This window comes from Phodopus roborovskii, unplaced genomic scaffold, assembly GCF_943737965.1.
Source record: "Phodopus roborovskii unplaced genomic scaffold, PHOROB, whole genome shotgun sequence".
NCBI classification, from domain to species: Eukaryota; Metazoa; Chordata; class Mammalia; order Rodentia; family Cricetidae; genus Phodopus; species Phodopus roborovskii.
This window is the reverse complement of record NW_026126511.1, coordinates 38470788-38531735: the sequence shown is the minus strand read 5'-3', so window position 1 is coordinate 38531735 and position 60948 is coordinate 38470788. Positions and strand designations below refer to the sequence as shown.

Genomic DNA, 60948 nt, shown 5'->3' with positions numbered 1-60948 from the left:
TCGCTCTTAGAGACATCTTTTTCTCTGAAGAGTATAAGAGGATTAATCAATCAGTCTCAGAGGATTCTAACACAAATAGGTAGAGGGTGTTAAACACCTCTCTTCAGAAAGGAGATAAATCAGCGACCAAGCCGTCACTTTGAAGTGGGGCTCATTGTGGTCAGATACCCAGAGTGCACAAGGGTTTGATCCCCAATATCACAAAAAAGAAATAGGAAGAAATAATTTTTTTTTAAATTTCAAGGAAATTAGCTAGGAAATCTCAGACAAAGGGTTTTTAGAGAAACCACTTTAAGCTAAAGTGAAGGCTAGAAGTCTGAAGACATCCCTCTTCAGTTCATCTGCAACCGACGACAAACTTCACCTGCGGTGTTATTGAACAACAGCCTCCCCTCAGGAACACCTGTGGTACCCAGCTGTTTACTGTGAGTGTAAACACACTCACCTTTTACCCAGCAGCCCCAGCAGCCTCAGCAGCCTTCATCACTCAGCATGACTATCCCCATTTGATCAAATGGAAATAATAAACTTCAACTAAAACCCATACGGCAAATGGCTAATGGTCCCTCCCGAAGGTCAAGTCTTCGAAGTGAAAGATTCTGCCCAAACAGGAACTACAAAGCAGTGCAATGCTCTAAAAATCTACTTCCTGCACTGCCACACAGTCTGGGGTGGGGGCCGGCTCCAGAGCCTTCTCAGAGCTGCTGTTCACAGCTGGAAGCCCAGAGGCAGCAAAGCTATGAAGGAAACTGCACACGGTTCTGATTTCCCTGCAAGTTTTCTACAGCAAGAAACATGTATTGTGTACATCATCTTGGGTGTCAAAGGGCACGTCCATGGTAACGTTAGTGAGTACATGTTATGATTTAATCTATGAACTTGGGTGAAAAGCGCCCAGTGCCTGCGAATGACAATCTGAAGAACTGGGACTCAGTCTTCACCCATCGCTCCCATCCTAGCTGTGCAGTGAGAGAAGCAGCCAGAAGCACAGGAGGGTCTACCATCGCGGAGGTTGGCTTTTCAGAAGACTATCTCGTGTAGCGCGGACTGGTCACAAGTCCAGTTTCTTCAGCTGCTCATATGTCAAAAAGAACTGTGGTTATGGGTTAAGGTTGCCAAGAAAATGTCATGTTTCCAAGCCCAACACATAGAGCAGACACATAACTCAGTTTCTCTACTAGCCAGGGCCTGCAGGCAGCTTGCCAAGGACACCATTCCACTTGAGTTCCACACGGGTCTCAGGCTATCTCCCCAGATGCCCAAGGTCAGCTCAGAATAGGGAGAGCAGAGCTGAGATCCACCAACTCCTCAGCCTCAGGCTCTTCAGCAATGGCACACATTCCCATTAGCAAAGACCTCACTGGGCTGAGTACAACTGAGCCCCAGGGAGCTCCTCCCCAGCACTTCCCCATCAACAAAGAAAGGGGATGCCCACCCCAGCAGCGCGCAACCTCTAACTTACTTCCTTCTGTGTCTGCTGACCTGCCCCTCCTTACATGCCCCCTGGATGTCAAACACCTCCAGAGCTAAGTCCTGCCCATGTTCGGTAAACAACCTACATTAAGCATGCTTACAAACTGATGGCACCCACATCCTTCCTCAGGAGAGCAGGAGATACATCAATCGGATCACTCTGGAACCACAAATGCCCTGAACTCCTAGGGAAGATTCTAATGAAAATCAACACCTTCCACCAGCAACACCACTGAACTAAGAGCCTCATGTCGAATGAAGAGACCTTACATTTCCTAAGGTAGAAATGAAGCGGCTATTTCTTAAAATCAGAAGAACTCAAAAGGAAAAGAACTCACTCTATATTTTAATTTATAAACAAAAACAAACTGTATTCTTTAGTAACAGCCTTTTTTAAATCAACCACAGCAAAAAAGGATACAATGATATTCCAAGGACCAAGGCGCAACCAATTTGGCCAAAAACCCTTATATAGAGCAAAAAACCCTTCATTCTTCCATGTCTATTTAAAAAAAAAAAAAAAAGGATTAACTTCCCATTTTCCAATTATGTCAAATGCATTAATAATGTGTCAAATTGATACACTTTTTAGTCAAAATTAAATCCCAAGGTGGAGGATGCCCCAACCCCCAACTTAAATGGTAGAAGAGAACTGAATCCCACAGTTGTCTCTGAATGAGCCTGGGGAAACTTAAGCTTGCCAAAGTGGGCTTTCCAATTGCCCTCAGTTGTGGTATGGAATGTCCCACCTTGCTGCTCAAGCCACCAACCTACCCTGCCCACCACAGCCCACTGTGCCTAAGGTTGATAGTACCATTCTAGCCAGGCAGTATGTTGTGCCTGTAGAAGTAATATGCAACACACAGAAGCTGCAGTTCCTAATGGAACTACCTATTGGCTGCTGGAGGCAGGGAATTCAGAAGACGGGGAAACACAACCACTGGTCTTTGAAATTTCTGAGACCTACTCCAATCTAGATGCAAAGAACAGCGAAACCAAATGCATGAATGGCCTCGACAGGCTGTGGGTGATGCCATTTACAAACTACAATTTTAGTTGTTAGTTTGTTTTTCGAGATAAGAGTTTCTCTGTGTAGCCCTGGCTGTCCTGGAACTCACTCTGTAGACCAGGCTGCCATAGATCTCACAGAGATCCTCCTGCCTCTGCCTCCCGAGTGCTGGGACTAAAGGTGTGCACCACCACCAGCTACAATATTCTTCCAATGAAAACCATCAGGGGCTATGCACAAGGCTGAGTTCTTCTTGGTCATTAATTCTACACAAATGCATAATATTACAAAGAACTGCTGAATGTTTTCAGCTTTTGCAGGGGGCGTGGGGATGTACAGCAGTGACAACTAGTGTTTGAGGTCCACCCAGTTGGGGAGCCTACCTGGCAAAGCTGTACAGTTATTGTGTAAATTACTCGTTATTTTCTGTCCCCAATTTTCTCAGGTACCACTGCTATGCCTCCCTTATAAGAACAGTTGTGGGGTTCTTCCACGGCCCTTTGGTAGTGTATTTTAATACTTGTTGGGCACACGTATAGCTGTGGATGGTCAGGAAGATGATTTTAGCCTAACTGTATAATTCTGATGAGTACAAATAATACTAGGATATTTACATCACCCAGACTGACATAGGATTCTCAGTCACAAAGACAGCCTTTTATACAGACAGCTAACTTCAGACTCCAGAACAAATTCAAAGCAGGCCGGTTGCCCCTGGAGACAATATCTGGTTATCCCTAGAGACAAATACATGTTGTCACCTTCCCAGGTGTTGTTTTGCTGATTCGAAGTCAAAATAGAAGCAACTTTAGTAAACGTAACTACTTGCAGCAATGGGCCTTTCTGCACGGACTCCCTAACCTCCAGGTTCAGCCAACTGTTCACTGTCTGGGAGCTATGTGCATCGGTCAATGTGACATTCCTAGCCAAAGAGAAACTCTGTGACTTATCTTGTGTTATGAGAACGGGTCAGGCCCTGAAAATATAACTTATAATTGTCCAGAGTTTGGCTGTGAGAGCAGGAGTGCCGATGTGGAGAGAATACAGCTGTGGAGAGAGACAGAATACAGCTGTGGAGAGAGAGAGAATACAGCTGTGGAGAGAGAGAGAGAAGTGTGAGAGAGTGAATGAGAGTGAGTGAAGAGTGTGTGAATACTACAGAGTGTGTGTGTGTGTGAGAGAGAGAGAGAGAGGGAAGGAGGGAGGGAGGGAGGGAGGGAGAGAGGGAGGCAGGGAGGGAGGGAAGGAGAGAGGGAGGAAGCTAGGGAGGGAGGAGCTGCACCTAGGAACTGTGTAAAAGGCTGCAGTGAGAGAGCTGAGCTGTGTCTGTGTGGAGATCTCTAACTCTGTGGAGGTTAGGACGATGAAGCTGTATAGAAAGGGGATGAAGAGAAAAGTAAAAGAAATGAAACAGACGTGTAGTCACGTGAAAAGAGATGTAACTGAATATAGAAATACGCCACTGAGCAGGAGAGGGATATATGTATGTAAAGGGATTGTCAAGAAAGAAAGACTAAGTTCAAGGAAAGAGAAGGTCACCATCAGGAAAGTGTGTGCTTGTTCCTTTTTCCTTGGGTTAGCAGCAGAAAGTGCCTGTTTTCACATTTACCACTCAGAAAAGTCCAGCAACCCTCAGACAGGAATTGTCCCTAAGCCCCCACGACTCTGAAGTCTTCTCTCTATTACCCTGAAGCAGCTCTGGGAGCTGGTCTCCACAGTCTGCACCAAGCATTCCTCAAAGAATAGAAAAAATTTTTCATTTCATTCCTCAAAGAATAGAAAAAATTTTTCATTTTATATGCTTACTCAAAATAAATAAATAAATGTCGATTTGAAGGGACTGATTAGGGACTTTGTTCTGCCTCTTTGTCCCTTAAAGGCTTCTGTATGACGGACGAACTGGCAGGCAGGGAGGATGAACCCCACACAAGGCAAGCAAACAAGAATTCACTGAGTAAGAAAACAGACTTAATTCTAAGTAGGGGCCATTTGCTTCCATGCCATCTGGGCTCCTAACCAAGCCAGGAATAAATGAGCAACTCTGACAAGGATAGCTTTCCTTTCAGAGCACTTCGCTTGTCTTCCCAAGTTTCCTACCTCTGCTTCACTGAAGCAGCACCAGAGCAGGGACGGAGCTCAGGCCCTTGCCTGGACCCCTTGCCCACATAAATCCCACCACATAAATCCCAAAGGGTGGCACATGCCTGTAATCCCAGCCCTTGGGAGGTAGAGGCAGGAGGATCGGAAGTTCATGGTCACACCCAGCTACCTACCAAGTCTGGGGCCGGTTAGATTATCTAAGAAGGTGGTGGCATGGCTCAGCAGGTAAAGCCACCTGCTGCCAAACGTGGCAACCTGAATTTGATCATCAGAGTCCATAGGATGGAAGGAGAAAACCGATTCGTCCCAGGCGTCCTCTGGCCTCTAACCTCTATACTCATGCACTGGTACAGTATGTATGCATAGCCAGCGCCATCACCACCCAGACCTCTGTCAACACAAAGTAAATGTAATTTTAAAAACGTAAAGCAGGGGGCTGGAGAGATAGCTCAGAGCACTGGCTGTTCTTACCAAGATCCTGAGTTCAATTCCCAGCACTCACATAGCAGCTCACAGTCATCTGTAATGGAATCTGGTGCCCCCTTCTGGCCTGCACGTGTACATGCAGATAGAGCATCTCATATATAAAATAAGCAAATGTTAAAAAAAAAAAACAAAACTATTTTAAAAAACATAAAGCAATCCTAAAACTAAGAAGCATTAATACCATGCTAAGACCTAAAGCAAGTGTCCCTAAGCTTTGGCTGCTGGTGACCCCTGGGAAAGCCAAACACTTTCCTCTGCTAAAACCAGTTCTCTAAGCTGTGGTCACATTGATGCACTCCTATGAGACACATCTGGACATCCAATTTGACTCAAGAGGGTAAAGGTCTGCTTTGGAAAGGGACAGTTTTGTGACCACAGAAAATATTACTGTTTTAGCATCCTTCCTAGCAGGGGAAAGAAAAGTATGTGGAAAATGAACATTAATTTATACAATTTCATCTAGATCTTGGACTTTCAAACCCAGTGTGGTTGAAACCACACCATGATAACCAAAAATGTTATATGGTATGCCATTCAGGCACGGTGGCCCATGCCTTTTATCTCAGCAGAGGCAGGTGGATCTCAGTCTACACAGCGAATTCCATGCCATCCAGGGTTACATAACTAAGACCCTGTCTTAAAAAATTAAAAAAAAAAAGTATATGTCATATGTATCCTCAAGGCCTCCAAGGCCTCAACCATCTTAGTTTTAATACTTGTCATAGTATAGTTACTTCAATGTGTGTGTGTGTGTGTGTGTGTGTGTGTGTGTGTGTGTAACTCACAATCCTACACAGACACTTATTCTCACCTGCAGTAGACAATCCAAGGTACCTTTGTAGCCAGAGCACCCGCCATCTCGAAGGACTCTCTGATTCATCATACGAGTTCTCACAACATCGACAGGGTTTGAGGCCAAAGCCCCCACCAGACCACAGGCGAAGCTGGAGCTGTAGGGAAAATGGTATTGGAAAAGACAAGAACTCCCACTCAGCTACAGCTACAAAAGATGAGACGAGACAGCTTCCTCCCAAACTCACCTTAAAGTAAAGATAGAGCTACCTAAGCTGCACCGAGAATGAGGTCCTTAGGGCTGGAAATGGCTCATCAGTTAAGACACTTGCTCTTAAAGGACCCAGGTTCTGATCCCAGCACCCACCTGGTAGCACACAGCCACCCATAACTCCAATTCCAGGGGATCTGATGCCCTGATCTCTGCAGGCACCAGGCATATACACAGTGAACACACACACACACACACACACACACACAGGTAAAACACTCACACATGTAAAAAAAAAAAAAAAAACTAAGTCTAAAAATAAATGAAGCACAAGATCGCCTCACTGAGTGTCCCCAGGTCTCGGGTTCCAGTAGACTGTCAGTTTCACTAGACTGTCCTCAACTACACTGAGCATCATTGCTAAAAGCTGACTGTGTACGTAAGTAACTGTAACCTAATTTACTTAACTTGCTGAGTCACATAAAGCATAAGGTGCGATGGTTAGACGTTCACCTCCTTGCTGAGGAAATCATCTCTACACCATTTCTGTTTCTTGGGCCGCAAACGCTGCTGCACACACTGTAGATTAACTCTGAACCACTTTCCATCAAGAGTGCCACTCTGTTTTGGCTTTTTGAAACAGGGTTTCTCTGGCCGTCCTGGAACTCTCGCTCGGTAGACCAGGCTGCCATTGAACTCACAGAGATCTGCCTGCCTCCGCCTCCCTAGTACTGCGATTAAAGGTGTGCACCACTACGCTCAGCTCCTAAACACTTCTGTTCAAACTAAACTCCACTGACTTTAACTTAACTGCAGCTTTTATTTTATCAGAATCAGCCATCTGGCAGGTTTCCCCACCTCAGTGTTCCTCAAAGAATTAATCATTCTTTGTTGTGGAGGTTGTCTTGATCTCGATAAGGTTTATTCATATTTGCAGCATTCAAGCTCCGCCCACTAGTTGTAACTATTGTTCCCCCTAGTAGTGAAAGTCAGCACATTCATCACACCTGCCTAAATGTCCTTGTCCAGACCCGCACTCAGCCTACCAATGGATTAGATTATCTACCATGTGCTCATAATGTGGTAACTTGTAGTTATTAAAAGCAACTGAAGGGCAGAGAGACAGAATACTGTTCTTATAGAATCCAAGTTAGAACCCCAGCACTCACATCTGCCTGTAACTCCAGGGCTCTGACCTCCATCTGACCTCTGCATTTGAACCATGTGCATATACAACAAACACATAACAAGCAATCAGAAACAACTAAGCTGTAAGAACAGACATAGGAATATATTTGGGATAGTTGTCACTTTCTTTTTCTTTGTGTGTGAGACCTGCCTCTGCCTCCCGGGTCCCAGGATTAAAGGCATGCACCACCACCACGCTATGGAAAACCAGCCTGGCTATGTTATCACCTCTTTAGAAACATATAATACAAACATGACCTTACTCGTTTATAAGCTACATGTGATGTCCATTTGTAAACATACTGTTTGCATACACATGTGTTAACAACACTGCTATGTAAAGGCATAAAGACTTTTATCTCCTCTTGCTTGACTTCTGTATTATAATTTTTCAAATAAGAAAATATAATGCCATTATAATACTTTCTCTAAAACTTGCATAAGTTTACACAAAAATTTCATCCTAAGCTAATGCATACCTACAATAGTGACTTTTGTCTGTTTTTCGAGCCCTGGCTGTCCCAGAACTCAATCTGTAGACTAGGCTGGGCCTTGAACTCCCAGAGATCCACCTGCTTCTGCCTCCCTAGTGCTGAAATTAAGGGCATGTATGCCACCACTGTCCAGATAAAATATTAAACTTTAACATCCATAAACATACAGAAAATGCGTAGAGACGGTGTCTCCCATCAGGCCTGAGAGTATCAGGTGCTTCTTGGTGATGTCATAGACTGGAAGCTCCACACCGACAACTATGGCAGCCCTCTGAGCTGTGAGGGATACGCCCTGGATAAAAACCAGAGTAGGAAAATGAATTTCACGTCCACAGAGAAAGCCAGGGTACGGGGCTCTACCCCACCCATTCCAAGTTTGCCACTGGGTAGAAGTGTGGAGTGATAGAGTAAAAACTCAACAGTTCTGACCCACGCCATCCTCAACTCCTCCAGTTCCTGTCACACTGAGGGTCGCATGAGGTGACATCATGGGGCTCCCAGGAAATAGCACTGTACACTGGCACTTGCCTGACCACAGACTTCACCTAAGCATGAAACTGTATAGGTCAATCACCCAGTGGGATGGGGACCCAGGGACACCCTAAGAACGGAAACAACAAAAAAGCATGCAAAATAAACAAAAAAGTGCTCAGCTTCCGCAAAATCCCTTTATGTTCCTTATCTGAAAACCACAACAGGGGTTGGAGTTAAGAACATTGGCTGCTCTTCCAGAGGACCCAGGTTCAATTCCCAGCATCCACATGGCAGCTCACAACTGTCTGGAACTCCAGTCCCAGGAAATCCAACACCCTCACACAGGCACACATGCAGGCAAAACACCAATCAATGCTCATAAAAATAAATAATAAAAAAAAAAAAAAAAAAGAAAACCACAAAATATCCTTCACGTCCTCATTTTAAAGATAAATTAAGAAGGAAGGCAGAACATGGCATTCTCCCTATTCCATGATGATACATATTCAAACACAGTGAGGGGGAGGGGAGGGGAAGCCAGCGTGCGGACTCAGCTCTGCAGGCTCACCTTCCACAGTCCTCTAGTCCCTTCCTGCTGGTAGATGTTGATGAAGTTGCCAATCATTCCTCCTTGAACAGCGCTGTTCTGTGCTTGCATTCGGATCTACAGGTCACGGGAAAGAACAAGGTGAAGGAAACTGGTCCATCCTCCACCTCCTCACCACCAAGGACTTAACAAAACCACCCATCAAGGGCTTAGTGGTGCTTGGGAAGGAAAGCCAGCACAAACCCGACTGTGATGCACCCTTTAAATACCCGCAGTAGACCAAAGGCACAGGTCGGCCCTTAGCAACTCCAGAGTTTAAAAGGACCAACAGCATCAGAGGCTTCTCTGGCATTGTGTAAGTCTTGGGTTTTCTCTTTTCTTTCTTTCTTTCTTTTTTTTTTTTTTTTTAAACCTTTTGGGGCCATCTTTCTCTCTATGAGTTAATAAGAAAGAAAATGGGAGGACTCCCCCCCCCACCCTCCCAGATAGGGTTTCTTCTGTGTAGTCCTGGCTGTCCTGGAGCTCGCTCTGTAGACCAAGCTGGCTCCGAAACCAGTGAGAGTTACCCAGTGCACTCAGCTACAGTAAATTACAGCAAGCTTAGGTCGTAAATTGCTCCAAGCCACAATTATTTCCAACTTGTCAAAGATCTGCAAATAAGCTTTCCAACAGGATGCTGTTACACTTTCTTACACTTGAACTTCCACAGTTGACCCAGCTCAAGAAAGCCACATGACTGAGACACCACAGTTATGTGGAGTGTTCAATGGAACCCTTTGTCTTAAGAGCAAAGAGGTAAACTGAGCATTGGTGGTACAAAGCTTTAATCGCAGCACTTCAGAGGCAGAGGCAGGCGGATCTCCTGTGAGTTCAAGGTCAGCCTAGTCTACAGAATGAATTTCCAAACAACCAAGTCTACAGAAAAATCCTGTCTTGAAAAACCAAAAGGAAAAGGAAAGGAAAGGAAAGGAAGGAAGGAAGGAAGGAAGGAAGGAAGGGAGGAAGGAAGGAAGGAAGGAAGGAAGGAAGGAAGGAAGGAAGGGAGGAAGGAAGGAAGGAAGAAAGGAGTATGGATATATGTGCTACACCTTGTCTTTAGAGCACGTATTAACTATTGTGCACCCAACATACTTCCAACATGTTACAGCTTTGATGTTTGTCAGAATCTATTAGAATGATGGAGCAGAGGGTGGGGTCCTCCCATTTTCATTCAGTGTGCTAGGATACAGTCCAAGGAATAGTCTAGTTAAACAATGCGAATGGAAAGGGGAGTTTTGGATGGCATTCATATGGAATTTTTTTAATTATCATTCTTTTGCCTTAATCCAAAATGCATTAGTGTCTATCCATTGTGTCCTCAACAGTTCAGCAATGTGTTGCTTCTAATGTTATAGGAGATATATTTCTTTTCTTTCTTCCTTTCTTTTTTTCTTTTTTGAGACAAGATTTCTCTGTGTACCAGCCCTAGTTGTCTGGAACTAGCTCTGTAGACCAGGCTGGCAAGTGCAGGGGTTAAAGGTGTGTGCCACCACCACCCAGGACATATTTTTATTTGTATTTCCAGACAAAAAGGTAGTAGGAAAGAAAACATGTTCAGAAATACTAATGAGGGGGCTAGAGAGACAGATCAATGGTTAAGAGCACTTGAGCTGGGACCTTGGTTCAGTTTCCAAGACCTACATAATGGCTAATGTCTGCAACTCCAGTTCTAGAGGATCTGATGCCCTTTGCTGGCCTCTGTAGGCACAGAACACACATGGTGCAGACATACATACAGGCAAAACACCCATATAAATAATTATTGTTTTAAAAATATCTTTAAAAAAAGCCTAGATTTATGTAATTATGTGTAGCTCCTGGTTTTTAATGAACCAACAAAATGTTTTCTTTTTTTGTTTTGTTTTGTTTTGTTTTTTTGAGACAGGGTTTCTCTGTATTGTTTTGGAACCTGTCCTGGAATTAGCTCTGTAGACCAAGCTGGCCTCAAACTCACAGAGATTCCACCTGCCTCTGCCTCCCTAGTGCTGGGATTAAAGGCATGCACTACCAATGCCTGGCCCAACAAAGTATTTTCTATGGGAAAACAAAATCAATCACTAAAATCTTTATCTTCAAAATGAACTCTATGCAATATTAACTTCATCTGCACCTGTGAGAAATCCACTTAATGGCTATTTAAAAGTTTGAAACTCAGCATGCATAGTGTGTTGGTTTGAAGAAAGAAAATGGCCCCTATAAGCTCATAGGGAGTGGCACTATTAGGAGGTGTGGCTTTGCTAGAGTAGTTGAGGCTATATTGGAGTGGGTGTGGCTTTGTCGTGCACACTGTGTCACAAGGCATGGTCTTTGAGGTCTCAGAAGCTCAAGGCAGGCCTAGTGTGTCTCAGGCTCTTCCTGCTGCCTGCCATCAATATGCAGAAATCTCAGATACTGCTCCATCATGGCACCATGCTCCCTGCCATGAAGACAATGGACTAAACCTCTGAAACTATAAGCCAGCCCCTGTTAAATGTTTTCCTTTATAAGAACTGCCATGATCATAGTGTCTGTTCACAGCAATAAAACCCTGACTAAGATACACAGCTTGCTACATTTGCAGAGTCTCATTATCTGAATGTTCTCCCCATGTGGAACGTGCCTGTGATACAGCCAGCACTTACTTTCAAAACATCGGTTGGATTAGCAATAGCTGAGGATATGACTCCAGACAGAATCCCACACACAACATTGATTAGCAGGGTTTCATCTGTAAACAAAGAGTTTTTCCTGTAAATGACTCCAATATAAATAATGTAATCCGTTACACTCTACCTGTTCTTCTGAAGATAAATGTATGCTCTGTGAATCAAGCAATTAATTTTAAAGTAATTATCTACTACTCATCCTTGTTTTTCCAAATGAACATGTAAATATTCATGTTTATCCCATAGACTCGATGCTGCTATCAGACACGAACTCATTCAGTTCGTTCCTGAAAATGGGTGATAATTCATTCAATTTTAGAAAGTTTTCAGTTGACAAGTAGTTGACAGCAAGTAACTAAGCATTTTGAACATAAAGACAAATGACTGCTCCCACTCCTGGCTAAGGAGCTGCTGACAACTGACGGCTTCTGGGCTAGGGAGAGCTGTTTTCCTTTACGAGAACAAACATATGGCCTTTGGTAGGCCAACCACACTCCACCAGATGGCCTCACACCCAAGAGGACATGGCAGCACAAACTAGACCCTGATGTTGGGAGAGGGTGAGGAGGTGGGCGTGGTCTGGGAGGCGTATAGTTAAAAATACAAGAAAGCTCTTTCTCGAAGCTCAGTGTGAGCATGATTTGTTTACTCTTTGTACCCAGTCATGTCCTTAACAGCTGAAAATTAACCAAATAATTAAAAACCCATTCCAAAATGCCTGGAATAAAGCACTACTAGCCCACTTTCTGTCCCCAGGAAAACAGGTTGCCACTCACCTTCTGGGCGTTCCACAGCTAATCGCTTCAAGCTCTGGTAAGTGCCAATCTTGATGGTTCCATAGGAAGCCTGTCGAAGCATTGCAGGTGCAATCCTGTCACATGGGCACACAGGCAGACAAAGACAACCTACACGTCAGAAAGTCCCAAGTGCAAAGGCATCCAGCTAAAATGGATTTCTTCTTTTTTGTTGTTGTTATTGTTGTTGTTGGCTTTTCGAGACAGGGTTTCTCTGTATTGTTTTGGAGCCTGTCCTGTAACTAGCTCTGTAGACCAGGATGGATTCAAACTCACAGAGATCTACCTGCCTTTGCCTCCTGAGTGCTGGGACCAACGGCAGGCACCTCCACCACCTGGTGTTTTTGTTTGTTTTTTGTTTTATTTTTGCGACAAGGTGTCTGGAGCTCAATAGGTAGACGGCCTCAAACTCACCTGCCTCTACCTCCCTAGTGTTGGGCTTAAAGGCATCATACCCAGCTTAAAATAGATTTAACACTGAAAACATAACAAAAACACAAGTGGGTCTTGAAACCAGAGGTAATTTTAGGTTCCTGAATGGAAGCTTGAGACCCCATACATAAATGCAAATATGGACTTAATTAAAAGCACAGGCATTTGCTTCTGAGTAAAGAACCCAGGAAGGCAGGTACCTAACTCCTGGGGAACACGGTCAGGCTATTTCACCTCTTTAAGTTTTTCCAATACAATACCAAGTTCAAGCCAGATTCTGCAAACACAAGCCAAATGATCCCATCCTAGAAACCACCTCCTATCCTCTCCCTGGGCAACCGGCTGTGTTGTGTTCACACCCAGAACTCCATCCTCCAGCTCCTCCTGCATGTGCTCTCTCCTCCTGTAACTACAACCTGAGATTCTCCCTCTCTAAGGTGACCGGCCAGACAGGTTACATGGCAGTTTCCACAGCTCCTGTCTCCTCCCAGGCTGGCATTACTATCACTCCTTCACTACTGTTCTCTAACCCACAGCATCCCACACAGACTGTCTGGGAGGTCCTCCGGTCCGCCCCTCCCACACTCCCAGGAGGTCATTATTCCCAAGGAGCTTTTTTGTTGTTGTTGTTGTTGTTGTTTTTTGTTTTTTGAGACAGGGTTTCTCTTTGGCTTTAGAGCCTGTCCTGGAACTCACTCTGCAGACCAGGCTGGCCTCAAACTCACAGAGATCCGACTGCTTCTGCCTCTGCCTCTGCCTCTGCCTCTGCCTCTGCCTCCCAAACACTGGGATTAAAGGTGTGTGCCACCAACATCTGGCTTGTTCTTTATTTTTACACAATAATATTTTTATGGTGAAAACCTTGTTACTTCAGAATAACTAAGGCTATTCTTTCAAAGGATGAAAAAGTGTAAAGTGAAACATTTTAAACATATATACTTCATATTGTTGTCTGTTTTTGAATAAAAAGTTTTACCAAAACCTCTGCTACATAACACATATATTTAGATAAGAGTTAAGTTTAAAAGGGAAAATTTTTTACCTTGCTAACGTCTCTTTCCAAATACACTCTAACATTCACCTTTTTGCCCTATGAAGGTGCTGTTTTAAGTATTCACTTCAAAGGGCATAGTTTAACACAAAAACACAAAAGAAGACTCACCCTGAATACAGCGCCCTCAGCCCTTCTTCTCGACCTATCCTCATCAGTGCGTGCAACATCCCGCGGTACCTGATTTCTCGGAAGTTGGCATCATTTGTCTGGCCTTGAATCTGGAGCCTTGTTTTTGTTAAATCAATTGGAAAAGTACCTTAAAATGTTAAAGAAAAGAGGTTGGGGGTTTAGCAAGCTCAAGGCCCTGGGGGAAAACATTGTTCAATAAAAAGAAAAAACAAACACTAAGAAATGTCAGGGTGAGTCAGGTGTTAGTGGCCCACGCCTTTAGTCCCAGCACTTAGGAGACAGAAGCAGGTGGATCTCTGTCGAGTTCCAGGCCAGCCTGGTCTACAAGAGCTAGTTCTAGGACAGCTTCCAAAATCACAGAAAAACCCTGTCTCAAAAAACAAAATTTAAAAAAAAAAAATGACAGGGTGGGGCTAGAGCTGGAGAGATGGCTCAGTGGTTAAGAGCACTGGCTGCCCTTCCAGAGGACCCAGGTTCAACTCCCAGCATCACATGGCAGCTAACAACTGTCTGTAACTCCAGTTCCAGGGGAACTCACACCAATGCACATAAATTAAAATTAAATAAGAAATATCAGCTGGGTACTCAGGGTGCACACCTTTAATCCCAGCATTCCGGAGGCAGAGGCAGGCAAATCTCTGTGAGTTCGAGACCAGCCTAGTCTACAGAGCTAGTTCCAGGACAGGCTCTAAAACCACAGAAAAACTTTGTCTCAAAAGAGCAAAACACAAAAACAAAAAAAAAAAAGAAATGACAGGTCTGGGGAAACAAATCACTAGGTAAAGTGTCAGCCTTGTAAGCATAAAGACCTGAATTTGATTTCCAGACTCCACATAAAAAAGAGCATGGTGAACACACTGGGGAACTGAAGACAGGGGCTTCTTGCTGGCCAGGGCAGTAAGAGACCTGACTCAAAACAGAAAGAAAGTGGACCCAAGGGATGACTCCCAAGGTTGCGCGCGCACACACACACACACACACACACACACACACACACACACACACACACACGTGCGCGCGCGCCCTTGAACACACAATATCGACAGCTAGAACTCAGGAAGCAAAGAGATTCGTTTGAGGACACACAGCAGCATCTTGTCTCAAACAAACAAATGAAAAGACAAATTACGTAGTCTTTTATATTTAAAAAAAAAAGGGGGGGGGAGACCAAGAAATTAACAAACCCAGAAAACGAATAAACATCATTTGTTGTTTTCCTTCTGTGGGACCCGGGCCTCCAACCTGTTATGTAGCTGAAGTTCTTAATCCCTATCTGCCCGTCCCACCTCTCAAAACACTGGGGTTACAGGTGTGAGCTACCATACTAGGTAAAACGTTTTATTTATGCCCCATCTCTTATATGAAGCTGCATCACTCTAGAGCTCGGAAAACAGAATCATTTACACAAAGAAGAAACCCACTTAAAACCCCAAACACCTATATTCCTTATGTAAGAAATGGCTAAGACTGGGCTCAGTGATTGAACAAAGGTTTTTAAAAGTTGAAGGAATTTTCACTTAGCAAGAAGTGTCCCACAGTCTAAAATGAAATCCAATGAGTCAGGTTGTTTAACACTGGACCTGATAATTTACCCACATACATACAATCCATTCTCACAGAGAAACTTTGGCTCAGAAAAGTTTTTTCATTCAGAGAGAGGAATCAGTCTTCCAAATGCCTCCATTCATTCAGAGACAAAGTGGGCAATCCTTCAAAGTCAACTGAGCCAGGGAGTGTCCAAGCCAGCACAAGACACTCAGAAGCCAAGCAGTCAACGAATGCTTGATAAACAGCACACAAACATAGGAACAACGCAACCCAACCAATGAGAACCCAACCAATGACATCAGAACGGAATGCAGGCCATGCACAAAGTTAGAGAGTGATGGAGTATAGTCAATCTGCTCTGGTTCAGAGAACTCCTTGGAGCTTGTCAAACCTCTTTCTTTGCAGCCAAATGGGTTAATAGTGGCAACGTGGAGAAAAGGTCAAGGCAACAGAGTCAATCGCCCCAAATGAGAGTCTTGAAACTGGTCAACTTTCTCCCTCCTGTACTTTAAACCCCAGATTGCTAATAAGTAGCCAAATGACCAGTCTGCCTGAAAACACGGCCCAAGAATACAAGCCTGAAGACTGAGGTTATTATTTTACATGCTTGCATTCTGCACTTGGACGCCATGCACAGCAAACAGAACACTTGACCCATCAGGAAAGGCTTCAGCGCCCAGGGCTTCTTACCGCATTCAGCTGTGATAGAGGCCAGCCCTCCATACACAAAGGGTTTCCAGTTGAGGGCCGACATCCTCACTATCTAGTGTCCTTGAGTTACTCAAACATTGCCTCCCACAGGTTTGCCTTCAGTTTGTCCTGAATATAAAAGGGAAAAAGATTAAAAACCAAAACATCTTAGTCGCTGTTATGTTGCTGTAAAGGGACACTATGACCACAGCAGCTCTCATAAAGGAAAACGGGGTTTAGGCCATTATCATCACGGTGAAGAGCATGGTTGCATGCATGTCGATGGAGAAGTAGCTGAGAGCTATATCCTGATCTACAGGATAGGCAGACTGAAACCTCAAAGCCCACCCCCAGTGACACACTTCCTCCAACAAGACCACACCTCCTAATCCTTCTAATCCTATCAGGGAGTTCCCCTCCCTGGTGACTAGGCACGCAAATATAGGAGCCTATGAGAGCCATTCTTATTCACACTACCACATATAAATTCCCACACAGGCAGCTTCTGATTCAAACTCCATCCATGAGTTTAATTCAGAGAATGCCCCAAACAACCCTATCAACAACTGCGGCAGCCACACGGTGGTGGCGCATGCCTTTAATCCCAGCACTCGGGAGGCAGAGGCAGGAGGATCTCTGTGAGTTCTAGATCAGCCTGGATACGAGAGCTAGTTCTAGGACATCTTCCAAAGCCACAGAGAAACCCTGTCTCAAAAAACAATAAATAAATAAAACAACTGAGGCAAACCTTGCCTTATTAAAGCAGAGCCCATGTCCTAAGCCCTGTGGTGGCTTACATGAAAATGGCTCCCATAGGCTAATAGGGAATGGCACAGTTGGGAGGTGTGGCCTTGTCGGAGGAGGTGTGTCACTTGGTGTGGACACTAGGTTTCAAATGCTCAAGCAGGCTCTCTCTCTTCCTGCTGCCTGCTGATCCAGATCCAGAACTCTAGGCTCCTTCTTCCACACTGTCTGCCTGCGTGCCACCATGCTGATAATAGACTATGTGTGCCACCATGATAATGAACTAAACCTCTGAAAGGTAAGGCAGCCCCAGTGAAATGTTTCCCTTTATAAGGCTGGCTGCAGTCACGGTGTCTCATCACAACAGTAAAACCTAACTAGCACAGGCCCCAAATGAGCAATCTCTACTCTTTCTTCTTCGGGGGGCCTTGGTCTCCACTCTGCCAGGCTGACACCTGATACTCACGTGCCTTTTCAGCACTGTGCACAAGAGGCTGCTTTCCAAATGGTCTTATTTTATCTGAATTTTCTAGTTCCTCGTGCAATAAAGATTTGCTATTCATTTGTCACTGTCTTAACGAGTCCCCAAGGGGAAGCATCATGTATCCCTCAGGAATACTAAAACTGGGAACTGCTGTAAACCTAGATCAGGTGAAAGTTCCTTAACATGAACATAACCCACTCTGAGTGTGTCCTCGGGAAATGCCCACTCACTCCCTCCAGACCGTGTTACAAGTTTAGAGGAAGCTCGGCATGAGGAAGGGAGAGGCAGCTGTCAGTCAGAAATACACACTTGGTTCCTCTTGACTTCCTATGCTAAGTATTTTCTGCACCAACACCACCATCATCAGAAAAGCCTGCCCAACAAATAGCAGAGCACACACAGACTTATTACATTCCTTTTGGACCATTTCATACATACATACACAAGTACTGTATTGCGATTATATTCACCCCCATTATCCTATCTCCCCTTTCCCTCTGAACCCATTCTTCCCACCTAGTTGCCCAGTGGCTACACCATTAAGAGAAAATGACACCCCTCCTCCAAGAACATGAGCAGTCACTAGTTCCTCGGGAAAGGATGGAGGGTTCAATATTTCCTCCTCAATACATGATGAGAAGTTGGAAACCCAGTCTAATGCAGGTATCCATAAAGGCCAGACTTTCATGGTTGCAACAGCAATGACCTAGTTGGATGGCAGTGTTACATGACATTCTTCCCCACCCTCTCACAGATCTGGGACTTCCTGATTCAGCCAGGGTGGCTGGCCATCAAGGGCTGGCCAGGGACCCACCTGTCCTCACTTCCCCACACTGGGACTACATGCATGCATCACTACACCTGCCTTTTTACATGGGTCTGGGAATCAAACCTTGGCAAGCATTTGCCAACTAAGCTGTCTCCCCAGCCCTTCCCCACTATAAAACAAGTATCTTTGAAATAAACTGAAGACTTACTTATTCACCACTCTATCTAGTCCTCCAAAACTCTCATTATCCCAAGAGGCTACTCCCACCACTGCCCAGCTTCTATACGACTGGTTTCAGGGATGGGATGCTACACATGCACTAAGCACCTGTGTGGGAACATGGGCTTCCTTAGAAGTTCAGCCTTGGGTGCAGACCAAGCATCTGTGTCTTTCCTATAAATCAGTAAACTAAAGAAAATAGGGCCTCAGGGGACCCTGCAAGTTACATTTCTACTAATAGCTATTTTTCAATATGGCATTACAGTTGAGTCTTTTCATTCATCTACAAGCCTTTTTCAGAGGTTCCAGCTCATACAGAAAGGCTGCCATTAAGAGAACAAAAAAAGGGTGGCACGATGGCTCAGTAGGTAAAAGCACTTGTCACCAAGCCTGCCTGACAAACGTGTGTTTGATCCTGGAGACCCACAGAAGACATGAATTCTGAAAGTACCTGCAATGTAGATTCTCTCATGCATACACACATATACATACATACATACATACACACACACATACACGCATACATACATAAATTAATTTTAAAAAGACAACAAATGGTGGTGAGAATGTGACTAAAGGGCAAATCTCAGTCCTGGTAGAGATGTAAATCTGGGAAGTCACTATGGAACCCAGTATGGAAGGAGGTCTTTAAAATAATAATAATAATAATAATAATAATAATAATAATAATAGGCTGGAGAGATGGTCCAGCTGTTAAGAGCACTGGCTGCTCTTCCATAGGTCCTGAGTTCAATTCCCAGCAACCACATGGAGATCTGGTGCCCTCTTCTGGCCTGCAGGCATACATACAGGCAGAACATTATACATAATAAATAAATAAATCTTTTTAAAAAAATAGAACTACCATTTGATCCAGCATAGGTACATACCCAGATAACTCCAAATAAACATAATACAGAGATATGTTAATGGTCATTGCTACTCTATTCATTCACAATAACCAGGAAATAGAACCAACCTAGAAGTCCATTAGGTGATAGGATATAGCAAATGTGGTCCATGCCTGACATGGTGGTGCACACCTTTAGTCCCAGCCTTTAGGAGGCAGAGGCAGGTGGATCTCTGTGAATTCAAGGCCTGCCTGGACTATATCAAGTTCTAAGCCTGCCAAAGGTACATAGTGAGACCCTGTCTCAAAAATACCAAAAATAAATAAAGAAGAAAAGAGAGTCCACATATATGATGGAATTTCATGTGGCCATTAGAAAAAAAATGAAATCACGGCAGTTGTAGAGAATGTATACAAACAGAAATCACTATATTAAATAAAAAAAGCTGGACTCGGAAAGACAAATATTGCATGTATAATAATTGTATGTGCATCTGTGTGTGTATACAGATCGTGATACTAGGAAGAGTACTGAGAGAGGGGAAAGAGACCTTAAGGAAGACAGGAAACAGTGGTGGAGTATGGGAAATAAAACAAAAGGACTCTAGCTGGGAAAGAAAGGGAGCTTGCCAAGTTTCTCTTATATAATGAATCCTTTTCATTTTAGTGTGTTCTTTCCATCTATAGTCTTAAAGTGTAACCACATACGCTACCCTTCCCTGTTCTCATCAATCTCTCCTGTTACACTGTCTTTTCACAAACCTTCCTATCCCCTATTCTTTTTTAAAAGCACATAGTGAGGGGCTGAGAGAGATGGTTCAGCAGTTAAGAGCTGCTCTTCCAAAGGACCGGGATCAAGCGGCTCACACCTGCTTATAACTCCAGTTCCAGGGAATCTGATACCCTCTGGTTTCCTATACACATGTGACACACACATGTGGTGGACATAAACTCATGCCCAGACACAACTAAAAATGAATAAATCTTTTTAACAAAAAAAAGTGCACAGAGAAAAACAAATTCAGCACAGATTTATCAAATATGGAGTTTTAAGAACATTTTAGAAGTTGGTACCATTTCACTTGAGTTAACTGAGTCCATGTTACAAAAGTTGGCAGCGCCAACGCCAAGATCAAAACTCGTGGCTTTCAACTTTACACTACGCATCTCCGAATGTAGAATCTGCAAGGACATTCCAGCATTGTTTTGCTATTCTTAGACAAGAACAATCCTGATTATCGCGAGCGTTTTGACTGAAACTACACCTTAACTTCTTAAGCAATTCATTTGACAGGTTCTTCGAACGCGAGGAACTCGTGTGAGTGTGTGAGTGTGTGTGTGAGTGTGTTGTGTGTGTGTGTGTGTGTGTGTGTGTGTGTGTGTGTGTGTGTAAGGAGATGGTATTTTTATTATCCGTCTATCTAGCAACGCTGAAGATTAAACCCGGGACCCCATATATGCTAAAGAGCTCAACCACTGGGTTACATCCCCAACCCTCCAGCAGCAATTCAGTGGGTAGTGAGCCCTTTCCCGGTACTGAACTCATGAGTGCTAAGGCTGCACCGTCTCATGAATGAGAGGGCTGCACACCGGTGGGAAGAAGTGCCACAGCAAAGGGTGCAACCGCTGAGCCTCCCGGACGCCCGCCTCGGCCATCCCATGCGGCTCCGGCAGAACCACGCGAACCCCGGGGCGAGCCCGGGCCCGGGAGCCTCGTGCCCGCGGACGTCAACTTACTTCAGCCCGGAGCAAACCCGCCGCAGTGGTTCTCTGGCCGGGTCCTCCAGGCAGAGCCCGGCAGGGAACTTACCCAGCGGCGGAGCTCCACCTCCTACCCCTCCGAGCTGGTGCAGCCGCCTGGCAGCAGCGCAGGGCGGGAGCGGAAGAAAAGGCCGCCGAGCAGCGGGCGCGGCCCGAGCCCGGTGCGGCCCCGCCCACATCTCAAGACACGCCCATACCACCTTCTCATTGGTCACTGCTGACACCGCTCCAGGCCACGCCCCCGCTCACAGCCGACTGAGCCCAGGAAGAGCCAGGGATCGCAGGCTCTCACTTGTGAGGACCGCTCGCTGCTACTTCACTGCCTTCGGGAAGCCAAAGAGCCAAAGGATTCTTCTCCAGAAGGGTTCTCTGTGTCTCCCGGAGCCTCCGCCGTCGCAAAGAAATCATCTTGCACTTAGTATTTCTACCCTAGAGCTTTTGATTTGAGATGTGAACTCAGAACTGTGAACCCTTTACCCACAGTCACCAAACGCTAGCATTTCGCAACGCTTGCGTTCATTCTGGCTGGATATTCCTCCCACATCAAACTCTTGAAAAATTGCTACTTACCACGTACAAGAAACTGAACACATTTTCCGTCATATACCATATACTGTCGTATATATATTTCCTTTGCTGTCTCAAAGGTCGTAGACACGTGCACACATTAAATTCAGGAGCTACTGGAAATTAGCCCGATGCATTTGAATTCACCTCTCGTACTCTTAGAGCTGTACTCTCTTTTCTAAATACTTCTTAACTTTGTCATATTTTGCCGTCTTGTCATGTTCCAGATTCACGGGATTGTTTTCTCACGATTAGAGTCAAACATTCAGAACAATGGCGGGTATTCACTTCAATTTCTTCACGTCCCAACATGTACACTGCCAGCTTGACATTATCCACCAAACCAAGACTCAAAGAGCTATCTATCACTTGCTCAAGGCTCCTCTCTCCTCATCAAAGTCAGTGGAGATGCTTATCTCCCAGGATAAGCTGGAACCTGGTGAATATTTTGTCCACAACAATACCCTTATCCAATGGATACAGCACACCTTGATGAACATTTATTACAATAGTAATAATTATAATGTCTGCAATTCTATCATCTTTTTCTGCATTTTCTGGATGATATCTGCATGTAGAAAGCCAATGTCTGCCTCTGCCTTCTCAAATCCTTCCTTTCCCAATCATCCTTCTCTGTTTTGAGGACTGTGGACTGGGTGTGTTTTTAATTCAACTGCTGAAACCAGAAACCGGTCCAATTCTGGTACTCGGATTGCCCATCTCAGGCATTGGGAGACCCTCACATTACTACTGTGTCCTGGGGATGTTTTATCTCTCAGCACTTCCCGCTCTCCAGTACAATGCCTCTCTCATAACATCTTCCTTCCTGTTGCACTCAGAGAGTGTAATGATATATATATATATATATATATATATATATATATATATATATATGTCCTTTTACATTGCATCTTTCCCTTTTATACTGTCTCATGTAACAACACAGTGTATAGTTGGAATCTCTTTAGGAACAGAACCAACATAAAGAATATATATTAAAAAGGGCTCTACTCAACTGTCTTATGTGATATGGTCTGGGCAGTCCAAAGGTGGTTGTCTATGGAAAGTCCACCCCTGAATGCCTCCACAGTCCCAATCTATCACCAAAGGCCTGGAATATTACTAGAGAGCCACTGGTCTATATTGGAAAGCCAACGAAGCCAGGTTCTAGTACCAGCAACGAAAATTAGAAGCACCGGCTTAAGCACTGGACAGCAAGAGGCTAAGGCAAGCTTTTCCCTTTGGGCTCCTTGAATTGGGGCTGCTGCTGAATGAAGTTTCCCACAGTCAGGGTAATTCTTCCCACTTCAGTTTCCCTACCCAGAAACATCCCTCACAGGCATGCCTAGAGATTACACTAATCTAGAGAATGCCTCATGGGTGTCCCAGGGGGCTTGATTCCAGATCTGTCAAGTTGACAATCAGCACTAGCCTCACAAAAGATACACCTTCTAACCACAGATACTTTTTAATTGTTTTTAGATTTCAGTTCTGTGCCCCACATGGATGCCTGGTGTCCTTGGGGGTCAGAAGAGGACATCAGAGCCTCTAGAACTGGAGTACAGATGGTTGTGAGATGCTATGTGAATGCTGGGAACTGAACCCAGGTCCTCTAGAAGAGCAACAAGTGTTCTTAACCACTGAACCATCTCTCTGGCCACCGGGATATCTTTAAATCATTAGTGATAAACACCTCTAATTTAGATTCCTGTACCATGGGCTTCATCCTGGCCTCGCCTTTCTCTGTGGCTTTCCTCTCTCTAACCACAGTGAATTCTCTCATTCTACTAGCATTAATACATTTATCTATTTGTTATATCCTCAAATCTACACAAAATAGTTGATTCTGTGCCAGGAACAGTATCTAAACGGCTGGTGATACGGTGGTTATGAATGAAGGCAGAAAAAGAGTCTATTAAAACATACTTCAGAAATGAGACAGTGAGGAGAACTATCTACACAGAGGCTTTCCAAGCAGCTGATCCTAGAGATGGGGAGTTGTACGCAGCTGTCAGGCAGTGATTCAGTGTCAAAGCCAGTAGCCATTGAGGCTTATCATGGCTTGCAACAACCTGACCTTGAAGCAGCCTTGGTCTTGCCTGAATCAGCCAGCCACAATCGCAAGTCCTAACTGGCATCCATGGTTTGCAACTGAGGCTTGTTACGATTAACTCCTTCTGCCAGGATAACAGTCCTGGAGGCAGCAGTGACCTTGTCCCGAGCTCAGCTGGCTCTGTGGCAAAACAACCTCATTCTGAGGTTATAATAGCCCCATCTACCTCAGGATGAACACAGCTGAGACACACGGTAGCACTGCATGCAACACAGTCGATAGAACTGAGACTTCTTATTTTAGTCTTTATAATCTTTTTAAATATGGTGCAATTAATGTACAGTGCTCTGAAGTTCTTAATTGAATACACTTTTCTTCCTAAAACTTTACATTAATTTATGGTGTGTGTGTGTGTGTGTGTGTGTGTGTGACAGTAAAGCTTGACGAGTCAATTCTCCCCTTCCATCAAGGGTCCTAGGGTTTCAACTTAGGTCGTCAGGTTTGGTGGCAAGTGCCTTTACCTACTGAACCATATTGCAGGCCCTAATGGCTTTTCTTTTCATTTCTTTTTGTTTGTTTGTTTGTTTTGTTTTTTGAGATAGGGTTTCTCTGAAGCTTTGGAGGCTGTCCTGGAACTAGCTCTTGTAGACCAGGCTGGCCTCGAACTCACAGAGATCTACCTGCCTCTGCCTCTGCCTCCTGAGTGCTGGGATTAAAGGCATATGCCACCACCACCTGGCCCTAATGTGCTTTTCAGTGTGGTTATGGCATCCGTTTATTTGTTTGTTTAACTATTTATGTGTATTAACATTTATGCAGTATCCAAGGAAACAAGAAAGGGGCATCAGATCCCCTGGAATTGGAGTTACAAACGGTTGTGAGCTGCCATATGGGTGTTGGGAATCAAACTCAGGTCCTCTGGAAGCACAGCTAGTGCTCTTAACTAGTGAGCCATCTCTCCAGCCCCTATTGAATCAGTTTTATACTGTTACATTTGATGTGTGTGTGTGTGTGTGTGTGTGTGTGTGTGTGTATGTATACATACATATTTGCAACCATTTTAGACCTAATGTATCACTCCCATTCTTATTCTCTGGACTCAGTTCCCTTGTTCCTATCAGAAAGCACTAGAGTCAGACACATCATTAACTTCTACTTACCTTCCTGATGCTGGGGAGGAGGAGATACAGGATCACATAGATTGGTATCTCAGCTCCAGATGGATCACACACAAGTCTACAGTTAGGGGTCACTTGGAGATAGGATCATCTCAAGGCTTGTCCCCAAGGTGAAGGTAGAATACTTGAAGTTCACATAGCCTGGCTGCTGAGACCCTAGAAAATCCTCCTTTAAGCACACTCTTGCCTGGGGCAGGCTTCAGGTCCAGGATGGCCATTGACTGATGGAGTCATTTCCTGGGGCTTCCTAACAAAGTACAACAAAGAGGATTGATTTTCTCCTGGTTCAAAAACAAGATAGCAATAGATTTATAATCTCTGTGTAGGCTCTAGGGCACAGCCAGATGCCATGAGGCCTTTCTTAGGCAGCTTCTGCATTTTGATCTTTTTGGGGGGCATTTGGATGGTATTCTGCATTTGTGTCTCTACTCCTAAGTTTCTCAAAAATATAACAGTCACAGGGTTAGGACTCATGGTGCTTTAGAGTGTTTAGGATGTCTTCCAAAGTTAGAAGCTTAGTCTAAAACTTAGCACCACTTGGAGGAAGTGAGGCTCGGTGGGAAGCCTTCCAGGCATTAGAGGTGTGCTTTTCAAGTGGATAGTGGACTTTATTTCTTTTCCCTTTCACTTCCTGGCTGTACGGTGAGTGGCGGTGGCTTTGCTGCATGCTTTTTGTGAACTTGTCACAGGACAAAAGCCTCCAAAACTGCAAATGCAAGTACCGCTTTTCTCCCTGTAAGTGAAATATCCCAAGGGTTTGTTACAGTCACCAAAAGCTGATTAACATTTCCAGTACAACCATACCTAACTTTATTGTGTCAGCAAAACAAAACAGTTTCCAAGTAAGGTCACAAGACTGTGCCTTTGGGGCTGGGAAACACAGTTAAACCTGCAACAGCTGAAGATGCTGGTTTCTTGCATCACAAATCTCCCCATAAAACTGTTCATGACATTGCACCCTGCTCCAATTGAGAGGAGAAAGTCCAAGGCAGAAGCCACAGTGTTTTGTGTGCTAATGTAAGAGCAGCATTCCATTATCTCTGCCGAACCCCAGAACCCAGGAGGCAGAACTCTTCAGGTGCCACCTTCAGGAAGGCATGCCACAACATGCATTCTGTGTGCTTCCTCTGGGTGCCTGAGGGGTAACACACTTCATTCCTCTTTGGTTACAGTCTGTCACTGAGGGAAACCAGGGCAGGAGCTGGCTCATTCAGGAACTTAAGCACAAACTATGGAGGAGTGTTGCTTCTTGGCTACATCTCTCTCTGTGTCTTTCACTCTGCTAGCATTGCCATACAGCCTATGGTTACCTTCCTAGGGACAGTGTCACCCACAGTGGACTGAGCCCCACATCAATCATCAATCAAGATAATTCCTCAAAGATAGGGTCGAAGTTCAATCTGATCGAGTCGATCCTTATCTGGAGGTTCACTCTTTCCCGGCTGTCTGGATTTTGTCAAGTTGACAATAAATTATCAACCAGAGCAATTGTTTTCATTGCTATAATAGCAGATTCTAAGTTAATTTATAAAGAAGAGAGATTCACTTCATTCACTTCTGGTAGCTGGAAAGTCCAAACTTCATATCATCTGGTGAGGCCACTGGGCCTTTAGACCGGATGGTATAACATATTGAGGAAAATAAGCTGTCACTTGTGAGAGCTCATGTGTCTGGGAAGAAACAGAAGAGAGCAATTTTCACTTTATCACAGTCCACTTCCCAGGAAACCAATGCAGTCTCCTGAACCTGTTCCTGGGATAGAATCCCTTCATGGGGGTGGAGCTCCTGTGACCTAATCACCCTCGATCAGGCCCTGCCAGAACGGCTCTCACCTTAGAGCATCACACTGAAGCCCATGCTCCTGGCACTGGATATCTGAAACAGGGCATACAGAATCATAGCAGGGCCTGACCTTGTCACGGGAGCCTTAGGGAAGTCCAGAGTTTTCTCTAGGTAATTACAAAAGGAGAGTCATAAATTCAGATCATGAGAAGGATCTGACACACCATGGACGGTCTGAACCATGGAGTGGTTGTGTGCATACCTGCAGCTGTCCAAATATGCCAGTCTCCCACTGAGCTCTGCAACTTGGCATGTGCTACTCTGTACCTGCTGAGTTCTTCCTCCCGCTAACTCGTTATCGTGTGTGTGTGTGTGTGTGTGTGTGTGTGTGTGTGTGTGTGTGTGTGTTAACTATAGTAAACATGTCCTGCCCACAGCTGTAGCTCTCTGTCCTTGGCTAACCGTCTCTGTTAATGAAAGTCTTCAGTTGCCCAATGGAAACAATATTTACCCTACAGGAATGTCAAACCAGGTAAAGTGTGCCGAAGTTTTCCACCTCTATTACAAATACCCCAGGGGGACTCAGCTTGTAAAGAGAGTGTTGAAGATCACCATTTTGGCACTTCTGGTCCATGATGACACAAACTAGTTGCTTTCAGGTCTACAGTGAGTGGGCTGGGATGTTGCTGCAGCAGGAACATGTTAGGAGCAAAACTGTCCCACTCATAACAGGGAAGGCAAAGAGAGAAAAGACCAGACCCCCTCCGAGTGACCTGAAGACCCCATGTTAGGCTCATCTCTTAAAACTTCTTCCACTTCCTCGAAGCACAAAACCGGGGACTAAGCATTCAAGGCACGGGCTTTGAGGGACATTCCAGATCCCTACAAGAGCAGTGTGCAAAAGCACGTTGTGCAAAAGCGAGTATGGATGAAGACCTTCTGAGTTCATCTGGCTACATCCCTGCCAGCTTCAAATTTTTATTGCTTCCCTACAGTGCTCAGGGCTACAAGTACAGGCTGGCTAAAGAGCCCTGACCCTGTGGGTCCAGCCAGAGACGCCGGTCCTCCTCCTCATCCACCTGCCTCTCCACCCTCCATTCAAAGACACATTTTCTCAGGTAGCTGGACCCTTGGTCTCTTTTGCCCGTAGGCCTTGTATTAGAATGGTGTCCCAGCCACTGTTTGGTATGGAAAGGTCCATAGGGCTGTAAGCCAGCACTATGTGGCTAGCCACACTGCCTTCCTCTGTGAAGTCTGTGAGCTATACCTGGAAATCTAGTCTACTTAATGTTTGTTAATGCCCGCGTGTATCTGTTGCTTTGTTTGTTGTTATCTTCATGTTTCAGTTACCACACACAATACCACAGACTGAGAAAGTTCTAAGAAAGGAAGTTCCTTTCAGTGTATGACTCTGGAGATGTAAGGGCAAAGGACAACATCTTGTGATGCCTCTGTGAGGTTCCCAGAAAATAAAAGCTACACCTGTCTTACAGATTTCACACAGCTGGCCCGGCGACTTATTGGAATTTCTGATTGCTGAGGACTGGAGAGTCGCAGATCCAAAATTAAATTATCTTGAGTCATCTTTAAGTAGCCATTTTGTACCCACCTCTGTGTTTGACCTAACAGTCCTCCTTGTGACTAAGAAGTAAATCCTTCTGGAATGTGTAAATGAACCCCAGCCTCCACCAAGCCAAAGGCTGTCTTCAGCACCTAAGTACAACAGAGATTTACACACTTTGCTGTAAAAACTGCCTGCCTGGTAGTTCCACCAGTCAATGTATTTTCATTTTTTATGCGTATGTGTGCGTGTGCACATTCATGTATGCATATGAACTTGTTCATGCATGTGCATGTGTGTGAACATGTGTGGAAACTCGAGACATCCTCAGATGTCATTCTTGGGAAGGCTCACTGGTGAAACTAGACTCCGCTGGCTAGCCAGCAGGCCCCATAGATCCTCCTGTCTCTGCCTCCTCGGGGCTGGAGTTATAAGCGGGTACCACTGTGGCGAACATTTTTAATGTGAATTCTGGTGACTGAACTCAGTTCTCATGGTTGCAAAGCCAACTGTTCACTGACTGAAATATCTCCCAGCCATGAATGGTGGGTGTTATATCTTTGAACATTTTAGTTTGTTTTTCTTTCTTTGTTCTCTGACTATAAAAACTGGGTGGAACTTGGTATTTAGAATAACCTGAATCTGGGTTCCCAGGCCATGGCTACTTATATTTGACTCCAAAGAAACACTACCTCCTATTCTCTGTGGAGTGAGATCTATGCTCTCCCATTGCTGTCCGAGCCTTGATCGAGGCTGCACAGACTAGCATGTGACAAGAGACAGGGAGTATGGATGTCTTTTGTTCTTCCTCCCTTTTCTCATAAAGCCCCTAGAAGTTGATGGTCCGTCTCTTCCCCATGACCTTATCTAGAACATAAGGTATCAGATCCAATCCCTCCCTAGAAAAAGGGACACAAACTGAAAATATCCCATGTCCTTGGCCTAGTATCAATCTGTCTGTGCCCCCCTCCCCCTTTTAAATCTAATCACATTCGAAATACCCGTACTAAATCTCAGAGTCAGTCAGTGCATGGGGCCTTGAGAGAACACTCAAACCTGATCCAAACCATAACGCAGAGTCTTTTCTGTTTGTTTATTTTTCAGAGACAGGGTTTCTCTGTGTAACTTTGGAGCCTGCCCTTGAACTTGCTCTGTAGACCAGGCTGGTCTCAAACTCACAGAGATCCACGTGCCTCTGCTTCCTGAGTGCTGGGATTAAAGACATGTGTCACACTTCCCAGCATATAATTTTTGTTTGTTTGTTTGTTTGAGACAGGGTCTTTTTATTATGTAATTCTGGCTGTCCTAGAACTCATTATGTACACCATGCTGGCCTTGAACTCACAGAAATCCACCTGCCTCTGCCTCCCAAATGTTGGGATTAAAGGTGTATGCCATCATACACTGCTATAATATATAACCTTAGTTTTGTGCCAGGGGTCAGCACACCATAATTCATGGGCCAAAAGCAGTTGCTTGTTATTGTATAGCCCTACAGCGAAGAATAGTTTTCAGATTGGAAGTGTCTACATACTATTCTGGATTTGCCTCCTGGCTTCAAAGAATAAAGTATTTGCAATGTGTTCCTTTACTGCAAACATTTGCAGTTCCCTGACCCAGCCTTCAACAAACTTCCCTCTCAAGGGTTCCTGTCTGGTCTCTGCTGTTCATTGACTATGGCCCTCTTAGTCCATTGGGGCACTGTATTAAAGGGGATAACACAGCCTTGTGACAGCCAGTGGAGGCATGCTAGGTATCATGAGACATCCAGGAAGGCTCTTGGCAGCCATACAGGACAGACCAGTAACCCAATTCTCTTCATAAGATCAGTGCAGTTAATACATTTAAATCTGCATATATTTCCATCTAAAATCACAAGTACAAAATCAATTACACATGTCAAGAAATAACATATCAGTTTCTTTTAAAGAGTGTAATTTCTGTCTTTGCCACCATATGTCACATGAATCACAAACCCATGCAGATTGGCTTACACTAGATGGCTAATACTAATATTAGTTATGAATTTAACTTGGCTCATCATCTTTATATTTAGTTCTAACCCTTTCTGGGATTATATAACTAGCAAGAGGTTTGCCAGCTAAACTCAGCTGGGTAATTGGAAGGTTGAGGGAATGGAGACATAGTTGAAACTGTTGCCTTCCAGAGATGTGCCGATTGGACAGGACTGGGTAGACCCAATGCTGTGTGTCCCTTTTCTATAGTAGGCAAGCTTTATTTGTTAGAGTACAAACAAGAGGTCACCACAGGGCATGACTGTGCATGCCAATAACCACAGCACTGAGAAAGCTGAGCAGTTGCGAACTCCAAACCAACATAAGGTAGGCACATATCCTGTGTTTTGTTTGGTTCAGTTTCTGCATTTTGCAGAGGTGGGAGTGCAAGGTCTCTCTATGTAGCCCTGGTGGTCCTGGAACTCTCTAGTACAGCAGGCTGGCCTCACACTCACAGAGATCTGTCTGCCTCTGCTTCCCAAGTGCTGGGATGAAAAGTGTGTGACACTACACCTGGCTATATCCTGTCTTTTAAAAAGAGAAAAGGTTTCTCGAAGTCTCCTCCACCCCACTTCACACACAGACTTCCCACATCCTCCTCCAGGGTCTTTAGCCTGATAATTGCAGTCTTCATCATCCCTCATCAAAGAAGCTTCTCTTTGCAACAGACAGAGGTCACTACAGAAAACCACAAGCAATCAAACTGCCGAGCTGTGCACCTCCGTCCCTTGGGATACGTGCACAGAGCACCACCACACCTAAGACTCAGGGAACATTGAGGAAGAGGGAGAGGAACGACTGTGGGAGCCAAAGGATCCGGGAGTTTGCTGTGAGACTGTATCTCCTAGTAACACCAGAAGCTACACCCATAAAGTCTCACCACCAAGACTGCCCAGATGTGAGCTGAACAAGGATGGCACCAATGGGCGTGGCGAACTGGATGGGGAAAAGCCCATGAGGCCTCCACCCTCCACCAAGAACTATAGGCAACTGAGGGCAGCTGGGAGCAGAAGATGTGGTCTTCCTCAGGGAAGAGCAACCAATTGGTTATTCAGTGACAAATGGTCAGTCCTAAAAACACACATACAAGTATCAGTATACAGACTGACAGTTTATATTTAGTAATGTATGTCTACAAATAAACATACATGCAAGCAATAACAGTTAATGGGGACCATGAATTTGAAGGCAGGTGGGGAGGTTGGAGTGAGGAGAGGGAAGGGAGAAATGTTGAAATTATAATCTCAAAAAATTAAAAAAGAAAGGAAGAAAGAAAACAGAGAGAGGAAAAAAAAATGTTGCCACAGTTGAATCACAGTGGTCCTAGAGCTGTAAACTGGAAAATTCCTTCTCCAGCTGGCGACTAAGAAGGAGTACATCATGGTCATGTTGGTCCCAATGACCTGTGACCTGGGCTGACTCTGGTGTTGGGTGAGTGTAACTATTATCCAAGCTGTCATAAAATGGTTAAACAATGAAGGCTCCAACTTGGCTCCAGCTTAAATCCAACCTTGGCTACATAGTTGCAGGATAGAAGACAAGGAAGAACAGGAAAAACATAAAAAGAAACTCAGCAAACTCAAGACTGTTTCACTGCAAGCTCAGGGGTGTAGGAAGGTCCTGAGGCCTGGGGAGAGTGGCCCAGTTGCATTTTACTCAGAAAGGCATACGTCTCCTAAATCCATAAAGATGGTCAGTTCTACAAACCTGTGGCTCCCGGGATCAGTCTGGCACATAATCTTTCCCCTAGAAAACAAGGTAATCGCCACCGTTCACCAGCATTTGCTCAGGGAGAGGTGCTGGCTGCACATCAGGAATGCACCAAATGCCACCACAGTGAGCATTTCAAAGTGGCCTAAAGTTTTAGCCAGGCCTGGTGTATAAATGTGTAATCTCAGCACTTCGAAACGGAGGCAGGCAGATTTAGAGTTTGAGGCCAATCACAGCTAAAAACCACTCTCTTAAAAAATAAATACATTTTTAAAAGTTAACTTTAGGGGACTAGAGAGATAACTCAGCAGTTAAGAGTGTTGGCTGTTCTTCCAGAGGGCCTGGGTTTAATTCCCAGCACCCACATGGCAACTCATAACCATCTGTAACTCTAGAGGGGTTCAACACCCACTCTGCTGACCTCTGCAGGCATCAAGTATGCTCATGGTGCATAAACACACATGCAGGGGAAACACACGAGAAGTGAAATTTTCAAAGTTATTTTATTATGTGACTTTCACTTCCATTTTTACTTCTAAATTAATATTTATTTGTTTATTGTGGCAAAGTCTTGTTCTGTAGTGCAGGCAGATCTCAAACTCATGGCAATCCTCCACCTCAGCTTCCTGAGTGCTGGGGGTTATAGGAGTGTACTATCATCAGTTTAAAAAAAAAAAATGGTAACATCAACAAAAGCCATTGGAATGCAGATGATCAGAGCAATGGAAACATGGAGGTTTGGTGGTGGTTTTATTTGTTCTGGAAAGCTGAGGACTTCAATATGAAGGGATAAAGTTAGAAAGATGAACAACTTTTTAAATAAGTGTTTTAGTTTTTATTTCTTTTTATGGTGTTTTGTTTGTCTGTGTGAGGGTGTTGGATCCTCTGGGAATGGACTGACAGACAGTTGTGAGCTGTCATGTGGGTGCTGGGAAATGAACCTGGGTCCTCTAGAAGAGCAGCCAGTGCTGTTAACCACTGAGCCATCTCTCCAGGCTGGAGTCAGTGATTGTAAATAGTGAAGCAGCTAAACTAAAACTAACTGAGCAGCAGGTGGCTGTGAGTCAGGTATCAGACAGGTATCCAGGGCTCGCTCACCTCCTCTGGAAAGCCTCAGGAAACCTGTGTCACCACCGGTCCCCCCAATAGTGACCAAGAACGTTCAGACGTGATCCACCAAACCAGTCACCTAAGGTGACCAAGGAAGCCACTAATAGGGAGCTGAGGACAGTTCTGCCAGGGAGGGGACTCTACTAGAGAGCAAAGGTGGCCCACAGAGGCCATCCTGGGTATTTGGTATAAGATGCAGAAGGACTTCTGCAAAAAAAAAGTAATGACCATGAGGCCAACACCGAGTCACCGCCATGGTGGGGCCCCAGAACAGGGGTCTGTGGTTGACTGAGTCTCAAGGGTTGGTCAATAGCAACAGAACAACATCACCTGAGCTGTAATTGCGCCACAGAACACCCCAAATCTACCTTGTGTGGCAGGACCCTGTGACCAAAGACAGAGCCCTGTCGCCTGCATTTGACTTTGTATCCTTACAAACTGGCCTTTCCTTGTGGATATAATTTGAGGGAGGGACCCCTGAGACCCAGCAGAGTCTAATTTACATATAAATGCCACGAAAGGAACCGGCTAACTAGCTGTTCCCTGGTTCCCTGGCCCCCCTGGGGGGGGGTGTGACTCTCAGATGTTATGGGCAAACCAGGTTATTCCTAACCCTTCTCTGGTTTGCCAGTCCCCATCAGAGAACAGACAACACTAGCCACTTCTCCCTGCCCCTCTGCAGCTGAGCATGACCAAGTGACAAGTTCTGAAAAGTGATACAAATGTAAACTCCTAGGGGACATCAGAGGGAGTGCATGGGAGGTTTTACACCCACAGCCGACCTTCAGGATTTGTGGTTTCCATGGCCTTGGCTTCCCTTTCTGCAGATTCAGCCACCCATGAATCAGAAGAGTCCGGAATAAGATTCTGAGAGGCTCTGGAAAATTTCTTTGCTGTGTGCTGAGAGCTATGCTAACACCAGACAAATGAAGGGATGTGCACCTTTCTGTTGCACCTTACCAAACCTTGTAAGTGTGTTGTTTTCCCAACTGATAACACTGTCAATGTAAAACTGATAAGACAATCTTACAAATTTATCCCTTCTATAAGTATAACTAGCAGCAAGCCCATGCAATTCATCCCAATTATTTCTTTTACACTTGATTTTTTTTTTTTTGTGTGTGTGTGTGTGTGTGTGTGTGTGTGTGTGTGTGTGTGTGTGTGTTTCCCTTAACAAGAGAGAAACAATGTCTGGTGCTGGAAACCTAGATAGTGAAGTCGTAGTTACTGGAGAAGAACCTATAATTTCCTAAACCAGCACATTCCATTACAACACTCTATAAACATTGTCCTTACACCCACATATAAGTGTGATCCTCCCCCCTCATCAAGGAAACTTCTCTTTGCAACTATGGAAAACCACAGTCAATCAGAATGCAGAGTTGTGGAGCCCAGTCACTTGGGATACATCTACAAAACACTGTGATGCAAAAGAATATAAGCCCAGAGGCAGACATTGGGGCTCAAGCTTCAAGCCGAAGATCAGAAAAACAAAGCAGCCAGCCCCTCGCTGCCACCTCTACCTATGCTCAGACCAGATGAGTGATCCTCAGACTGCCCCCAGCTTCACTGCCTTTTCCTTTATACCTCTCAGATCCTGGGATTAAAGGTCTGTGATCCCAAGTGCTGGGATCACCTTTGTGTGAGCTGTTTCTCTTTACGTCTGGGTCATCTTCAGACAGCTCAGTGTGGCCTCAAACTGACAGAGATCTGTAGAGTTTCTTGTTCCGCCTAGCGCCCACAGCCGTTTAGTCCCAAGTAAACACACAGAGGCGTACATTAATTACAAACTGTTGCCTGGTAGCTCAGGCTTCTTACTGGCTGGCTCTCTTAATTATTAACTCATTTCTACTAATCTGTGTAGCTCCACATGGTCTTGGCTTACTGGTGATGCCCGCCCTCTTGGTCCCTCGACAGCTACATGGGGTCTCCCTGGCGGCTCCTTTCTGTCTTCCTCTTCCCAGCATTCCTAGTCTGATAGCCCTGCCTACACTTCCTGCCTTTCTACCGGCCAATAAGCCAACCCATTAGAGAAAGGTGGCATTATATGGACTCATCAAGTTATATTTAGGAATATACATGTCTGTACAAATACATATATGCATGCAACAACAATTAATTTAAAAAGTCATAAATTAGAAGGAGTGTGGGGAGGGGCACATGGGAAGGTTTTAGAGGAAGGAAAGGGAAGGGAGAAATGTAGTCAAATTGCAATCCTAAAAATAAACAAAAAAGGAAAATACAACCACATTTTTAAAAATCACTTTAAGTTTGATAAAGAGCAACAGGAAAGTATGCCCAAGCTAGGAAGACATGCTTGAAAGGGAGTGATTTCTATTGGAATGCACTCCCTCTCCAACTCAAGTGGCCTGGTGTACAATGCTTCAGGCAGTAAGGACATGAGCATCTGAGTCACACACACAGTGAATCATATTTTATCACTTCTCGTGTGAGCATGAACAGTCACATGGAATTGTTAGGGATGATTGACAGCCATAGAGGTGGATCGGAGAGACAAGATGCTAAGTGAAATGATCAGGTACAAGAAGACCAGTAGTCCACGAGGCCATCTGCATGAGGCATCAAAAATAACCAAACTTGCAAAAGCAGGGACAGAGGCTGTGTAGGTTGGGAGGGGGGAGGGTGTTGCGGTGCTCATGGGATGTAACATTACAGTGCTACAGTGTAACAGTTCCTCTCCTCTCAGTACTTGGGCAGCTGAAACAGGAAAAATTACCATGAATCTGGAGCTAAAAAGTGAGGCCCAAAATAGCCAGGGTTATAATGTTGAGACCCAAAAAGGCTGAAGCTGTGAATTTAGCTCAGTTGGCAGAGTGAGTGCCGGGCTAGCAGGGATAAGGCCTGTGTTCCCTGCCTAAGATTCAGGTCTGGCAGTACCTAAAATCCTAACCTTTGGGTTGAGACTTGGGGTCCACGTCAGCCTGGGCTACACAGGGCTCAAGGCTAGCCTGAACTACAAGAGACCCTGACTCAAACAAAAACAAAACATAGTTTGTTGTCCACCTGAGATTTTGCTAAGGCCAGATGGGGTGGTGCACACCCTTGATCCCAGCACTTGGGAGGCAAAAGCAGGCAGATGTCCGAGTTCAAAGCCAACGTGTTCTACAAAGTGAGTTCTAGGGCAGCCAGAGCTACACAGTGAAACCCTGTCTCAAAAAACAAAAAGAAAATAATAATAATAATATTAAAAAATCCTGCCAAGAAGCTAGAGTTCACAGAAGCAGGGTTCTAACTCATATACAACAGGAGACACACAAAATAATTATAGCAAAAAGGCAGAAGCCATAGGAAAGCTGGCCTGTTACCTTCACTACAGCAGCGATGCATACATTTGGTACATGCCTTTTGTCCAAACACAGCAGATTGTGTACCCAATCTGTGTGGTGGCACACACCTGTGATCCTAGCATTGGGAAGGCTAAGCCAGGATGATAGTGAATTCAAGACTGGGTATATAGTGAGATTCTGTCTCATAACAACAACAAATTATCATATACCTTCAGCATGTACAGTTTAGATATAATAATTATACCCCAACAAAACTGTAAGAACATTAAAACACTATAGGTATTGGGGAGAGGACTGTGCTAAGACTCTCTTAAGGATATCCTAGGGGGCCTGGAAGATGGCTCAGCAGTAAGAATACTTGTTCTTGCAGATGACCTGGGTTCAATTCTAGCACCCACATGATGGCAATGAACTGTCACTCCAGGGGAGCCAATGCCCTCTTCTGACCTCCCCAGGCACCAGCCGTATATGTGGTACACATATGGACATACAGGCAAAGCACTCATACACATAGTATTTTTTAAAAGTCTAAAAAACTTTACCAACAAGAGAAGAGAAAACAAAACAAAATAAAATCATTATGGCTCTCTTTAAGAAATACATAGCCACAGACTCCACATCTACCCCAACATACACTATAAACTAAAGAGCTTAAGCCAGGCATAGTGGTTCATGCCTTTAGTCCCAGCACTCAGAGGCAGAGGCAGGTGGATCTCTGTGAGTCCGAGGCCAGCATGGTCTACAGAGTGAGCTCTAGGACAGTTGGGGGCTACACAGAGAACCCCTGTCTCAATAAACAAAAACAAAGAGCTCAAACTTAGCACAAGTAGCAAGCGTTCTTTCTGAGCAGGTCAGACCCTCAGCACATACTGATAAACTAACAAATTCCTCTGCAGAGGGGCAGCCTCAAGCTGCAGAATTGAAGCTGTGTTCATGCTGGAGCTGCCAACAGCCTGTCGTGGGTGTTTCTCTTCATAGTGTCCTTTCTCCCAGCTCAAGGTCACTGCTCACTTAATGGCTCAAGTCACATGGACATGCATTCCTCTTAGAGGAGATAAATTCCAGATTTGTTCTTCGAACACCAAACACACAGAGATTTTGAGGTGACAAAGTCTCTGTAAGACCAGAAGCTCCCTCTCCAGAGTCTGGACTTTCCAACAGTCTGGGAAAGGTTCTGCAGAGACCTGTGTGTGCTCACATACCACTGTCACTCTTTCACGTGATCACCTAAGAGACAAGACCTGGGCTGGGCATATTGATCCGGTCTTGTCTGTTCCCCAAGCATAAAAAAAAAGTTTACAAAAAAATAAACAGGATGACCTTTCCCCCAAATACATTTCCTTTAACCAGAGTTCACTGAAAGATAAAAGCCAAGGACAGATGTGTACTGCCTGTCTCTTGCTATGTACTCTGAGCCACCTCCTAACTGCCAGCATCTTCCAGGTACCAGGACCCGAAGTCCAAAGGAACCTCTTGTTTTCATAAATGAAGCAAACCAAGACATAAAGAGGCTTTGACAAACTGGTCTGTACATATGTTCAGTTTTTGTTGTTTGTTTGGATTTTTACTTTCTGTTTTGACTTTTTCTAGATGGGATTTCTCTGTATAACAGTCCTGGCTGTCCTGGAACTCGCTCTATAGACCAGGATGGCCTCGAACTCAGGATCTGCCTGCCTCTGCCTCCTGAGTGCTAGGATTAAAACCGTGCCCGGTGACATTTCTTAAATTTATGCTAAAGGAGAGAGAGAAAAAAATGTGAGGGATGGACAGATGACTTTTCCAGCTAAGACTCTATAGCACTTATAGTGTGAATGTTTAATTAATGTTCATAAATGACAGTCCACAGAGCATCTGGAAATCCAGCAGGTCCTGTTGGAAACAGTTTTCTGTTCTTTTTTGGGGGTGTGTGACAATTGTTGCAATTTTTAAAAAAAAATGGCTCTCAGCCTGGCATTGGTGGTGCACGCCTTTAATCCCAGCACTGGGGAGGCAGAGGCAGGTGGATCTCTATGAGTCCGAGGCCAGCCTGGTCAACAGAGCAAGTTCCAGGACAGGCTCCAAAGCCACAGAGAAGCCCTGTGGGGGGGGGGGAGTGGTTAATCTCCCAACTGTTATCAAGGACACAATGTTTTTATTCTTCCACTAAAGGAGGGCTGGCCTGTGCTCCGACATGAGTTCTTATAGGACACAACACAAACATCTGTGGATGTAAATAGCGGGGAAGGACAACCCCACTCCTAGAGCCAACTTCTCAGTGAATTCAAGCAACATATAACAATTTATTAATATGACACACGTTACACTGTAGTATTTCCACCGTCAGCCCCTGGAGGGGCAAATGTTCTCCTACCTAGAACAGTAGGATTTCTACTATTTTTATTTCTTGTGGTCATGGGGATTGAACCCAGGACCTGCCCATGCTATGACAGCCCTCTTCTACTATAGACCAGGACAGTACTTCCAATTTTAATTTTATCTGATTGTGCTTTACAAATTCAGCTTCCTCGGGGATCTACAGTCAGTCAGTCCCTGGCTGGAGACTGGAACTGGGTTTCTAACCATGGGTGGGTGTATGTCCTCGGGTATTGTGTTTTACACAGTGCTTACGTTGGACTCCGGGGCCGTGTACACAAGCGCTCTACACTACCCTACATCCTCAGCCCCACTCCTAAGTCTTGACACTTGTGTCCTTTTGGGTTTAGTAGAAAGTGAAAAAGAAACAAAAGAAAAATAAAATGTGTCCTGAATAAACTGGTGCAGAGTGGCATATGAAAATAGAAATATCCCAGTGGAACCATGAATCTTATATATAGCTGTAAACAAAGAAATCCATTTTATTTCTTCATTTTGTTCACTTCTTCATTCAACAATCACCAACTGAGTTCATGCCAGCTAACAAAAGGGAAGAATTACCTTTATCTCTAGAAATATATAATCTTATGGAAGAGGGAAAAAATCCCAAGGAGAAAATACGGGCCTGAAGAAGCTCTGCGGAAGCTTCCTGGGGAAATGGTCCTGAGGCTGAATGGTCCTGAGGCTGAATGATACTAGGTGAGGCAGGGGAGGGGCCATGATGGCAAGATAATGGATCTGGGGTGGTAGCACTTGCTTTTAATCCCAGCACCTGGGAGGCAGAGAGGCAGGTGAATCTTTGTGAGTTCTAGGCCAGCCTGGTCTACAGAGCTAGTTCCAAGACAACCAAGACTACACAGAGAAACCCTGTCTCAAAAAACCAAAAGCAAACAAATGAACAAGATAATGGAAGGGGAAAAGTTGATTGTAGATTATTTGGCCACTCCCCTGCAGTGGTGGGGAGGGGCCATGGAGGTAAACATCAGGGTTTCTGGCTTGGGTCAAATGTTGTGTAGTGATATCACATAGGAAAGGTTTTGTGTGTGCATGTGTGTGCAGGAGTGAAAGCCAAAAGTCAATCTTCTCAATCGTTTCCCACCTTAGCTTTTGAGGCAGGGTCTCTCATTGAACCTGAAGCCAGAGGTTCAGCTGGTCAGTCTGGCCAGTGAGATCCAGGGACCTCCTGTCTCCACAGCCTCAGTGCTGGGATGACAGGTACCCATGGTTACAGCTGACCTTTCTACATGGAAGCTGGGGGATGAACCCAGGCTCTCATGCTTACTCTTGATCCACTGAGCTGTCTTCCCAGCCCCACACAGCAGACTTTAGGGAATTTAAATGGAAAGACAATCATTATGAACACACTGGCTCAAGGTGGCTAAGACTTGAGGGGACATGTCCAAATGTCCTAGAGTTTCAGAAGCTGGTGTTAGCTAGGAGTAAATGTGTTCCATTGGCACCTCCAGCTGGCTCCTGCATGGTCAGAAAAACCCCATCCCCGCCCCTCTCCAAACCTGGCCCTCTCCAGCAAAGAAAAGGCAACAAAAGGCCCAGCCCCACATTCCTGAAGACTATTGAACTTCCTCCCCTGTGGCCACCAGGAGCCCACAAACCCATCATCACCCCTCACCTACAAACTATACAATCACCCTGCTTTAGTTTAGATGGGTGGCTTCTCAGGCCTCCATCTCAGACTGGAAAACCCACTCTGGAGTTGCTTTGCTCAAATAAACCTGTTTGTTATACCTTTTCATTCGGCTTGATCTGGCTTACCACATAGGCAGAGAAACCTCTTATCAGAGTACAGAAAACCTAACAGAATGTAGAATTGATGGCATTATACCAGCAATCACTGAAATGGATGAAAGCCCCCAGGGGCAAGAAGTGGAGCAATGAGTTAGGAGTCTTTTTAGAAGTACCAATAGGGAGGGCATGAGTCAGTATGATGGGGAGTGCTCACTGGGGAGCTGGGGAGACATGGCCAAGACATCACAGACCCAAGGACTGATGTGAGTGAAATGACTATGTCCCTCTCAAATTCCTGCGTTAAAATTCTCAGTCCCAGTGTGATGGGATGAGGAGGTGACTCATTTGGGGACATGTTCTGCCCTCAGAGTGTAGATTAATGCTCTTCTAAGAGAAGCCAAAGGATGTGGGCTACTTCTTATTGCCCTTCCTCTCTTCCAGTACACAAGACACAGTGATCATCTCCTCTATCAGATGCAACAGAAAGGATTCTGAAGAAACCTGCTGTCTTTGCTCTTGGACTTTTAACCCCCAGAACCATAAGAAGTAAATTTCTGTTGTCTGTAAAATGCCTAGTTTCTATTATTTTGTTATAGCAGCAGTAGTGGAGTAAGGTGTGCTGTGGATGGGTTTTGAGAATGGAGCCTTCATGATTGAATGGATCATAAAAACTAAAAGGAGGGAGCTTACTTTTTCTGTTTTTGTCAAGGACAGGGTAGTTATCTGTAAACCAAGGTGTGGGCCCTCATTGAGAACCCAATGATGCTGGTATTCTGGTCTTGGACCCCTAGCCTCCAGAGCTACTTTTGAGAAATAAGAATTTTATGTTTAAGCCACCCAGTCTACAGTAACCCAGACTAAGACAGAACACACAAGATACACTTTTGCATTTAGGACATTATCATTTCTTCTGAGAAAGGAAGACAAAATATGACGTGGAAAGGAAGAAAAAAGGCGAGCAATAGCACAGGAGCACATGGGATAAGATTACTGGATTCACTAGGTTAGGGGCGAACCACCAACATGCCTGCCCCTTGTAAGTAAGTACCCTGCCAATGAGCTACATTCAGTAGAGTTTTGAAAGCAGCAAGCTTCTGTATGAACACAGGTACTACCAAGAGAGACCTTGGTCAGTGAAGCTGTGGGAATCTGGATAAAAAGAGTCCAGGGTTCTCTTGTTCATACAATGAGGCTCTGTCTCTCAGTCTCAATCGCATTCTACTTATTGTATTATGATTACTGGGATGTGTGTGGGGGGGTGGGGGTACTGTCCCATCACTACAGACTGGGTGTCCTCTGGGATGATGACCTGAGTGATCTCTGCATTTCCTTCTTCCTCTCAGAGGTTAGATTACATTAATACAATGCTATCCCAGCCTGCTCTCTGCTAGCCTTCTCAAGGCTAAGAGTCATTTCATTGTACCACAGAAAACCATCCCACCAGGCCAATCATGATTGGGAGAAGGTGATCCAAATGAGTTTCCCGGAAGACTCAGAAGTGCTGGTGTCTGGTTATAATGGAAGACCTACCAAAGATCAGTGCCCAGGAATGTGAGTCATCACTGGCTTGAGCCCAGTGGAGTTCCTCTGCTAAGCTGACAGGGGCCTGGAACCAGCCTTCTATACAGCTTTCGGCTTTCCTAATGTGCCCCATGCTTGCCCCAGACCTTTATCCCAGGCATCCTGCCAGGCTCCAGCACAGCAGAGCCCTTATCTAACCAGAAAATGAAAGCAACTGACCTTCCCTCGAGAGCCCTGAGCTGCATCGTTGAAAAGTAAAGCCTTTTGCAGATTGTGGTGGTCCACACCTCTCCCCTATAACCACAGCACTTGGAAAACAGAGGAAGGAAGGTCATTGTAAGTTTGAGGCCAGCCTGGGATACATAGTGTTTCAGGTTAGCCTGGGCTTGAGAGTACATCAAAGACAAACAAACGATGATGATGATGAAGTTCCTTAACAATGTCCTTTGTATTTGCTATTTCAAAGCTACAGGTCTAGGGGTTGGGGACGGAGTTCAGCAGTAGAGCACTTGTCTAGCATTCACAAAGCTCTGGTTCAGTCACTACTATCAGTGTGTGTGTGTGTGTGTGTGTGTGTGTGTGTGTGTGTGTGTGTAAAGGTGGAAGAGGAGAGAGGTACGGTTGGCCTGTTTGGAAGATGATTTACCCACAGTCCCATAAGTCCATCTGGGAGCTCAGTGCCTTGTCCATGCCATCATTCCTTTTTCTGTTATCATTGCTCTGCTTTTAAAAGGTCAGATCAAGTCTCCTGAAGAAAGCCTCAGCAAATGGCTCATACACCAAAAAACGCAAGTACAACTAAGGTGTACCTTAGACCATGTATAACATGTATGCGATGAGTGATCAACTCTGTCTTAGTGAGGGTTACTACTGCTGGGATGAAACACCATGGCCCAAAGCAACTTGGGGAGGCAGGGGTCTATTTCACTCACAGTTCCATATAGTAGTTCATCATCAAACTTATTGAGGGCAGGGATTTAAGCAGGGCAGGAACCTGGAGGCAGATGCAGAGGCTATGGAAGAGTGCTGCTTACTGGCTTGCTCCTCATAGCTTGCTCAATCTGCTTTTTTTTTTTTTAGAACTCAGCACTACCAGAGCTCAGGGATGCACCACCCACAAAGGACTGGGATCTCCCCCATTGTTCTGGCTAGTTTTGTGTCAACTGGAAACAAGTTAGAGTCATCAGAAGAGGAAGTCTGACTTGAGAAAATGCCTCCATAAGATTGGGCTATAGGCAAACCTGTAGGGCATTTTCTTAGTGATTGATGGGGGGCAGCCCATTATGGGTGGTGCCACCCCTGGGCTGGTGGTCCTGGGTTCTATAAAAAACAGGCTGAGCTAACCATGGGGAGGAAACTAGTAAGCATCACTCTTCCATGGTCTCTGTATCAGCTCCTGCCTCCAGGTTTCTGCCCTGCTTGAGTTCCTATCCTCTCTTCCTTTGATGGTGAACCGTGATTCGGAAACATGAGCTGAATAAATCCTTTCCTCCCCAACTTGTGGTCATGGTGTTTCATCACAGCAATAGTCACCCAAAGACACCTACCAATCACTAATTAAGAAATACCCTACAGCCAGACTGACATAAAAGCTAGCCAGCACACTAACTTTGTAAAAGGTTTGGTTGATGGTGTCATTTCCTTAGTTAACATCACCAATGATCTACCTAGCTGAGTGTTCATCTGACCACCAGGCCCTTGGTATCAGTTCTTCTTGATTCCCCACAGCAGCAGGGAGCACAAAATAGCCAGCCAGTAACATGCGCTTAACTGAGAAGCTGCAATTTTGCCAACAGCTCTCTTCTAGATCCAGCCTGTTTATCCTCTGATTGTAAACACAGCCTTCTACTAAAGCTTCCCCACTCCAGAAAAATCCAGAACAGTGCAGATTAAACAGCAAGTTCCAGAAAAGTTAAGTTAAATGTAGCGCAGGTTCCCTTGGGAAACATTCTGGGTTACTGAAGAAATCTGAGAATTCATCCGTAGCAAATCAGTCCCGGGGCTACATGACTTCTGACTATAAACTGCATCGCGAGGTCTGCTCATTGGAAGGTGACCTTGACAGAAGCAGTCAGTGGTGTTAGTGACACCAAGGCTCCGGAGTAGTGGAATTTGTCTTGAGAAACAGCTGTAAAGTTTCCCAAGGGTTTAGAAAACAAAGCGAGACCAAGCAATTTTAAAAGTTCGCAGTCAACAGTACCTAGACATTTCATCAAGTTGAATACTGCAGTAATGAAGACTTCACAGACTACTTTTAATCTTTGCTGGATGTTTCAGAATTAACACTTGCCAGGATCTGTTCTTTCTGATTTCTGAACAAATCAGATCTACTTGTCATGAATGCAGTTACCTCTGGATAGAATATAGCTCGGTGGTAGAGTCCTCGTCAAGCATCCATGAGGCCCTGGGTTCTATTTTTAGTACAACTCCACCTCCAAGTGCAGTTAACTAGTCTGGCAATTCATATTGTTATCAATTATAAAATTATGCATAGCATGTCCAGCTTAAAATGTAGTTCAGCAATTCCAGGGTTCATGGGATACATACATACATACATACATACATACATACATACATACATACATGATGTGTTACCTACTTTCTTCTGTTTAGTGTTTTAGACACTTGAAATTCCTGTAGGAGGCTGAGGCAGGAGGATTGCCTATAGTCTGAGGCTAACCTAATTCATAATATGTAGCTCAGGTTTATTGCGATTAAATAAGGATCAGGATAAACAAATAGGCCGAATAGATGTTTATTCAGGGAGAAATAACTTACAACCTAGACAGATGAACACGATCAAGTTCCACCAGATGCTCTCCTGTCCCAGTCCTGCCAGCAAGAGAGCCATCTGGGTTCTTCCTCAGACCTCCTTCCACAGGTCACTTCCGCCCATGGCTCCACCCCAATGGGCGTGGTCAGTGCCACAGAAGGAGGCAATGTAACTCTCACTATACAGGTTGACCTAAAATTTATGGTAATCCTCCTGCCTCAGCTTCTCAATTGCTGGTTTTACAGGTATGAGCCACTATACCTATACATTGAACATAAATAAAATGTATTCTAGCTTTCCACATGTGAGACTGTTTAATGTGAATGAGTTTCCTCAACTACAAGATTCAACTCAGTTTGCAAAACAGGAAGAGGTGATGAGGAAAGGCCTGACTCCACCCTCCACCCTACCTCTCCATTCAAAGGGCCACAGGACTCTTACATCCACTCAGACTTGCCTTGCACTGCGCTCAAGACAGTTAAGAGGAGCTGGACAGATGGCTCAGTGGTTCACAGCGCTGGTTGTTCTTGCAGAAGACCTAGATTCAGTTCTCAGCACCCATGTGGTGGCTCACAACTGCCCCTACTTTCTGCCCCAGGGCAACTGGAACTGCCCTCTTCTTGGGCACCAGGCAAGCACATGGTGCACAGACTACGTGCAGACAAAATACCCACGCAAATAAATAAACAAAAAAATTTAAAAGAGCATTATGAACAGAGACTAGCTGGAGAGATGGTCAAGTGGTTAAGAGCACTTATTGGCTGTTCTTCCAGAGGACCCAGGTTCAATTCCCAGCACCCACATGGCAGCTCACAACTGTCTGTAACTCTGTTCCAGGGGATCCAACACACTCATGCAGACATAAGTACTGGCAAAACACCAATGAACATAAAATAAAATTAAATAAATTAATTTTTTATATTTTTGGTTGTGAGCCTATCCTTTAATGGCTGAGCCATCTCTCCAGCCCATAAATTATTTTAAAAAAAAAGAGAGAGAGAGAGAGACTAGCATCTCTTTGCTCGAAAATGGCATTGATTACTCATTGCTTCCCTTGAGCAACTTAACAAAAATAGAATAATAGCCAACTATACAATAGGGTATCTTTTGATTATCCTAGACCAGTGTAGAGCTGTTTAATTCTCTAAACTTCTCACTCACTTTACCCTTCCGTTCACTCTGACCCCCAAACCTCATTTCCAACCTATGGTTATCCCTTCCACAGTGCTGTTCATGTCCAAGTCACCCCAGCATCATTGGTAGCTTGTTATATCTCTCACCTCCATCACCAAGTGCTCTTATCTTCCCCCTCAATATCACCTTCCACCCCTTCAATTTGTCCCTGGATAAAGCCAACATCATCCCCAACCCTATCCGCTATAATCCACTTGCACACTCTAGCTTCCCACCTCTGAGATAGCCTAGACTGCTGCTCTCCTGTACCCAAAGCCTGGCATAGTGGGATAACCTGCAACCCTTTGGAAGGCAAAGGAAGGAGGATCAGGAATTCAAGATGATGCCTGTATCCAAGGGGACAGTTAAATAAACTGCTGACATGACAGTTCCATGACATGGGTAAGACTTTTACCTCAGGAGAGAGAGAGAGAGAGAGAGAGAGAGAGAGAGAGAGAGGACATAGAAAGCATATTGAGAATCTCAGTGGCAGCAAGGGAAACCTCCTATAGTCTAGGCTGAGTTCATTATTTCTGGGTATTTGAACTGCCTTTCAGAGTTTGGGGAATTGAACCCAACAATCCCCAGGTACAAAGCTTGTTCAAGATCATCCTGTGTTACATGAGATCCTGTCTCAAAAACAAAAACAAAGCTTGGCATCATGGTGCATACTTTTAATCCCAACACTTGTGAGACAGACACCTGAGGATCTGTGTTAAGTTCAGAGCCCAGCCTGATATACATAGTGAGTTTCAGGCCATCTAAGACTACAAGGTGAGGGGGGGGGGGATGAAGAAGAAGAAGAAGAAGAAGAAGAAGAAGAAGAAGAAGAAGAAGAAGAAGAAGAAGAAGAAGAAGAAGAAGAAGAAGAAGATCTCACAAATCTACTACATTTTAATGTTTTTTGCCTTGGTGGGGCCAGTAGAAACATATTTTTTTTTCCAGTTCTGTAAATCTCAAATCTGAGTTCAGCGTCTTTGAACCACAGTGAAGATGCTGGCAGGTCTGGTTCATTCTAGAGGCTCTGATCTGATCTGAGAACCTTTGCTGGTTTTAGCTTATAGTTGTACAAACTGATGATGTGACTGCCTGTGTGATGGTTCAGGGGAAGTTTTTTATGAGAGAGAGAGAAAAAACAGTCAGAGGCATCTGGAAGAGTCCGAGCAGAGAGAAAAAGAAGTCGACTGAACATGGCCAGCAGAGGAGACATGGCCAGGGCTAGGGAAGCAGGAGAGTGTGGAAAGCAGGAGCAGGAGTACAGACAGTAAGAACAGCTGGGTTGTAAGGAGGGTGAGCTGCTGGGGGAGGGAAGGGCCAGCAGCCAGAGGAGGAGGTAAGAAGGGCTAGGATACTAGTGAGGGCTTTGAAATGTGTAACAAGTACTTGTGAGTAGGGACTGAGGATCCCAGAGACTAGTGTGGACCTTGGTATGCCGATGGGCACCGTGGGTATATGTTAATTAGAGCACCATGTGTCCTGAGGAATGCTGACTTTTATCTAAACTGCCAGAAATCCTCCTATGGCCCTGGTTGAGCTCATTTCTAGATATTTAGGCTGCCTTTTGGAGTTTGGGGAACTGGAGTTTTCTTTGGACCTGATGGTAGTGTTGCCCTTGGTCCTTAATGTGTGATTCCTTCTCTTATCTCAAGAGGTTATTCTGATGGCAGACACAATGGCTCAGCAGGTAAAGCTCTCACTATGCAAGCCTAACAGCCTGACTTTGGTTCCCCCTGAACCCACATGAAGGTGGATGGAGGACCAGCTCTATCCAGTTGTCCTCTGAGCTCCACTTGGATGCTGTGTGCCCTCCCAACATCTCTCCCTCTTATCCCAGATGGGTGATTTGAATAGGCATGGCCTTTGAATGCTTGGAGTAAGTGTGGCCTTGTTGAAGGACCTGTGTCACTGTGGGAGTGGGCTTTGAGGTCTCATATGCATGCTTAAGCCATGCCCAATGTCACAGCTTCTTTCTGCTGCCTGCAAAAGATGTAGAACTCTTAGCTCCTTCTCCAGCACCATGTCTGTCTGTGGGCCACCATAATGACAACGCATAACTAAACCTCTGAAATTACAAACCAACCCCTTTATAGAGTTGCCATGGTCATGGTGTCTCTTCACAACAACAGAAACCCAACTAAGACACCTGTAGAGTCTCTCTTGACAGTGTCCAAGACATCTTTGGGGGCCATTATTCAACTTCTTACTGCACATAAAATCTGTTACACTCATATATTCATTCCTAAGTGTAACAAAGCAGTTATTTCTCAAGGAGTTCTCAGCAGTAAGTGTTCACCCCAGTGTCAGGCCCTTATCACAGCATAGCTGTCTTAGTCACTGTCTTACTGTTGCGAAGAGACACCATGATCGAGGCAACTCTTATAATGGAAAGCATTTAATGGGAGCTTGCTGACAGTTCAGAGGTTTAGTCCATTATCATCGTGGGGGAAGCATGGACGGTACTGGAACAGTCTGAGAGCTACATCCTGATCCACAGGCAGAGAGAGACAGACTGACAGACAGAGGCAGGGAGATTGAGAGAGAGACAGAGACAGAGGGGGAGATTGAGAGGGGGGGGGAGGGAGGGAGAGAGAGAGAGAAGCTCTGGACTTGGCATGGGCTTTTGAAACTCCAAAGCCACCCACCCCACATTTCTAATAACACATTTCCTCCTACAAGGCCGGACCTATTCCAACAAGGCCACACCTCCTAATCCTTTTAATCTTTTCAAATACTGCCACACCCTAGTGACAAAACAGTCAAATCTACGAGCCTATGGGGGCCATTCGTACTCAAACCATCACAATAGCCATTATGTCTGGCTTATAATGTAGTTCATAATTAACTTGGACAAACATCCTACCCCATTCTTTCACTGTTTAAATTAATGAAGGTCTTCAGAGTTCAGCTGTCCCTGATTGTTACAAGACACCGAGACTTTGCAATTACCTATAGAATTTGATCCGTTTGGAGGTCAGTGACTGGATTTTACACAGACAGGCTCTTTCTCCTACTCAACCTGCCCCTCCTCTCGTGCAGTCCAGGCCCATCTGGTTCTGAAGCAGGAATGCCATGGTTTCTGGTCTGAATTAGAGCTGAATACAGCTGATCTCCTTTATGGCTTGGCTCTGTGACTGACAGAAAGACAGTGAAGGCAAGTCAGCTGATTACCCAACTGTCTGGGTTTCACTTTATTCTCATAGGGTTCTAGTTTTGATTCAAATCTAGTTAAGTATTTAGGATGAAAATCCCTGAAATGGCATTCATTTTAAATGTCTGTCTGTCCGTCCATCTGTCCGTCCATCCATCCATCTATCCATACACACACACACACACACACACACACACACACACACACACACAAGCTATTGTAGTAGGCACAGCATATGTAACAATAAATGCATCAAAGTCCTTATCCATTTGAGTTTTACCTCGAGCTTAGGAGGAGGCAGATGACAAACAAGCATACAGGGAATGCTGTCATGTGAGCCCTACTATAAACAAAGCTTGCTAGGTGGTGGTGGCACACACCTTTGATCCCGAAGTTCCAGGACAAATCAGGACTAAACAGAGAGCTCTGTCTCAAAAAGAAAGGAGAGGACACAAAATTGCATGTGTGGTGCATGGCTGTAGCCCCAGCCACCTAGGAGATGGAAGCAGATCACCTGAGTCCAGGGGTTAGGAAGGAAAACGCAGAGTGAGAAGGGGGAAGGACGGGGTGGTGCTAGGCTGAGTTAGGTGATGGGGGGGGGGGCTCTGAGAGGGGAAGGAGCACCATGAAAGCTTTCACATCTGGGAGAAGAGCAGAAGCAGCAAGTATGTGAGAATCGAGTCACTGGGGCCACGTTAAGGCCCTGATGCAATGATGTGTGCTTGGGTTATCTGAGCAGTAGGGAGAGGGACTGTAGTGATGGAGGATATGCTAGACCCACATCTAGCCCCTTTGCTTTGACAGTCATAACAGGCTGCAGAAAAGACCCAGCAAGAAGCAGGCCTCTGACTCAGCAACATGTGCTGAGACTCCGACCTTGCCCAATCTTGTCCTACTTACTAGGAAGCCAGATACTCTCCATGTGGCCAGAAACCAATCAGAAGTTAGCTGGCGGGCTCTGGAATGCAGAGCATAGCTACTGCCCTGGGAGGACCTCTTAGCCACAGCAACCATTCCTGCAGATGCAGCTGACCAATCAACACAGGACAGGTTGCCCAAGCCTGGAAGTGTACCAACTTTGAGATTGTTGCTATGCAACTAGCGGACCCCCTCAGACACACCCCTTGCTCTACCTCAATATATTTCCTGCCCCAGGGTCCCATCGGGTCTTTGTTCCAACCACTATGTCGGATGGTCGGAGGACCTGAGTTAATACAGTTAATTAATTAATTAATTAATTAAAGACTCTTTGCTTTTGCATCAGATTGGGTCTCTTGGTGATTTGGGGGCTCAGAGTTTGGGCACAACAATGCAAAGCCAGCAAGACAGGGAAAGTTCACATGAGTACTAGTCACTGATCCTATTCTGAGCATATGCTTTAACATATGGTGTGTCTGGGTTTCTTTTATCAAAATCCACAGGTTCAACAGCAGTGATAGCTAACCGCTGTATCATCTAGACGTGTTTCGAATGGATGGTGCTTCATTCTGTATCTCCCTGCTTTGCCATAATCTACGCACAGAGCTATGGGATGCACGTCATCTCTGCTCTACTGTCTTAGAGTATGGTCTCCTTCCAGCAACACCAGACCTGCCGCAGCACCCCAGCCCCTGCCACCAGGCCTGTTGCGGGAACACTCTATAAAGTTGATGCTAACAGGTGACACAGCACAGTGAACTTCTCCCAGCTGCGGGTCTTCATGAATTAAGCGGCAGCACAGAAAGGCTGTGGCAGTTTTGCTGGGTCTTGTGTCCTGAGGGCATAGCAGGGCCTGCTTCTCAATTGCCTTGGTCCCAGGGAGATGGGGGTTTGCAGAAGACACTTCAGAAAGCGCTTCAGCAAAGAACTCAGAAATCAGAATAGAGCACCACAGTACCAAACAGTAGAGAGCAGAGTAGGACCTCTGTAATTGCACTGTCACAGGAACACTCAGCTAAGGGACATCAGAGGAAGCACACAGGTCATCCTGAAATGCTGATGTGCTTCAGAACACACTGTATCTGATATGTGAATATTCTAAGTCAGTGATTCCAACAAGTAGGATGGGCAAGAGCCCAAGAGAGGAGCGGTTTTTTGTTGTTTTGTTTTTTGTTTGCTTGCTTGCTTTGGGAGACAAGTTGGCAGATGAGATCTAATTGAGAGCTTCTGCATATGAAATAGGCCTTGTCCACTAGTAGAAGCAAATCTCTTTACTCTGCAAGGCGCAGTCTCTTCACCTCTAAAATGGGAGCAACGGTACCCATGAGCTAAGTTTCCTCAGAGATTGTTAATGCATTATGCACGGTGCTGGCAGGCAGTAAGCGGTCGCTGTTTGCTGACTAACGGGCATAAACAGGGCATGCAGAGCTGTGCAATTCTGTGGATTCCTTGTGGTTTTCCAAGCATGTTCCTTCATACCCACTCATGCTGTCTTGTCCTCGGGCTTAGAATATTCCTTCACTACCAGAACTTTCCAAACAGCTAACATGCCATGCCGATGCAACCATTTCATATTCTCCAAACTGTAAAGTCCCTACACACCGACAAACCTCTCCACCGATGCAACAATTCAAATCAAACTGAACTAGAAAAAGCCCATGTTTAACAGATACAACGCTCCTGGATGGCCTTCCAGGCACCCAGAGAGGAGACCGGAAAGAGAGACTGGAAAAGCCAGACTCTTTGGGTATATGGATGCTAGGGGTTAGGGTGATACTTTCACCAGAACACAACCCACAGGAGAAAACTCGCTGCCTCTTTGTATCATGTCCATGTTCCTACAGAACATGTTTACTTGTATTGGCGCCAAAGGAGGATCTTTTTTCTGCCACCCTAAGAGTCATAATCATCACCACAGTAATAAAAGTCCATCTATCAAGAAAAAAGCATAATGAATTTATTTGCTTATAGTTTTATTTTTTTAAGATTTATTTATGTATTATGTACACAGTGTTCTGCCTGAAGGCCAGAAGAGGGCACCAATCCTCATTATAGATGGCTATACACCACCATGTGGGTGCTGGGAATTGAACTCAGGACCTCTTGAATAACAGCCAGTGCTCTTAACCTCTAAGCCATCTCTTCAGCCCTGCTTACAGTTTTATATGGTGTGGGACAACCAAGTCGCAACATTCCATGTCATATTTAGGTGATAAAGCATGGATAGCCTTGGAGAAATGCAACTAAGAAAAAAAAACCAAAAAACAAAAACAAAAAGGTCTGTCCTAGTAATAATAGACCTTCTGTGGAAAACCACGGCAAGACCAAGTGTTCAAATTCTTCCTGGCCTCTGTGACACACCTGCCTCCGAATACAGGACAGGGCCTTTTCTGAAATGGGAACCTGTAGCCAAAAAGATAGGTAAGAAAATGTCTGTGTGGACGGCTTGGGGAAAGTTAGGGCAGTGTTTTTAGGCTTTAAAAAAAATGATTTTGATTTGCTTGACCTATTCTGGGGGAAGAATTTAGTCGAAGTGGCTTTCTTGGGGGTGGAATGAGGAAATAGGAGGCCTGGAGTGGGGACTAGAGGCTTGAGAGATGCCAGGGTGCTGACAAGACCCTTGGGCTGTGGGCAAGCCATGTGGATGCCATGTAGATGCCTGGATCCCCCTTTCCTGGCCCTGCCACTTCCAGGCCCCTGAGATGCTGCACTGAGTGCCTTAGTTCTCAGGTTAAAGCTGGTTTGGCTTCTGGTTTAAAAGCACTGTGCTATGCTGTTCTTCCTAGGGCATGTCCTGTGGAGTTTGACCTAGAGCTCTGGGTCCCTGCTTGAGACATGCTCTGGGAAACGTTGTGACTGTGCATAAACATATGTAATTTTATATATTATATATTATATATTAACTGATACACAAACACACACACACACAGGCACATTTCTAACTCTCCCAATTCTTCAGGGAGCAGGGGACTTTCCATCCAAAGTGGCAGTCACTGGGGAACACATATTTTTGCCTCCCTTGTATATTTTCTGTCCCATCTTTCCTTGCTTATACAAAGTAATTTCTATCCAAGGTCGCTGAAGTTCTGTTATCTTGCCAGAATGTAACATTCTGTAACTTTTAAGATTTTGTAAAACTCCCAGCTGGGTTTAATCTGATTGGGTGAGGCTTCAGTTTTGGATTCCCCTCTGGGAAAAACAACACATTTGTGGGGATCCTAAAAGTAGACTCCAGGCTCCTAAAGATCTGTTGCTGGTCAGTCCTAATTCCCATGAGTTAAGAGAAAGCCATTGTTTTTCATTCCCACTTAATATGAAAACATTGTTTTAAAGGTGGTAGTGGCTCACACCTTTAATCCCAGCACTTGGGAGGCAGAGGCAGGCGGATCTCTGTGAGTTCTAGGCCAGCCTGGTCTACAAAGTGAGTTCCAGGCCAGGCTGTAAAGCAATACAGAGAAATTCTGTCTTAAAAAACAAAAAACAAACAAAAAAACTGCTTCTTTCCTGGGCCTGGTGGAACACACCTTTGTCCCAGCACTTGGGAGGCAGAAGCAGGAGGAATCTTTGTGAGTCAAGACCAGCCTGATCTACAAAGAAGGGCAATTAGGGCTATTACACACCAAGAAACACTGTAATTTTAAGGAGAAAAACTAAACTCTCTCTTGGTCTGGGAAGTCAACTTCATGGCAGGGGTGACCCTACCATAATACAGCTGATGTCACAGACATCAATCAGGAATCAACCTATCAGAAAAGAAGGGGAAATGACTTAGGTGAAAGAAACAGGAAAAAAAAAAAAAAGATCTGTGAAAGAACCTTTTAAACAAAGCCATCAAGCAGGCGAGAACTGGAAAGACTGACTTAAGCGAGAGGGGATATATTTGGTAAGGAATGTGAAGAAGAGGAGGGAGAGGAAGACATTCTTGATGAGAAAGGTTTGTATGGCAAAATGTGATTTTTCTCCCCTAAAATAGAATGACTAGCTTTTTTCTAAAATGGAAAAGGAAAGATGAGGGCAAAGTGCTTTAGAAAGGGGCAAATGATTTCGCACAGCCACTGTTAAACATTTCAGGAAGCTGAGCAACCAGACGTTAGCAGAAACAGATGCTTAAACTCCGCTTGGTTAAGTCTCGGTTAAAAGCCATGCAAACTTTGCTGAAGGCATGGGCGCTTATTCTAATTAAACATAAGCTTTTTGTTTTAAGCCAGTTTTTGCTAACGTTACCAAGAGCTGATCAATACTAAGAGAACCTCGTGGTTAAACAGAGTACTACATTTATTTTTTTAATTATTGCACGCAATTTGAACTTAGGGTAATCATTGTTTACTTTGCACCTATAAGTTTCTCGGTAGATCTTGTGAAATGAGTTCCCTTAAAAGTTTGTTTGGCCAGGTGGTGGCAGTGTAGGCCATTAATCCCAGCACTCGGGAGGCAGAGGCAGGTGGATCTCTGTGAGTTCAAGGCTAGCCTGGTCTACAAGAGCTAGTTTCAGGACAGGCTCCAAAGGCACAGAGAAACACTATGGGGGGGGAGTTTTTTGAAGGGGCTGGAGAGCCCTCAACAATTAAGACACTTTATGATCTTGCTGGTTAGGGTCCTACTTTTGTTTCTCCTGCCGTGTTAAATCACCCTACAAAAGCAACATAGGGGATAAAGGGTTTATTTGAACTCCCAACTCGTTACGGTCTGTAACTGAAGGGAAGTCACACCACAGTCAGTAGCAGAGAGAGAATGAACACATACACGCTTCATGCTTGCCTTACTTTCTCTGCCCACCTTTAAGCTAGGTCTTCCCACATCAACCACATAGTGAGGACAGTCCCTCACAGATGCACTCCAGGCCAGCTCGATCTAACAATTCCTCCCTGAGACTCTTCCCAGGTGATTCCAGATTGCGTCAGAGTGACCAAGTACACTATAAGGGTTCTTTACATCCTCTTGTGACACTGCATGGCTGTTGACTGTTGACTTTCTGCAGAAGTTTAGCCGAGGGACAACAACAAACCCATGAGCCGTTCCTTTTCAGATGCCAGGTCAGAGAAAAATGAAATTTGTTGCTCTTCCAGAGGACCCCTTACCCACATGATAGTTCCCAGTTATCTGAAACTCCAGTCCCAGGAGATCCAGCACCCCCTTCTGGCCTCCTCCGGTACCAGACATGCATGTGGTACACAGACATACATGCAAACTTCCCTTAGCACTTCAATATCCGTTTATTGATTTGCCTGTTTCAAGTTCACTCTTTGGGAAGGGGGTACATAGTCCTGGTTGTCCTGGAATTCACTTTGTAAACTTCAATGGCCTCAAACTCATAGAGATCCATTTGTCTCTGCCTCTGGGATTAAAGGCATGCACCACCATGCCTGGTCCAAGTTCAGTTACCTATCCCAGAGGAGGAATGCAAGGTTCATACTGGTAGACAGGACTAAGACACTTCAAGAAGTGCTTAAGTCTGGATACCCAGATAATTAATGAAGGGTGAAAGGCGTAATGCAGAGAGACATCACACCTCTTAAAAATGGCTGACCACCTGAATGGCAGGAAAAGACTGACCTCTGAAGTGTGACTTGCTTTTGTCATACATTGTTGTACCCTTTTCTAAAACACACACAGAGAGAGAGATATACACACATGCATACGCAGAGAGATGCACATTCACATACTTGCACACACACGAGTGCACACACAGATACACACACAGGTAAAGTTCTGCTGTTTGGCAGGTTGTTTTGTAAAGATGTCCATTGGGGAGAGTCAGATGACTCCAGAGGTACAGTGCTTACCAAATATGCACCGGTACCTAAATTCAAATCTCCAGCGGGGCAGGGCAGTGTCCATCTATAACCCTGGTGTTTGGAAGTAGGGGGAGTTCACTGGCCGACCAGTCTAGTCAATTGGTAAGCTTCAGGTGCAGTGAGAAACACTCTCAAAAAGAAACAATGACCAAACAAACAAACAAACAAATAAACAAACAAGGTTGAGGGGTCAGAGAGATGGCACTTGTTTTTTTAGGGGACCTGGGTTTAGTTCCCTGAACCACCACCATCTTTAACTCAAGTTCCAGGGTATCCAACGATGCTCTCTTCTCATCTCCAAGGACAGCAGGCATGCACATGATGCACATACATGCAGGGAAAACACTCATATGCATAAAATAAAAATAGAAAGCAAGTCAACAAAACCTCTGACATCGACATGCACACACACACACAGAGAGAGAGAGAGAGAGAGAGAGAGAGAGAGAGAGAGAGAGAGAGAGACCTGCTGCCCCTCGGATCCCTGGCTCTCTGAATAAAGAACAACTTAAAGATCCAATCTGCTCATTGACAGCGCAAGCTGTCATAGATTCCAGTTAAAGTTCCAGAAGGATAACATGAGAGTTAAAAGACCTGAGTTAGACCCAGTTTCCCTGGAATCACCAGTGTGACCCAGACATCACAGAGACCTTTGCCTCCTGACCCACTCCACCCGCCTCCCTGGGTTGTGATGAAGACCAACAGGTTGTGTGGGAAGGCTTTGCAAACTCTGCTGCTGTCTTTCTGTTGTGACTCCCTAAAGTTCAAAGACCCAGCCTTGGTCCCGGGCGTGGCTCACGGCAGGGGCTTCTGCAAGCATGTGAATGGAAGGAAGCAAACTGGACCAGATTCTCTTTTACTGCTGTGATGAAACACCATGACCAAAGCTACTTGGGGAGGAGACTGTTTGGCTTATACTTCTACATCATACTTCATCACTGAAGGAAGTCAGGACAGGAGCCTGGAGGCAGGAGCTGATGCAGAGGCCATGGACAGGTGCTGCTTACTGACTTGCTCCCCATGGCTTTCTCAGCCTGCTTTCTTATAGAACCCAGGACAGCAGCCCAGGGGTGCCCTCCCCCATCAATCACTAAGAAAATGCCCCACAGATTTGCCTACAGCCCTTCTTATGGAGGCATTTTCTTAATGGAGGCTCCTTCCTCTCCGATGACTTTGGCTAGTGTTCAAATGACATAAAACTAGCTGGCACAGGGCTTGTGCAAGATTGGGCCAGATTTCCTTCCAGCAGTGTCTAGGGAGATGTGTGAGGGTGAGGGTCATCCAACTGAGTCCCACGGGGAAGAGCAGCTGCTCTTTCTGGAACTGAAGTCAGAAGTCAAAGGCATTTATTTATAATCCCCAGAATAAGATGTAATCTTAATTTACAGGTGTCACTGAATATCTGCTCAGGACACTTCCCTGGTCCTGGGAGAGTCTTTCAAGGCTAAACTGGCTGAGACATGATTGGAAATCCCTGTTAGTGTCATTTAAAACACAGAAAGAAGTTCACTAGGTGTGAACCAGAGAGAGCCCTTTACACAAAATGAAACTGAGCTCTAACTTGATTGGGACTAGAAGCCCGAGAACCCACAGGCTGGGCTGCTGCAGAGTTGCCCAGAGTTCCCTGCTGAGCTAGGAGGCCACTGAGAGGAGGTGGGTGGGTGAAGAGGGGGCAGAGCTGGGCAAAATGGAAAGTCCTAGGTGGGCAGCGGGGTGGGATCGGGAACAGTGACAGGGATGGATGTAGGAACAGGAGGGCATCTTTGGAAGGAAACCAAGGAGGCCACCATTCAGGCTGCCTCGCCTCAGTGACCACTGCACAAAAACAATTATGTAACAACCCAGCCAGAGGGGTGCACATCTGTTTTCCAAAAATTTCCATCAGTACTCCAGAGTTCCATCTGTCCTGGTGTCATTTTCCCAGGGGAAGGGACAACAACTCCTGTGTCAGAGTGAGCTGGACAAACAGGCTTGACCAGTCCTATCTGAGGTCCTCCCTTCGTACATCTCCTCCAGCTGTCAGGCCTCTGCCTCAGTCCCAGCAGCACCTGCCTCTGCCCAGTTCTTCCCAGAGCACTAACCTCGATCCCTAGACTTGTGATGACTTGCTTTTTATTTATCCAGATCTCCTCCCAGACCTCAGTGTGGTGGTGCTTCTAACCAGCTAAGTTTCTGCTCAATGTCACTTCAGAGTGACCTGCCATGATACACTGCAATAAATAGGACAATTAGGACAAATTCATCCTATTTGCATGATCATGTTCAGCAGTCTCTCACTAGAATGTAACTTTGCTTACTGTAGTATCTCCAGTCCCCTAATCCTTAGACCCCACTGAATAACTTTTCTTGTTTTGTTTTCTTTTGTTTTGTTTTTTGAGACAAGTTTTCTCGGTGCAGCCTGGCTGTCTGGAACTCACTCTGTAGACCAGGCTGGCCTTGAACTCACAGTGATCAGCCTGCCTCTGCCTCCTTGAATGACCCTTTTAATAAGGTGAAAGGCTTACATGAACATGTGGATCGCTCCAGGCAATTTAACAATGGCTTCAATCATTATTACTCTAAGCATTTTCCTTATCTATTGGATAAGATGTTAATGATGACCCCAAGGGAGAGCGGGAATTATTCCTCTCCCCCACCCCTCCTCACCAAGATCTAAAAACATTCATCACCAAGCCAGGCAGTGGTGACCCATGCCTTTAATCCCAGCACTCAGGAGGCAGAGACAGGCGGATCTCTGTGAGTTCAAGGCCATCCTGGTCTACAGGGTGAGTTCCAGGACAGCCAGGACTGTTACAGAGAAACCCTGTCTTGAAGAAGGAGAAGGAGAAGAAAGAAATTCCTCACCAAAGCTTTCAAATATAGTGTGTACTGACAAGATCCAGCTTCATGCAAGCAAGTCTGTCAACCTTGCTGACTCAATATCCTTTATTTAAGAAATAAAGGTGAGTGGCTAGAAAGATGGCTCAGCAGTTACGAGTACCGGCTGGCTGGACTGGCTGGTCTAGAGGACCGGAGTTTGATTCCCAGAATCCAAGGAGCGTCTGTAACTCTAACTCCGGTTCCAGAGACTCCAACACCTGAGTATGCCAGTACCAGGCACACACGTGGTGCACTGATACACACGCAAGCAAAACACCTATAAGCATACAAAAAAAAAATCAAAACAATAAAATGTTTTTGTTCGTTTTGTTTTTAAAGAAATACTCTGGGCTCACTAGATGCTGTAAGAATCCTTCAATTAGAAGCTGTAGTCTCCCCACCCACTGGTCATGCCTGCCTCCTGGAAGAACACCGGTGTAAGCAGAGATAACAGTCCCGCCCACTGCCCCAGCTTCTTTCAAGGCCAGTTCTCAAATCACAAGATCGGACAGTGTTCCGCTCCACCGGAACAGAGAGAACTCTCTAAAAGCCTTTGATTCAGAGTAGCTGATCCTTGAACCCCCGCAGCCAACAACCCTATACCCTTTCAGCCTTGAAGCGAACTTGATCACATCGTCTTCATCACCTGCGTTTTGCAAGGGGGGGGTGGGGACACACGGAAAGGTCATGCAGCTAACAGGCTCCGAGTGGAATCAGATGCATTTGTTTCTCACAGCTGTCAGCTGAGAACGAGTCCTGGACCTTTTAATCTGCGGGAGCACCCTCAAAGGAGGGCCCAGGGACCGCCCGATCCCTGCGGAGCCTGAACCTTGAGGCTGCCAGCGAGAAATCCATCTTTTTTTCAAAACCTCTCCAAATCCTTCTGACTTTCTTCGCGTTCTGCTGGGCGTTTCCATCCACTTGGAAAGCATCTTGCAGATTGCTCACCCACCCTACCTTCCTCTCTGAGGGCCGCTTTCGGCGAGCACACCCCCCACCCTGCCATCGCGCCTGCGCCCATGACAGCCGCGTCACGACATCGCCTTCTGATGGACACACAGCGAAACTGCAAGCGCAGCCCTGGGCTCTGCAGCAAGGGCTTCCCGCCAGCTATGCTCTCGAGCCTCTTTGGAATATAGAAAATGAAAAGCAGTTTCCCATAGCGATCTCAGCCAGATGTGGCGACCCACACTTTTAAATCCAGGACCTCTGGAGGCAGAGGCAAGTGGATGGAGCTCTGTGAGTTCAAGGACAGCCTCCTCTAAAATAGACAGTTCCAGGACAGACAAGGCTAGCTCCATGGAGAGACTGTGTGTCAATTTTCATTTCATGTGTATGGGTGTTTTGTTTCAGCTCTGGGATTAGAGGTGTGCATAGCACTTCTGGCTGTTACAGATTTTCTAGCAAAGTATATTCCTACCTTCCCTCATCTCTTTATTCCCATCCTATCCCCACCCTCGACACCACAGACGTCTGTGAAAACAGAGAGCACACAGCAGAGCTGAGCCGAAGATGAGGATGAAAAATACAGCAATGGAATACAGAAGCTAGGTGTTGGTGGTGCATACCTTTATTCCCAGCTCTTGGGAGACCCAGGCAGGTGGATCTCTGTGAGTTCAAGGCCAGCCTGGTCTACAGAGCGAGTTCCAGGACAGCCAAGGTCAGTTAAAGAGACCCTGTCTCAAAAAAAACAAAAGAGAGATAACTAGGGATATTGAGATGCAAGGAGTGACTCAGTACGGAGAATAAACTGATTTCTTGGAATTAAGGAGCTAGAAGACCTCAACTAACGGGTCCAGGAGGGCCAAAGGGGAGAAATGAGGGAAAGCAACAGTTGCACATATTGCTGTGAACTTTAGAATATCAAAACCAAAGAAAGAGCCATTGTTGGCAAAGCTCGCCTCTCTGAGCAGCAGCTGCCTGCGTTGGGCAGGGCAGAGTGAGCTATGCCGCACGTGGGGTGTCTAGCAAGTCCAGCCTCCTTGCCATATTTACTGGTTAGGACATAAACTCAGAATCTGTGTTGACCCATAAAAAGAAGTGAAGAGTTTTGTTCCCAAGCTGACACCATCCGGGGAGCAGGGAAGATGGCTTCATAGATAACACACTTATCACTGAGCCACAAGGATCAGGGTTCAGATCCCGAGAATCCAGGTAAAAGCCAAGAAGGCATGTTAGCTGTCTGTAATCCCAGCACTCAGGAGGCAGGGGCAGGTGGCTCTCTGTGCGTTTGAGCTTAGCCTGGCCTACATAGTTGGTGGGTTACCAGCAAGCCAGAACTATGTAATACAGGGACCCTCCTCTAACAAAGTGTAGTATGATCTAGGGAAAAACATCCCCAACATCAACTTTGGGTATCCACAAAAACCCACATTCGCGTGAACACCCATACATACACACATGCACACAAGCCACATGCATTCACATACAAAAAAAATACAAATACT

The 60948-nt window shown here is 45.2% G+C and overlaps 1 protein-coding gene across 2 annotated transcripts; it reads right to left on the bottom strand.

The window, feature by feature from the left end:
* Positions 1 to 845: 845 nt before the first annotated feature.
* Slc25a30 (solute carrier family 25 member 30) lies at positions 846 to 21010 on the bottom strand. 2 transcript variants are annotated; one of them, XM_051195363.1, is made up of 10 exons: positions 20982 to 21010; positions 16106 to 16234; positions 13847 to 13994; positions 12235 to 12329; positions 11435 to 11520; positions 8796 to 8891; positions 7921 to 8045; positions 5880 to 6018; positions 1895 to 1975; positions 846 to 1093 (listed from the first exon to the last, which is right to left on the bottom strand). In XM_051195363.1, the coding sequence occupies exons 2-10, from the start codon at positions 16167 to 16169 to the stop codon at positions 1052 to 1054; spliced, it is 876 nt and encodes a 291-aa protein (XP_051051320.1). In that variant the 5' UTR covers positions 16170 to 16234; positions 20982 to 21010; the 3' UTR covers positions 846 to 1051. The 2 variants fall into 2 exon arrangements, with proteins under 2 accessions (XP_051051320.1, XP_051051321.1); XM_051195364.1 differs by lacking the exon at positions 1895 to 1975 and having other exon boundaries at positions 846 to 1072.
* Positions 21011 to 60948: the final 39938 nt, after the last annotated feature.

Bases quoted from the DNA above. Each gene is read 5' to 3' on its own strand.
- Slc25a30 (XM_051195363.1), bottom strand. From the start codon at position 16,169: ATGTCGGCCCTCAACTGGAAACCCTTTGTGTATGGAGGGCTGGCCTCT. The intron at 1,976-5,879 runs GTGAGAATAAGT...TTTTTTAAATAG, and splicing joins CCTTGGATTGTCTACTGCAG to ACATGGAAGAATGAAGGGTT. The intron at 1,094-1,894 runs GTATCCTTTTTT...CCATAACCACAG, and splicing joins TTGGTCCTTGGAATATCATT to TTCTTTTTGACATATGAGCA.